Genomic DNA, 72,089 nt, shown 5'->3' with positions numbered 1-72,089 from the left:
CCCAATCATAAATCTGGATTGAAACTCATTAATATAGCTAACCATAGTCACTTTTCCACCTACTTTTCAAAACTGGAGTGAGTAGTGTAAAAAAAAAAATCACAAACATTTTGCCTAAGAAACCCTAAAAGTCTTAAAAGCCTTATTTTGTGGCTTTTTGAAGAGAGAATTCTGCAGTGCAGGGCTTGATAAATTCCCTCTGTATTGTCATCTGCAGAGCTCTAATATAGTCAACCAGTGTCTCCAAATAGTATAAGTCTCCAAGTCCTAGAATAGAGCTAGTGACAGGGTTCTCATGCAAAGTCCCATTTGTATTGGAGCATGTCTAGTGCTGCAGGCCACCTCATGCCAGCATAGAGATTTTCCAGTTGGTGAGCAGCTTGTTAGCCCCTGGGGCTGTGACATCCCATTGTAAAAACAACATTATTGCTCTCCTCTGCAGTGCATGCCTCTAGTCATAGGATCGAGACTTGGCCTTTAATTTTACATAGGTCTTTAATGACCTTAAAGGATTTGTCCAGTTGCTGTAAGAAGAATAGGCTGTAATGAAGAAGAGAGCTATATTTACCTAGCATACATAGCATCACAGCTTCAGTTCTCTGGATTGGGCTCTATGAACACTGTAGGACTGACAACACGTCAACAACATATGACCACTGCAGCCAATCACTGACCTCTTCAGTAGCTTGTGATTGACCACAGCAGACACTTGGCCAGGAGGACCTGAGTGTGGCACTGGACCTGCTAGATAAACACTGTGCAGTTCACCTCTTTATTGCAGCTTATTCCCCAATATTGTTTCTTAATTTAAAAAAGGTGAACTACTACAATATCACAGTATTTGGCTAGCAGACCTGTGGTGAGTTTTCTACATTTTTTCCTGTTTACACTACTGTTGAGTTTGTTTAACCTGGCTTGTCTGACTGCTTGATTTTGGATATTTACTGTACAAACCTTGGCTTCATGTTTTGACCTTGTATATTGAATTTGATTCTGAAGTTACCTGTCCTTTATGTATCTGGAGCAATACTGATTACAGCTCTGTGCTTCTGTCTGTAAAGAGTGACATCTGCAAACCTATCACCTGATCTCATGGACAACATGCCGCTCCATTCAGTCTATATGGGACTGCTGGAGGTAGCCAAGTATAATGATACTATATACTATAGTTTGCAGTTCCATAGAGAATGAATGGAGTGACAGGGCCCATGCTTGACCTGCCACTCCATCAGATGGGGGAATGAGACATCTATACTTAAGTTGGGTGGAGGTCCCAGCATTTGGACCCCCAACAATCAGCTAATTATCCTCTATCTTATAGATAGGGGATAACTTGCAAACTTGGCACAACCCCTTTAAAAATCTACTGTCAATAACTCAGTGAGAGATACCACTGGACACATACAGAGGTCTGTTCGGCAGAAGGGTTGCCAACCTGACTTATTTTTCTTTCCTGATTTTTTTTTTTTTTCACGAACAGTCAACGCATTTTACAAGCACACTGGAAAACCATTATGGATTGTAGGGACTATAATTAACACAAGTCTATAGCTTGGAACAGTGATATGCAGTGGCATCAGCAACATGTATTGTGAAGTGTAAGTAAGTGGTTTTAACGTTATGGTTGATCAGTAAAAAGCATAAAAACTAATGCCCTATATTAAAATCACATAACCTAAACATGATTTTGTATAGCAGCCTGTTTGATTTTATATCTTTTGTATGGCAATGCTACATCATTGCTCTCTGGTTCAGAGGTCCGTGCTTAAAGAGTGTGGAAAACTGTAGATATAGCTAGTCAGCTAATCAGTGCTGGCTAAATGGATAATGTGATAGGATTGATTTTCTAAGGAGGGGGCTTGAAAGGTTTTCCAACAGCTTTTGACATTTTCACCCTAACTTAATAGACAGATAATGTCCTATTAAACTGTTATTTATTAGGTATTGATTTTTTTCCTCCTTTATTCTGGGCGTTTGCAACAAGATTGATATCTGGACTTTTTGTTTTTCTGAGCCATTTTTAGGTCAAGATAAAAATCCAAATCCAATGAATGACCAAATCAGACCGTTCAAATAATCAAAGCTGCCTTGACTAAAGTGCATTTTTTCAAATTAGAAAATGATTGCTGCACATCCTAGGAAGGTCTAATGGTCATAGTCCAAATTCATTTTCTATCATGATTTGTAATGATTCTATTGATTCACCCCAGGTGCCTCCTGTTATTGGCTGCAAATTCTATATATATATATATATATATATATATATATATATATATATATATATACACATATATAATAATTTTTTTTTAGGATGAGATAATATTTGAATGACCACTGTAAGATTTTACCTGGTCTGCTATTATGAAGAATAATACCTCTTTCATAACTCTGATGAACCAGGGGCCAAACATAGACTGTAGAGGGCACATGTGCTACAACAGCATTTAGGGCTCCTGCTCTCCAATGTCCTAAGATCTTTTCTTTTGCCCCCTAGAAATCTCTTATGGATTGTGAGGTTGTGAGCTCTTGGGAAACCTAGCACAGTCCCTTATACAGTATGCTATTTAGTTCGGAAGGGGGGGGAGAGCAGCCGATTGGTGGGTTTGCCAGGTACAAAACCTAAACTGATCTGATATTGATGACCTATCATAAGAATAGGCCATAAATATCTAGAACCTAGACAACCCCTTTAGGCTACATATATTTAACTTAACCTTAAGAACCAGTAAACATTTTCTCCACTTTGTGCTTCAGTGGCCCTAACTTAAAAAAATTTCAAAAGAATTTTGTAGACAAGTAGTTTCTAAATGAAAAAGTTACATTTTTTTCTCTATATGCCTTTACAATAACAGTGTTATTGCATTTACTTCCTGTAGTTTTTATTATTTTTTTGCATCTTTTGCCTAATTAAAAAAAGTTTTAACAAATTAATTTGCTTTTGTGTCACATTTCAAGAGCTATCACATTTTTATGTTTAGGTCAACATAACTTTATGAGGGTTTTGTTTTACAAGACAACATGTAACTTTAATTGCTGCCATTTTGGGATATCTACACATTAAGTATGCCTGTTTTATTTTCTTTAATAAAAAAAAAAATTCTAAAAACTTTGGGGAAGATTTATCATAGCTCAGCAAAGTATGGCAGGCTAAAATAGCCAGGAGCACTTCTGGATGCTGTGCCTGATTTATAAGGACGCATATGCATCCAGTAGTCCATGGGTCTGGCTGGTATGGAATTCAGTGTTTTATTACACCAGAACGCTGGCATAGAAAATAATAAATGTGGTAGGGCCACTGACCCCACCTACCTTTATTACGCCCTCTTTTGTGTAAAAAAAAAAATTGCACAAGTGCTATTGAAAAAGTCGCAAAAGTGCAGTTTGAGACTTTCACCCCACAAAAGGGGCATATTTTAGTTATAAATGTTACCCTTTATATATAAAATAATTTTATCTAAAAAATGTATGTGAATTTATGTGATTTTGTATATATTTTAGTCTCACTTGAAGACTTGATCTTGTGATCTTTTTAATTTTTTTAATTTTTCTATATTTTTTTTGATTTTTATAACTTTTTTTAACTTTTAAAGTCCTCCTAGGGTATTTTAACATACGATAATCTAATCATTCCAGTTTATTCACTGGCGATTCACTGTTCCTTTGATTATGGCACCCTCTCAGCTCCTAAGCAGGTGCCATTTTTAAATATCCAACATCCACTGTAAATTTACGGTGTTTGTTCAAGAATAGGTTAAGACAAACAAGCAGAGCCAAATGCTATAGAAGATCCGAATTTTTATGTGATGGTAGCAACAGTTGATGGCAAAATGCAGTGGTGTAGTGGAATAAGATACACATTGATTGTAAAATTATGTATTCAATGTCAGAACTGTATCAGTAAAGCTGGTACCAAAGATAACAAAAGGATAAAACCTTGATTTACCCTTCAGTGATAAAAGTATACAAAGCACATTTTGCATTTGCTCTTTAATGAGTTTGCTTTCTAATTTCTATGCAATAGAGATAAGTGGTGAACCGTCATTGTTCATTGCCTCTGTTTACTTTGGGCTTTATGAAAACAGTTACAAATTTGGGAACTTGATTAAATAATTTATTGAACTAGAACAAAGACAAAACTAAGACAGAAATTTTGAATTTCCTGCAAAGTTCAATCTAGCCTCAAAATTGCTTTGCTCATCTAATACCAATAAATGAACCTACAAATGAGAACAGGTCTGAACAGGTCTGAGACTACCACACTGGTCTTTATTTACTATGGATCAATGCCCCTTTACAAAGGCCAATGATTAGGTCAATTAACAGGAAGAATTGTTCTTAGGAATGCTTGTTGCCAATAATTGCCCCATGTAAAAGTGCCACTGACCACCGATGAACAAGCAAACACTTATTCATCAGGTGAACACATCACTGATGCAATCATCACTTGAAACATTTTTCCTGGCCAGCACAGTGAGTTCTCTACGCAGCAATCTTATGCCCAGAAGCAATGATTGCCTAAGGGAAGGAATGATCGCGGCAGCAATTGCTTGTCCTAATACGGCAGGCATGATTACTGCATGTAAAAGTTTGCTCCTGATAATTGCCTGCTGTGCTGAAATGTGTAAAGGGACCTATAGACAGGATAGGCATCTAGACAGGGAGTATTGGAGGAAGTCAGAATTATAACAGTGGCTCAGGTTGTGTAATATCTCTGACGGGTCATCTTTCTTTGTTTCAGATTGTTAGGACAGAAATGTCGCCTTATTTTGGCAAAAAAAGTTGCATTGTAAACCCCAATTCTTTTCACCCTAAACCACACTCCCCTCTCAAGAGTGGCTAACAACTGACTAAAACACAAGATATGTCAAAATGACTTATCCTAGTCAGCTATAAACATTTACGTAATGTATTGTTTTTTAGTTTTGTGTAGCTCAGAATTGGCAACTAAATATTATATTCATAATTTGACAGCAAAAAAGTGTGTAAGTTTATTTATTTTACTCACTTATATGGCGCTATTATAATCCACAGCGCTTTAAAGACATTAGCATCTGGCTGTCCCCAATGGGGGTCACAATCTAAGCTCCCTATCAGTATGTCTTTGGAGTGTGGGGGGAAACCTGAGTACCCAGAGGAAACCCAGACAAACACGGGGAGAAGATACAAACTCCATGCAGACGTTGCCCATAGGTCAGATTTGAACCTAGGGCCTCTTGTGCTGCAAGGCACCAGTGTTAACCATTGAGCCACCTTGCTGGCCTTCTTTCTTTCCTCCATGATCTACCACTACCAGGGGTTAGCTATGGTGGTGCAGTTGAGCACACAGATGCTACAAGGCCAAGCCAAAGCCCCAGATGCTTTTTTAAAACACAATAGTATTATAAATGGAACTAGGTTGGTGGAGCATCCTGGTGACAGATGTTGCATTGGAGACTGGAGATTAAGAGCTTCACCTAACATCACTAAAGGGCCATGACTACATCTTGGATTATCATCATGTCCTGTTCTGTTCCATTTCAGATCAGGCAGGGCACATAATCTGAATAACTGCATGGTTGCAGGTGCCCAGAGTGCAGATGTTTGGTAAAGCTATTTTCTAGGCTATCCACACATAAATGTTTAAAATAGACATGTAGAATATGTGACAAAATATCTACTGAATGTCTTGTGTTCAAGAGTGATATGTTAATGACAAAGGAGATTGATAGCAAACAATGATACCCAAGCCATTATTATATATACCACATTCATGGTGTGTTGATGTATATAGGCATGGAGAGTTCATCTGCCCTTTATTTGGATGGGCTCTTAAAGATATCCAGGTCATATCCTTCCTTCTTTGTGTCATATCCTTCCTTCTTTGTGTTTAAGTATTTTTGGTTTTCTGTGTGTAAAACGCTTGAACCCTAAATATGAGCCATAGCAATTTTTTTAGATCATGTTAATGAAAAAGTTATGGTGTAGTGCTGGCAAAAAGGGTCCATGACACCACATAAATATCTATGTTGCCTGTATATTTTTAAAATTGTGTCCATCCACAGGACAATCTAATTTAACAAAATTCAAACCATTACAAAGTGGTTACAAATAGATGTACAGAATATACTTCAGGCTAAATGGCAATAACCAAAAATATTTTACAAAGCATAACTTTGTCGCATATTTTGTCCAAATCTTGAATCTCTGATGCATATGGAGATACAAGGCTTGTTATTCTGCTTGCCTCTATTGTCTAAGCAGTAGTCCAAAGTCCAAACTAACAGCAGATTAGTGCAACATTTATCATCCTATCCCTTATAAAAATTTGATTTTTAACCAAGCTATAGGGTAGTAAAATCTCATTTTCCGTCAGTAATGGATCAATTTTCATGGTCTTAATAGGAGATTGTCACCATTCCTACCTCTGGCAATTAGACATCTAAAGGAATCAATAAAGCAAAGCTAGTGGGTACCATAGTTGCCAAATGTAAGACAGTGTACCCTCTGTCTGAGCAAGTTCTTCAACTTAGAGAGTTCCAATTGAAAACATCACTGTAGGTCCACTCCTGGCCATAATCCTGTTATGTCTGTGTTTCTCTCAGTCATGGTTTAAGTTGCCCATGCATCTTCAAAAGCCGTCAGCCAAATAGCCAAAAGCTATTAATCCCATGCCAGCCAAGCAAACATGCATACCCTATGGGAGTGTCTTATCCACCATGAGCACAAAGGATAGGATGGGCATGTTGGACTTCGTGTTAACAATCCTTCTTTCCTCTTTACGTCATATGTCAGGGAACAGTCATCACAATCCTGCACATAATAAAGTTAACCATTCTCATAGAAGTGGGGTTAGGCTAACTTTAATGTATATGGGCACCTTTTGTCTAAAAATTTCCATGATTCAGCACCTTGATGCAATGTTTAAAATCAGAAGGATACACAATACATGGGGGTGGCAGAACAAAGTTAAGAATCGCACATTCCGTTGCTGTCTCACGTCAATGACATAACTCATTAGTCAACTAAATACTTTGATGCCTTTAAAGAGAAGCCATTGGAGAACCATTGCTACAAAAGTCAGATCCTTAATGTATTGAACTTTGCTTCCAGTGTCGAAGGCAGAGTTTTTATACCAATTGCTTATTGATTGTATTGAAATTGACTTATTGAACACTTATTGCTTTTTTGTTTAAATTTTACTCTTATGAATAAGACAATGAAAGGCAACTTGATGGAAAGATCCCACTCTACCTTAACATACCATTATACTATTTCTAACAAAACCTATTTGCTTACTATAAAATATGCATATTAATATTCAAGTGAATAAATATTATGAAATTACATAATGAGGCTTGCAGCCATTAATAAACATATGGAAGCTACACACATCTTTGTTCATTTGCATTTCCCCCCCAAAATAAAATAAATTTAACATACATTTACATCTACTTTCAAAACAGCTTAATTTGTTTCTTGTGGATTTATGTTGTAGTCTGTTTTCTCCGGGTTCTACAGTTATTATTTACAATGTGTAATATTCACTACGACACAGCATACACTAGTCAAACTGCATTATTTCATTTAAAGACGCAGGCAGGTTCATCAACGCCTGCACAGTTACACAAAGCAGAACATGTCATTTTGTTAGTGTATATATATATATTTATTTATATATAATTTTTTTTTTTCAATAGATATATTAAATTGTAAGTCTAAATCTTAAACAAGCACCAATGTTCTCTATGAACATGAAGGCAAAATGGCTTAAATTATCTCTTACACAAAGACATCAGTTCATCATCCACCGAATGTATAGAAAAAAAAATGAATTAGTGGAAAAACAGGTTATGCTTTTTAAAATTTTTATAAATTTTTATAGAATAGCTTCTAATTTTATCTTATATTTTTTGTACAATTTTTTTTTTTAGCTAACATTGTAAAATCCTTTTTCTTTGGCCAGTCATGGATAATCTACCTATCTTTAATATTTGTAATTAAAAACCTAATAAATTATTCACATCCACATATGTTTGATTAAGCGTAGCAAATGTCAGAGTATGTGTTGTAATGAGAAGACAATGCAACTACAACCAACCACTCCAGTTGGTAGGAAAATAAATATGGTGGCCAAGGTTTTAAAGGTAGAAGGAAGATAGAAAGATTTCAGCAAGTGAGTTCAGTGATGGCATTCAACAGACTACATTTTTTCGAGAAGAGCCAACCACAATGATCGTAGACTTGGCCACAAGATGGTTTGCTCGAAAAGACTTGTTTGTCCTGCTAAATGCTAGTTGACAGACATCTCCATTAATTAGCAAACATTAGCTTTTATTCATCAAGCTCGATAGATTTTCTGTTCACAATGAATGAAGCACCACACTACACACAATCTTATATAAAGTTCACAGTGCTACAGTATGAGTTATTTCCATAATGTGTATGAATGTGTATAAAAAAGAGGACAGGCCCCATGTCCTTGGAGATGAAAAGAACAGCTCTGATGACCTTGGGCATTTTGTGTATAAATGGATACATGTCAAAAACTATAACTGACCTCATTTATTTTAGTACATAAGCAAAGAATGCTGACTAGAAAGGCAGCATATATAACAAATATAGCTCCTAAAAAAAGGCAACTTAAAGTGAGACAATGAAAGCGCAAGCAGCCACATCACATTGCACAAATTAATTGGAGCTGTTCATTTGCCTTAATTCAGATGGTAATCCCTTACAATAAAAGCTTTATTTTTTTTACGAAATGTGATTCTAGTGATTTGATTTCAATGGTGATTGAAAGGGCAATTGTCTTCGCTTTGGTAGAAGATAAATTCATGGTGTATTTAAGATGCATGGCAATACCCACAGCAATGGGGGCTTCAACTGAGCAAGACAAACAGAGCAATCAGCACAGATCTGTAGAACAACTTGCTTAGAGCAGCGACTCAGTCACTTCCAGCCACAACTTGCTGGTGTTAATTCCATTTATATTCATTACCTGTTAAAATGGATAAGGCTTGCATTGTCTTATTTTGCTTTTCACTGAGTTTTTGTTTATTTTGCTTATAGGTTGGATTACAGAGAGGTTTATAATTGCTGAATAGATGTGTCATAACAGCATACATATTTATGGTTTATTAGTATGTATTCTATTTATGGCAAATATTAGTATGCATGTAGTATGTATATAATATATATATATACACACATCTTTCTGTATACAGCATATATATATATATACATTAGAGTGATATATCTTATAATTAGGTATGTTTTATTAGATATTATATAAAAGTATACACTAGAGTGATATATTTTATAATTAGCTATTGTTTAGTATCATCATATATATCATAGAAAAAATATGCTTTAATGTTTATATTTAATATGGATTAAGCATTATTTTGTTTTCATTTCATTTGTAAAATATATATATATATATATACACATACATACACACTTATATATATATACACACTAATTTCAAACAGCATATTAATCTTCCACTTTCCTCATACACGCGTAAATTCATTGCAGGTATACCCAAGCATCACACAGTAATACCCTAAGCCTTTGAAAGAGCATCAGGCAGCAGTAACACCTGTAAACGGGAGCACAGACAGTACAGCGGACCTACACAGCCTGCACAGTTTAAACCTCATGTATTTTACATTCTCTCCGCATTCCTGCATGCAATTTCCAAAAGGAATAAGTCAATCAGATTTTCCTGGAAAAGAGAATACATAGGACTACACTATATGCTTGCTTTAGCTCCTGAATCTGGAGCCTGCTAGTATCACAGTAGAATTCTACTCTCAAATAATATACGGTGACATAGTTCACCATCAGAGCAAATCTTCTCTTTTAAATTCTCTGCAGGAAGACATTTTTTTTGTAATGCAAACTTTCTTTCCGTCTATTCGTGGAAATCCTACCTGATACAGATGTGCCTCTCTGGCCAGGGTTCATTTTTTGATCATTTCAGCTCCAGACAGTAGAAATTCAGTTGTTCTCAGCACCAAATCAGCACAGCACAGCTCTAATTCAGAAGACTCAACCTCCACATCAAGACATAGACACACCTCTCTCTATGTCATCTGCTACTCTCCAGCTCCCTGGAATAAATGAAAACGACCTGAGCTGAATAAAATATGTTTAAATTCTGTTACATTGTCACACACCAATAATATTCGCGTTCCGTTTTTTTTTTTTAAGAAAAATCCTTTACTAATGTTCAAAAATATGTGAGGTGAAAATGTCATGCTTATTTTGCACAGTTCTCATATACAGTAAATTGATTTGATTGTAAGGGTGATGTTATACAGATAGGGAAATGTATATAGTAATACTGGTTAGGTCTTATTGTAGATAATGTCATAATAGTATGTGATAAATGAAGTAAAGAATAGAAATCATGTTTATGACAGATAGATAATAGATAAATAGATATATAGATAGAAAGATAGAGAGATAGATAACAGATAGATAGAGAGATAGGTAGATAATAGATAGATAGCTATGAGATAGATAGATAGATAGATAGATAGATAGATAGATAGATAGATAGATATGAGATAGATAGATAGATAGATAGATAGATAGATAGATAGATAGATATGAGATAGATAGATAGAGATACCGTAGCTATGAGATAGATAATAGATAGATAGATAGATAATAGATAGAGAGATAGATAGATAGATAATAGATAGAGAGATAGATAGCTATAAGATAGATAGATATACCGATATCCTGATGTATATAGTGTAAACATATTCCACAACACTTAAACATTCAAATAATACATGCACAAACAAAATCACACATTACATAAAAACAAACTAACAATTTAAACAATAGCCCTACTCACAAGAGCTTACAATCTATAGGGAAATAAAGATGACACCAGAGGATAAAGAGCTTGTGACGTATAATGGTCCAGGCATATTTTATATTTTAAAAAAGCCAGTCACCAGCAAGGATATGAAGTGAATTGGGGGTGTACAGTGTGTGTGTGTGTGTGTGTGGGGGGGGGGGGGGGGGTATAGTTGAATTAATGAATCAGTTTATAAAGAGTAAGGTAGAAGGGGGTGGGCTATTCCTGCTTAAAATCATGTTTTTAGGGCATGCTTAAAATTGTGGATGTTTGGAGTGAAACGGTTGGAGTAGTACATTGCAGAGAACTGGTGCATATCGAGAAACATCTTGGAAACGAGAGTGGTACAGTCACATTACGGAAGATGTTTCCATTAGATCTTTGGCAGATGGAAAGCATAGGTAGGGTAGACAGAGATGGGGGAGGAAATGTAAGGAGGTGCAGCAGGGCGGAGAGCTTTGTTGGTTGGTACATTGTATTCCATAGTGAATGGGCAACTACTGCGGTGACTGGCACTGGGTGAAGAGATTGGTGCAGGCGATGGACGAGTTGATGAGCCTGGCTGCAAATAAGATCATGGGGTGCATCTAAAGGGGCATAGACACACGTGAATAGAACATAGTCCTGCCACTTCACAAATCACTAGTCAGACCACACATGGAGTACTGTGTACAGTTGTGGGGTCCTGTGAACAAGACAAACATAGCAGAGCTGGAGAGGGTTCAGAGGAGGGCAACTAAAGTAATAACTGGAATGGATGGACTACAAAATCAAGGTTATTTAATTAAAAAAAGACAATTGAGGGGAGATCTAATAACTATGTATAAATATATCAGAGATCAGTATAGAGATCTCTCCCATCATCTAGTTATCCCCAGGATGGTGACTGTGACGAGGTACATCCTCCACATCTAGAACAAAGATGGTTTCCACATCAATGTAGAAGAAGGTTCTTTACTGTAAGAGCAGTGAGACTATGGAATTCTCTGTCTGAGGAGGTGGTGATGGTGAATTCACTAAAGGATGTATTTCTTAAGTGCAACCATCTGATAGGTTAGATTACTTTAGATGGATGGTTGATCCAGAGATTCATTCTGATTATCACATTTGAAGTCAGGAAGTTATTTTTTCCCCAAGATGAGGAAAATTAGCTTCTGCCTCACAAAGTTTTTTGGTTCCTCCCTGCATAAGGTGTTACTTTGTTTTTTGTTATCTACCAGCAACAATACCTAATGCTGCATTTTCATGCAGTGATCGAACAGACAGTTGTTGGGAAAGAAGTGTTTCTTATTGATAGTCGGCTGCTCGTTAGTGAAGGTGAAGAGCTGCATTTACTTGCAGTTATCACCTCCACCGTGAGAGGACTGCTGATGGCTACTACTGTCTCTTGTCCTCATAGAACAGCATTGTTTCTGGGTAGCAGACTGCTGTTTACCTGGCACAATTTTCTGCCTAGAAATGATCATTTAGGTGTCTGCACGTTCCATCAAGGGATCTGCGGCACCTTTAGACAGACAGATTAATGGAAACGAGTGTTTATATTAAAAATCATCCCCGATAATCTGCCCGATACTCGTGCAGTGTAAAGCCTCCTATAGAACTGCTGCAAGGAGATTCCTAAACTCTTTTAATCAGGCATATTTCAATGCAAAAAATTATTGCCCAGGGTTACTATCTACCCAGAACCTAAAGCAAATTACAGAGCAGAAATTTTTGAGAGCTACCTGACTGAAATATTATTTTATGTTATCTATTAGTGATTAGCAAATTTCTTAAAATTGGAAATTATTTGTTTTTCCTAATTCGAAAGTGCTTCAATCTTCATGAAAAAACTATATAAAAAATGTGTAGATGTCTTTCTCTCTCACTGTCTCTCCAAAAAATTTCTGAATTGAATCACTAAAAATTCAGATTTTATAGATTCCAGTTTTTTTTTATAATTTGGGAAATTTTGATTCTATAGAATTATTAAGCTTATCTATCTATCTATCTATCTATCCAGGCTTGGACTGGCCCACAGGGGTACAGGGGAATCCCCCGGTGGGCCCCTGAGCAAGGTAGGCCCCTAGTCTCCCACCCCCTGCACAAGTTGAACATAACACATTAGATTTACTGCACTACATACATATATTCAATGTACAGCACCTCAACCAGCCTATGTTCATATAAAAAACTTGTTAAATTATTTATTATATTTGAATGTGTCTGTATGGTGGGCACCCAAAATAAATTTTACTGGTGGGCCCTAGGTACCTCAGTCCGACACTGTATCTATCTATCTATCTATCTAATATATCCATTCATCCAGCTGGATTAATCTCCAATGTAGTATAGTAATATAAAAACTCATAGCTTGTTTTCTTCTTTCACAATTTCATCAGATTTTGTATTTTATAGAAGTGCATTACCTAAAAGAACATACTGAAGAAATATCACACACATACATTGCACCATTTGTCTAATTTCTCACTCATTAAGTTTTTCCCCCTGTTCTGACCACATCATTTTTCTCACTTTCACACATTGTCAGATTTACAATGAATAACCTCCATTTTAGTTTTTTTCTTCTTTATTTTAGTAATCTGGAGTTGAAATAATCGATTTGCCAGGTTTGAGATTTGCGGTGATTCAAGCCTGTCCAAAGTCTAAAGAATGAAAGGAGGGCTTTTAAATATTCACACTTCTACAGTGATGGCCAGTTCGCATTGTTCGCCCGTGAATATATGCGGGCTGCCATCTTTTTTCACAAGTCTGGCGAGGCACAGGTAAGCCCTTACCTGTGCCGCGAGCCGGTCTGAAAACAAATGCGGTCATCGGGAGCAGGCAGTTCCAAGAACAGTCCGATGAAGGCCCCGGTGGCTGTTCTCGGAACTGCCTGCTCCCTCTGACCGCACCTGTTTTCAAACCGGCTCGCACACAGGCACAGGTAAGGGCTTACCTGTGCCTCGCCGGACTTGTGAAAAAAGATGGCAACCCGCATATGTTCGCAGGCGAACAATGCGAACTGGTAATCACTGCACTGCTACACGTAATACTGCAGGGGACAACATTTGACAATCACAGGACCCTCTCCTCTTGATTCAATACAGTAATCTCATTTATTCATAACACTAATCATGGTAATAAAGAATCTATGCTACTTAATATGCATGATTCCTACTGACTGGAACTGTGCACAGAAGCCCAGAAGTAGAGATGAGCAAATCAAAGCTGACAAAGTGGAATTCGATCTGAATTTCAGGGAAAATTCGATTGGCACAAAAGCTGAATTTCCTCACGCATCATGGCAACGAATCAAATTTTTTCCTAAAATGGCTGCTGCACTTCTGAGGACATGGAGCAAGGAACTCTGGGAAGGCGGGATCACCCATAATGCCATGCATGCAGCCGATCAGCAGCCAGCCAGCCTTGTGATGTCACAGCTCTATAAATAGCGGCAGCCACCTTGGATATTCTGTCATTTACCAGTGTACTTGCAGGAAAAGATGTCAACAGGTGCTAGGGACAGTGATAGGAAAGACTTGATTGTGGTGAAAAAAGGATAGGGAGGAATCATTCCACATCATTTATGTTAAACAGGGATCAGTGGCGGAAGTTACAGACTGGCTAATAGGAACAATCCTTTTACACCTTGCTGCACTGACTGCGGATCCAAACATGCCATTACAAAAGCTCTGTCATTCCAGCAAACCGTTCTTGTTATTGGGGTGCAAGTGCTGTTTCATACAGCCATTAACAGGGTTTATTGCAAGGAAATATTTCTACAGTACATCTTATTTGCCCTTTTGCGGTGCAGCTACAGACGTGGACAAAATTGTTGGTACCCTTTGGTCAATGAAAGAAAAAGTCACAATGGTCACAGAAATAACTTTAATCTGACAAAAGTAATAATAAATTAAAATTCTATAAATGTTAACCAATGAAAGTCAGACATTGTTTTTCAACCATGCTTCAACAGAATTATGTAAAAAAATAAACTCATGAAACAGGCATGGACAAAAATGATGGTACCCCTAACTTAATATTTTGTTGCGCAACCTTTTGAGGCAATCACTGCAATCAAACGCTTCCTGTAACTGTCAATGAGACATCTGCACCTCTCAGCAGGTATTTTGGCCCACTCCTCATGAGCAAACTGCTCCAGTTGTGTCCGGTTTGAAGGGTGCCTTTTCCAGACTGCATGTTTCAGCTCCTTCCAAAGATGCTCAATAGGATTGAGGTCAGGGCTCATAGAAGGCCACTTTAGAATAGTCCAATTTTTTCCTCTTAGCCATTCTTGGGTGTTTTTAGCGGTGTGTTTTGGGTCATTGTCCTGTTGCAAGACCCATGACCTGCGACTGAGACCAAGCTTTCTGACACTGGCTAGTACATTTCTCTCTAGAATTCCTTGATAGTCTTGAGATTTCATTGTACCCTGCACAGATTCAAGACACCCTGTGCCAGACGCAGCAAAGCAGCCCCAGAACATAACAGAGCCTCCTCCATGTTTCACAGTAGGGACAGTGTTCTTTTCTTGATATGCTTCATTTTTTCGTCTGTGAACATACAGCTGATGTGCCTTGGCAAAAACTTCGATTTTTGTCTCATCTGTCCACAGGACATTCTCCCAGAAGCTTTGTGGCTTGTCAACATGTAGTTTGGCATATTCCAGTCTTGCTTTTTTATGATTCGTTTTCAACAATGGTGTCCTCCTTGGTCGTCTCCCATGTAGTCCACTTTGGCTCAAACAACGACGGATGGTGCGATCTGACACTGATGTTCCTTGAGCATGAAGTTCACCTTGAATCTCTTTAGAAGTCTTTCTAGGCTCTTTTGTTACCATTCGGATTATCCGTCTCTTAGATTTGTCATCAATTTTCCTCCTGCGGCCACGTCCAGGGAGGTTGGCTACAGTCCCATGGATCTTAAACTTATGAATAATATGTGCAACTGTACTCACAGGAACATCTAGTTGCTTGGAGATGGTCTTATAGCCTTTACCTTTAACATGCTTGTCTATAATTTTCTTTCTGATCTCTTGAGACAGCTCTTTCCTTTGCTTCCTCTGGTCCATGTCGAGTGTGGTACACACCATATCACCAAACAACACAGTGATTACCTGGAGCCATATATATAGGCCCAATGGCTGATTACAAGGTTGTAGACACCTGTGATGCTAATTAGTGGACACACCTTGAATTAACATGTCCCTTTGGTCACATTATGTTCTGTGTTTTCTAGGGGTACCATCATTTTTGTCCATGCCTGTTTCATGAGTTTATTTTTTTACATAATTCTGTTGAAGCATGGTTGAAAAACAATGTCTGACTTTCATTGGTTAACATTTATAGAATTTTAATTTATTATTACTTTTGTCAGATTAAAGTTATTTCTGTGACCATTGTGACTTTTTCTTTCATTGACCAAAGGGTACCAACAATTTTGTCCACGTCTGTATATGTTGTAAAGCCCTTTTTGCCATGTATTAGTGGAAAAAGAAAAAAATATTTGCAATTGTGCGGTGCAGTTATATATTCTAAAGCCCTGTTTTCTGTGTATTACTGGCAAAATAAAAATATATTCGCCGTTCAGCGTTGTACTTATATGTTGAAAAGCCTATTGTGTAGTTTAAAAGTGGAAACAATTTAGGGCCTAATTGCTGTTCAGTGGTGCAGTTATATATTCTAAAGCCCTTTTTGCCCTGCATTAGTGGCAAAATAAAAATATATTTGCCATTCAGCGTTGAACTTATATGTTGAAAAGCCTTGTGTAGTGTAAAAGTAGAAAAAATGTAGCCCCTAATTGCCATTCAGGGGTGCAGTTATATATTCTAAAGCCCTGTCTGCCATGTATTAGTGGCAAAAGAAAAATATATTCGCCGTTCAGCATTGCACTTATATGTTGAAAAGCCTTGTGTAGTGCAAAAGTAGAAAAACATTAGGGCCTTATTGCCGTTCAGCTGTGCATTTATATATTCTAAAGCCCTTTTTGCCCTAAATTAGTGTCAAAAGAAAAATATATTCGCCGTTCAGAGTTGCATTTATATGTTGAAAAGCCTTTTGTGTAGTGGAAAAGTGGAAAAAAAATAGGGCCTATTTGCCGTTCAGAGGTGCAGTTATATGTGGTAAAGCCCTTTTTGCAGTATGGACCGAATTACATAGTAGTGAAATTTTGTACATGAAACAGGCTTTTTGGGGGAAAATTGATGGGTGATTGTAGACTTTGTTCTGTATGAACCAAATTCCATTATCCTTTCATTAATATTTTTTTTTATTTCAAACATGTTTTTTTCGGGAAAATTGATGGCTGATTTGCTGTATGGACCAAATTACGTTGTCCTGGGTCATGCAGTAAACCTAAAAAAGACGATACTGATGACAACACTATCTATTCACAATTAAATCAAGCAGCTTCAGTAAGTTGAAAATATTCATGTTTTTTTTTTATCTAGTTCATCTGCATTTGATCTCCACAGCACACAAGACATGACAGGAGAGCCTCTGCTTTGGAGTCCAAGTCCAGTTTCTTAAGATAAGGAGTTCCATCAAAACTGTGCAAAAAATTGCTCCCTGTGCAAAGTCATAACAAAAGGACTCCAAAGCGTAGGTGTCGCTACAAGGGGCCCCGCCCAGGTTATTCCTTGCCCCCCCACCGCATGCACCCTGCTGATTAAACTGTCACCATTAGGGATGAGCGAACTCGAACTGTATAGTTCGGGTTCGTACCGAATTTTGGGGTGTCCGTGACACGGACCCGAACCCGGACATTTTCGTAAAAGTCCGGGTTCGGGTTCGGTGTTCGTCGCTTTCTTGGCGCTTTTGTGACGCTTTCTTGGCGCTTTTTGAAAGGCTGCAAAGCAGCCAATCAACAAGCGTCATACTACTTGCCCCAAGAGGCCGTCACAGCCATGCCTACTATTGGCATGGCTGTGATTGGCCAGAGCACCATGTGACCCAGCCTCTATTTAAGCTGGAGTCACATAGCGCCGCCCGTCACTCTGCTCTGATTAGCGTAGGGAGAGGTTGCGGATGCGACAGTAGGGCGAGATTAGGCAGATTAACTCCTCCAAAGGACTTCACTTGATTAATCGATCGATCTGCAGCTGTGCATCATTGAGCTGCTGAAATTCAAATGCTCACTCACTGTTTTTAGGCTGCCCAGACCGTTTGTCAGTCACTTTTTTCTGGGGTGATCGGCGGCCATTTTGTGTCTTGTGCGGTGCTGCGACCAAGTGCATCCAAGCTGCGACCAAGTGCATTTAACCCTCAATGGTGTGGTTGTTTTTTGGCTAAAGCCTACATCAGGGTGAAGCTGTCACACCAAGTGCATTTAACCAGCAATAGTCTGTTCATTTTTTTGGCCATATACTAAATCAGGGGCAAGCTGCGCCTGTCACCAAGTGCATTTAACCCTCAATGGTGTGGTTGTTTTTTGGCTAAAGCCTACATCAGGGTGAAGCTGTCACACCAAGTGCATTTAACCAGCAATAGTCTGTTCATTTTTTGGCCATATACTACATCAGGGGCAAGCTGCGCCCGTCACCAAGTGCATTTAACCCTCAGTAGTGTGGTGCGTCAAGCTGTGACACCAAGTGCATTTAACCAGCAATAGTCTGTTCATTTTTTGGCCATATACTAAATCAGGGGCAAGCTGCGCCCGTCACCAAGTGCATTTAACCAGCAATAGTGTGGTTATTTTTTGGCCATATCCCAGTCTAATTCTGTCACTAAATCCATACCGGTCATCCAGCGCCTAAATACTAGGCCTCAAATTTATATCCCGCTAAATCTCTCGTTACCGCTGTCCTGTTGTGGCTGGGAAAGTTATTTAGTGTCCGTCAAAGCACATTTTTTGTTCTGGGTTGAAGTACAATTCCCAATTTAGCAATTTCATAATTTAGTGGTTCCTGCTATATCAGAGCTATTTGAAATCTATCCCTAAAAGGGTATATAATATTCAAGGTGCACATTGGGTCATTCAGAATAACTTCACACACACCCGCTACTGTGTATTTCCAAGTCTAATTCTGTCACTAAACCCATACCTGTCACCCAGCGCCTAAATACTAGGCCTCAAATTTATATCCTGCTAAATCTCTCGTTACCGCTGTCCTGTTGTGGCTGGGAAAGTTATTTAGTGTCCGTCAAAGCACATTTTTTGTTCTGGGTTGAAATACAATTCCCAATTTAGCAATTTCATAATTTAGTGGTTTCTGCTATATCAGAGCTATTTGAAATCTATCCCTAAAAGGGTATATAATATTCAAGGTGCACATTGGGTCATTCAGAATAACTTCACACACACCCGCTACTGTGTATTTCTAAGTCTAATTCTGTCACTAAACCCATACCTGTCACCCAGCGCCTAAATACTAGGCCTCAAATTTATATCCTGCTAAATCTCTCGTTAACGCTGTCCTGTTGTGGCTGGGAAAGTTATTTAGTGTCCGTCAAAGCACATTTTTTGTTCTGGGTTTAAATACAATTCCCAATTTAACAATTTCATAATTTAGTGGTTTCTGCTATATCAGAGCTATTTGAAATCTATCCCTAAAAGGGTATATAATATTCAAGGTGCACATTGGGTCATTCAGAATAACTTCACACACACCCGCTACTGTGTATTTCTAAGTCTAATTCTGTCACTAAACCCATACCTGTCACCCAGCGCCTAAATACTAGGCCTCAAATTTATATCCTGCTAAATCTCTCGTTAACGCTGTCCTGTTGTGGCTGGGAAAGTTATTTAGTGTCCGTCAAAGCACATTTTTTGTTCTGGGTTTAAATACAATTCCCAATTTAACAATTTCATAATTTAGTGGTTTCTGCTATATCAGAGCTATTTGAAATCTATCCCTAAAAGGGTATATAATATTCAAGGTGCACATTGGGTCATTCAGAATAACTTCACACACACCCGCTACTGTGTATTTCCAAGTCTAATTCTGTCACTAAACCCATACCTGTCACCCAGCGCCTAAATACTAGGCCTCAAATTTATATCCTGCTAAATCTCTCGTTAACGCTGTCCTGTTGTGGCTGGGAAAGTTATTTAGTGTCCGTCAAAGCACATTTTTTGTTCTGGGTTTAAATACAATTCCCAATTTAGCAATTTCATAATTTAGTGGTTTCTGCTATATCAGAGCTATTTGAAATCTATCCCTAAAAGGGTATATAATATTCAAGGTGCACATTGGGTCATTCAGAATAACTTCACACACACACGCTTCTGTGCATTTCCAAGTCTAATTCTGTCACTAAATCCATACCGGTCACCCAGCGCCTAAATACTAGGCCTCAAATTTATATCCCGCTGAATTTGAATACAATACATTGGGCCAAATAATATATTTGTTGTTGTGGTGAACCATAACAATGAGAAAAACATCTAGTAAGGGACGTGGACGTGGACATGGTCGTGGTGGTGTTAGTGGACCGTCTGGTGCTGGGAGAGGACGTGGCCGTTCTGCCACATCCAAACGTCCTAGTGTACCAACTACCTCAGGTCCCAGTAGCCGCCAGAATTTACAGCGATATATGGTGGGGCCCAATGCCGTTCTAAGGATGGTAAGGCCTGAGCAGGTACAGGCATTAGTCAATTGGGTGGCCGACAGTGGATCCAGCACGTTCACATTATCTCCCACCCAGTCTTCTGCAGAAAGCGCACAGATGGCGCCTGAAAACCAACCCCATCAGTCTGTCACATCACCCCCATGCATACCAGGGAAACTGTCTCAGCCTCAAGTTATGCAGCAGTCTCTTATGCTGTTTGAAGACTCCGCTGGCAGGGTTTCCCAAGGGCATCCACCTAGCCCTTCCCCAGCGGTGAAAGACATAGAATGCACTGACGCACAACCACTTATGTTTCCTGATGATGAGGACATGGGAATACCACCTCAGCATGTCTCTGATGATGACGAAACACAGGTGCCAACTGCTGCGTCTTTCTGCAGTGTGCAGACTGAACAGGAGGTCAGGGATCAAGACTGGGTGGAAGACGATGCAGGGGACGATGAGGTCCTAGACCCCACATGGAATGAAGGTCGTGCCACTGACTTTCACAGTTCGGAGGAAGAGGCAGTGGTGAGACCGAGCCAACAGCGTAGCAAAAGAGGGAGCAGTGGGCAAAAGCAGAACACCCGCCGCCAAGAGACTCCGCCTGCTACTGACCGCCGCCATCTGGGACCGAGCACCCCAAAGGCAGCTTCAAGGAGTTCCCTGGCATGGCACTTCTTCAAACAATGTGCTGACGACAAGACCCGAGTGGTTTGCACGCTGTGCCATCAGAGCCTGAAGCGAGGGATTAACGTTCTGAACCTGAGCACAACCTGCATGACCAGGCACCTGCATGCAAAGCATGAACTGCAGTGGAGTAAACACCTTAAAACCAAGGAAGTCACTCAGGCTCCCCCTGCTACCTCTTCTGCTGCTGCCGCCTCGGCCTATTCTGCTGCTGCCGCCTCGGCCTCTTCCTCCGCCTCTGGAGGAACGTTGGCACCTGCCGCCCAGCAAACAGGGGATGTACCACCAACACCACCACCACCACCTCCGTCACCAAGCGTCTCAACCATGTCACACGCCAGCGTTCAGCTCTCCATCTCACAAACATTTGATAGAAAGCGTAAATTCCCACCTAGCCACCCTCGATCCCTGGCCCTGAATGCCAGCATTTCTAAACTACTGGCCTATGAAATGCTGTCATTTAGGCTGGTGGACACAGACAGCTTCAAACAGCTCATGTCGCTTGCTGTCCCACAGTATGTTGTTCCCAGCCGGCACTACTTCTCCAAGAGAGCCGTGCCTTCCCTGCACAACCAAGTATCCGATAAAATCAAGTGTGCACTGCGCAACGCCATCTGTGGCAAGGTCCACCTAACCACAGATACGTGGACCAGTAAGCACGGCCAGGGACGCTATATCTCCCTAACTGCACACTGGGTAAATGTAGTGGCAGCTGGGCCCCAGGCGGAGAGCTGTTTGGCGCACGTCCTTCCGCCGCCAAGGATCGCAGGGCAACATTCTTTGCCTCCTGTTGCCACCTCCTCCTTCTCGGCTTCCTCCTCCTCTTCTTCCACCTGCTCATCCAGTCAGCCACACACCTTCACCACCAACTTCAGCACAGCCCGGGGTAAACGTCAGCAGGCCATTCTGAAACTCATATGTTTGGGGGACAGGCCCCACACCGCACAGGAGTTGTGGCGGGGTATTGAACAACAGACCGACGAGTGGTTGCTGCCGGTGAGCCTCAAGCCCGGCCTGGTGGTGTGTGATAATGGGCGAAATCTCGTTGCAGCTCTGGGACTAGCCAATTTGACGCACATCCCTTGCTTGGCGCATGTGCTGAATTTGGTGGTGCAGAAGTTCATTCACAACTACCCCGACATGTCAGAGCTGCTGCATAAAGTGCGGGCCGTCTGTTCGCGCTTCCGGCGTTCACATCCTGCTGCTGCTCGCCTGTCTGCGCTACAGCGTAACTTCGGCCTTCCCGCTCACCGCCTCATATGCGACGTGCCCACCAGGTGGAACTCCACCTTGCACATGCTGGACAGACTGTGCGAGCAGCAGCAGGCCATAGTGGAGTTTCAGCTGCAGCACGCACGGGTCAGTCGCACTACAGAACAGCACCACTTCACCACCAATGACTGGGCCTCCATGCGAGACCTGTGTGCCCTGTTGCGCTGTTTCGAGTACTCCACCAACATGGCCAGTGGCGATGACACCGTTATCAGCGTTACAATACCACTTCTATGTCTCCTTGAGAAAACACTTAGGGCGATGATGGAAGAGGAGGTGGCCCAGGAGGAGGAGGAGGAGGAGGAGGAAGAGGGGTCATTTTTAGCACTTTCAGGCCAGTCTCTTCGAAGTGACTCAGAGGGAGGTTTTTGGCAACAGCAGAGGCCAGGTACAAATGTGGCCAGCCAGGGCCCACTACTGGAGGACGAGGAGGACGAGGATGAGGAGGAGGTGGAGGAGGATGAGGATGAAGCATGGTCACAGCGGGGTGGCACCCAACGCAGCTCGGGTCCATCACTGGTGCGTGGCTGGGGGGAAAGGCAGGACGATGACGATACGCCTCCCACAGAGGACAGCTTGTCCTTACCCCTGGGCAGCCTGGCACACATGAGCGACTACATGCTGCAGTGCCTGCGCAACGACAGCAGAGTTGCCCACATTTTAACCTGTGCGGACTACTGGGTTGCCACCCTGCTGGATCCACGCTACAAAGACAATGTGCCCACCTTACTTCCTGCACTGGAGCGTGATAGGAAGATGCGCGAGTACAAGCGCACGTTGGTAGACGCGCTACTGAGAGCATTCCCAAATGTCACAGGGGAACAAGTGGAAGCCCAAGGCCAAGGCAGAGGAGGAGCAAGAGGTCGCCAAGGCAGCTGTGTCACGGCCAGCTCCTCTGAGGGCAGGGTTAGCATGGCAGAGATGTGGAAAACTTTTGTCAACACGCCACAGCTAACTGCACCACCACCTGATACGCAACGTGTTAGCAGGAGGCAACATTTCACTAACATGGTGGAACAGTACGTGTGCACACCCCTCCACGTACTGACTGATGGTTCGGCCCCATTCAACTTCTGGGTCTCTAAATTGTCCACGTGGCCAGAGCTAGCCTTTTATGCCTTGGAGGTGCTGGCCTGCCCGGCAGCCAGCGTTTTGTCTGAACGTGTATTCAGCACGGCAGGGGGCGTCATTACAGACAAACGCAGCCGCCTGTCTACAGCCAATGTGGACAAGCTGACGTTCATAAAAATGAACCAGGCATGGATCCCACAGGACCTGTCCGTCCCTTGTCCAGATTAGACATTAACTACCTCCCCATAACCATATATTATTGGACTCCAGGGCACTTCCTCATTCAATCCTATTTTTATTTTCATTTTACCATTATATTGCGAGGCTACCCAAAGTTGAATGAACCTCTCCTCTGCCTGTGTGCTAGGCCTAAATATATGCCAATGGACTGTTGCAGTGGTGGCTGACATGAAGCCTGATTCTCTGCTATGACATGCAGACTAATTCTCTGCTGACATGAAGCCAGATTGTCTGTTACGGGACCTCTCTCCTCTGCCTGGGTGCTGGGCCTAAATTTATGACAATGGACTGTTGCAGTGGTGGCTGACGTGAAGCCTGATTCTCTGCTATGACATGCAGACTGATTCTCTGCTGACATGAAGCCAGATTGTCTGTTACGGGACCTCTCTGCTCTGCCTGTGTGCTAGGCCTAAATATATGCCAATGGACTGTTGCAGTGGTGGGTGACGTGAAGCCTCATTCTCTGCTATGACATGCAGACTGATTCTCTGCTGACATGAAGCCAGATCGTCTGTTACGGGACCTCTCTGCTCTGCCTGTGTGCTAGGCCTAAATATATGCCAATGGACTGTTGCAGTGGTGGGTGACGTGAAGCCTCATTCTCTGCTATGACATGCAGACTGATTCTCTGCTGACATGAAGCCAGATTGTCTGTTACGGGACCTCTCTGCTCTGCCTGTGTGCTAGGCCTAAATATATGCCAATGGACTGTTGCAGTGGTGGGTGACGTGAAGCCTCATTCTCTGCTATGACATGCAGACTGATTCTCTGCTGTCATGAAGCCAGATTGTCTGTTACGGGACCTCTCTGCTCTGCCTGTGTGCTAGGCCTAAATATATGCCAATGGACTGTTGCAGTGGTGGGTGACGTGAAGCCTCATTCTCTGCTATGACATGCAGACTGATTCTCTGCTGACCTGAAGCCAGATTGTCTGTTACGGGACCTCTCTCCTCTGCCTGTGTGCTAGGCCTAAATATATGCCAATGGACTGTTGCAGTGGTGGCTGACGTGAAGCCTTATTCTCTGCTATGACATGCAGACTAATTCTCTGCTGACATGAAGCCAGATTGTCTGTTACGGGACCTCTCTCCTCTGCCTGGGTGCTGGGCCTAAATTTATGACAATGGACTGTTGCAGTGGTGGCTGACGTGAAGCCTGATTCTCTGCTATGACATGCAGACTGATTCTCTGCTGACATGAAGCCAGATCCTCTGTTACGGGACCTCTCTCCTCTGCCTGGGTGCTGGGCCTAAATTTATGACAATGGACTGTTGCAGTGGTGGCTGACGTGAAGCCTGATTCTCTGCTATGACATGCAGACTGATTCTCTGCTGACATGAAGCCAGATCCTCTGTTACGGGACCTCTCTCCTCTGCCTGGGTGCTGGGCCTAAATTTATGAAAATGGACTCTTACAGTGGTGGGTGACGTGAAGCCTGATTCTCTGCTATGACATGAAGACTGATTCTCTGCTGACATGAAGCCAGATTGTCTGTTACGGGACCTCTCTCCTCTGCCTGGGTGCCGGGGCCTAAATATCTGAGAATGGACTGTTCCAGTGGTGGGTGACGGGAAGCCAGATTCTCTGCTATGGAACCTCTCTCCAATTGATTTTGGTTAATTTTTATTTATTTAATTTTTATTTTAATTAATTTCCCTATCCACATTTGTTTGCAGGGGATTTACCTACATGTTGCTGCCTTTTGCAGCCCTCTAGCCCTTTCCTGGGCTGTTTTACAGCCGTTTTAGTGCCGAAAAGTTCGGGTCCCCATTGACTTCAATGGGGTTCGGGTTCGGGACGAAGTTCGGATCGGGTTCGGATCCCGAACCCGAACATTTCCGGGATGTTCGGCCGAACTTCTCGAACCCGAACATCCAGGTGTTCGCTCAACTCTAGTCACCATGTCTGTGCTGAGACTCCGGCTGTTACACACAGCCAGGGATCTCAGCTAACTGGCCCAGGACCAATGAGGGCGGTCCCGGGCCAGCGATTACTCAGAATTACGAGGATACTAGAGCCAAGTTGTCGTAATGTTAAGATATTAACGCCATATCAGCATGGCTTCGTGAGGGATCGGTCATGTCAAACAAATTTAATCAGTTTCTATGAGGAGGTAAGTTCTAGACTTGACAGCGGCGAATCAATGGATGTCGTGTATCTGGACTTCTCCAAAGCATTTGACACAGTACCACATAAAAGGTTAGTATATAAAATGAGAATGCTCGGACTGGGAGAAAATGTCTGTAAGTGGGTAAGTAACTGGCTCAATGATAGAAAACAGAGGGTGGTTATTAATGGTAAATACTCAGATTGGGTCACTGTCACTAGTGGAGTACCTCAGGGGTCAGTATTGGGCCCTATTCTCTTCAATATATTTATTAATGATCTTGTAGAAGGCTTGCATAGCAAAATATCAATTTTCGCAGATGACACTAAACTGTGTATAAGTAATTAACACTGATGAGGACAGTATACTACTACAGAGGGATCTGGATAGATTGGAGGCTTGGGCAGATAAGTGGCAGATGAGGTTTAACACTGACAAATGTAAAGTTATGCACATGGGAAGGAATAATGCAAGTCACTCGTACTTATTAAATGGTAAAACACTCGGTAACACTGACATGGAAAAAGATCTAGGAATTTTAATAAACAGCAAACTAAGCTGCAAAAACCAGTGTCAGGCAGCTGCTGCCAAGGCCAATAAGATAATGGGTTGCATCAAAAGGGGCATAGATGCCCGTGATGAGAACATAGTCCTACCACTTTACAAATCATTAGTCAGACCACACATGGAGGACTGTGTACAGTTCTGGGCTCCTGTAAACAAGGCAGACATAGCAGAGCTGGAGAGGGTCCAGAGGAGGGCAACTAAAGTAATAACTGGAATGGGGCAACTACAGTACCCTGAAAGATTATCAAAATTAGGGTTATTCACTTTAGAAAAAAGACGACTGAGAGGAGATCTAATTAATATGTATAAATATATCAGGGGTCAGTACAGAGATCTATCCCATCATCTATTCATTCCCAGGACGGTGACTGTGACGAGGGGACATCCTCTGCGTCTGGAGGAAAGAAGGTTTGTACACAAACATAGAAGAGGATTCTTTACGGTAAGAGCAGTGAGACTATGGACTCTCTGCCTGAGGAGGTGGTGATGGTGAGTACAATAAAGGAATTCAAGAGGGGCCTGGATGTATTTCTGGAGCGTAATAATATTACAGGCTATAGCTACTAGAGAGAGATCGTTGATCCAGGGATTTATTCTGATTGCCTGATTGGAGTCGGGAAGGAATTTTTATTCCCCTAAAGTGAGGAAAATTGGCTTCTACCTCACAGGGTTTTTTTGCCTTCCTCTGGATCAACTTGCAGGATGACAGGCCGAACTGGATGGACAAATGTCTTTTTTCGGCCTTATGTACTATGTTACTATGTTACTATATTCCTAGGGCCAATAGTGCATAACAGTATCTGCAACTGCTAGTAGCTAGAGAGCTGCATGCAAAGGTCCTTAAAGCCACATGTAGCATCTAAGTCAGTGGTTAGACCACCAGGAAAGCTAGAATTAACACCTCCACTAACAAAAGACATGTTTGCATTAACTCTTTTGCTAAATTTGTCCAGTAGAGTTATTACCATTGATTCACCCTATAGACCACCCAGAATAAAATGCATTAGGCTACTTTCACACTAGCGTTTTTACTTGATCCGGCGGGGTTCAGCAAAAACGCTTCTGTTACTGATAATACAACCATCTTCATCCATTATGAACGGATCTGGTTGTATTATCTGTAACATAGCCAAGAGAGATCTGTCGTAAACTCTATTGAAAGTCAATGGGGGATGGATTCGTTTTCTATTGTGTCAGATTGTGTCAGATAAAACGGATCCGTCCCCATTGACTTGCATTGTGGGTCATGACAGATCCGTCTTGCTCCGTATCCCATGACAGAAAGAAAACTGCAGGATGCTGCGGTTTGCTCTCTAGGATGAGAATGCAACCAAACAGAACGGAATGCATTTTGGAGCATTCCATTCTGTTCAGTTATGTTTTGTCCCCATTGACAATAAATGGGGACAAAATGGAAGCGTTTTTTTCCGATATTGAAACCCTATGACAGATCTCAATACCGGAAAATATTAGCGCTACTGTGAAAGTAGCCTTAGCCAGTTAACCAACTCATACAATTAACAATATTTACAGCATTTATAAACAACATAAGTTAAGATTTAGAAGATGTCCTTGGAGGTGATGTGTGCTCCTCTTTTAATGGCACCTGGGTCCCCTAGGTTATAGTACTGTGCAAACATTTTAGTCAGGTATGGAAAAATGCTGTAAACTAAAGAATACTTTCAAAAATAGAAGTGTTAATATATTGTTTTTATCAATTAAAAAAATGCGAAATCAATTAATAAAAGACAAATCTAAATTAAATCAATTAATCTTATCAGGTAAGCACTAAAACCACCATGGAGCAGGCACACTATTTAATGTTGATAATACAGGGTATGTTACAAAAAAACAATAAAATGCAACACTAAAATGTATAAAACACTAAAACACAATAAAAAACCTTTGCTAGGAATAGGGTACAAAAAAGGATTCCTGTCGCAATAAATAAACCAGTTGATGTCCTTATTAATACATCTGGTGTTGACGCTAAATTGCTGGCAACCTGTACGCTTTAATATAGCGTTGCATCCAAAAAGTCACAAGTGGCAGTTTTTTGTAATAGCAATATATTGATATTATGCAGATAAATAGTTGCTCACTGATCCGATCACTCACCCCACCTGATGGTATGTGGTCTTCATACCGGCTGGTGTGTGCTCAGGTGTGTGTTTTTCCGGGGCGGATTAGTACATGTGTTCCGGTAAGACTTTCTTGCAGTTTCCTGAACTGCCTCTATGTCCCGCTCTGTACACAGTTCTCGCGAGAGTTGGAGTGCAAGTTCACAGATTCAGGTCGCTTCTTGCCTTTACTTTTCAAATTGCTGAAGGATAGTCTCCCTAAATTCAATCGTAGAGTTAAAGTCGCATGGCAATGCTTCAGTTACTTGTGGAATCTTTTCAGAGCATTGGTATCACGCACCATACGTGTTTCGAGGTCTTCCTCAGTGGTTAACCAACTGCAAGAAGTGGACAGGTGACATAGTGTGGAGGTGGCGGCAGCATGAAGAGACCACAGAGTGGCATATTGACAGAGGCTGAAGGTGGCGGCAGCATCAGGAGGCAACAGAGTGGCACAATGACAGAGTGTGGAGGTGGCAGCAGCATCAGAAAGCCACATAGTGGCCCAATGACAAATTCTGAAGGTGGCGGCAGCATCAGGAGGCCACAGAGTGGCACAATGACAGAGTCTGAAGGTGGCGGCAGCATCAGGAAGCAACAGAGTGGCACAATGACAGAGTGTGGAGGTGGCAGTAGCATCAAAAAGCCACATAGTGGCCCAATGACAAATTCTGAAGGTGGCGGCAGCATAAGGAGACCACAGAGTGGCTCAATGACAGAGTCTGTAGGTGGCGGTAGCATGCGGAGACCACAGAGTGGCGCAATTACAACGTCGGAAAAAGACGGCAGAATGAGGAGACCACAGAGTGGCACAATAACAGAGTCTGAAAGAGGCAGAAGAATCAGGAAGCCACAGGGTGGCACAAGGACAGAGTCTGGAGGCGGAGGCAGCATGAGGAGACCACAGAGTGGCCCAATGACAGAGTCTGAAGGTGGCGGCAACATCAGGAGGCAACAGAGTGGCACAATGATAGAGTGTGGAGGTGGCAGCAGCATGAGGAGGCCACAGAGTTGTCAAATGACAGAGTCTGAAGGTGGTGGCAGCATGAGGAGACCACAGAGTGGCACAATTACAGAGAGTGGAAGTGGCAGCAGCATGAAGATGCCACAGAGTGGCTAAATGACAGAGTCTGAAGATGGTGGCAGCATCAGGAGGTCACAGAGTGGTACAATGACTAGGTGTGGATGTTGCGGAAGCAGCAGCATCAGGAGGAGTACACAAAGTGCCAGCAAGACAGAGTCTGAAGGTGGCGGCAGTATCTTGAGGCCACAGAGTGGCATAATGACAGAGTCTGAAGGTGGCTGGAGCATCAGAAAGCCACAGAGTAGCAAGGTGACATATTGTAGAGGTAGCAGCAGCATCAGGAGGCCACAGAATGGCACAATAACAGAGTCTGGAGGTGGCGGCAGCATGATAAGACAACAGAATGGCCCAATGACAGAGTGTGGAGTTGGCAGCAGTAGCAGCATCAGGAGGAGGCTACAGAGTGGCACAATGACAGAGTCTGGAGGTGGCGGCAGCATTATGAGGCCACAGAATGGCACAATGACAAAAAGTGAAGGAGGCAGCAGCATCAGGAAGCCACAGAGTGGCACAATGACAGAGTCTGAAAGTGGCAGCAGCATCAAGAAGCCACAGAGTTGCACAATAACAGAGTCTGGAGTTGGCATCAGAATCAGGAAGCCACAGAGTGGCACAATCAGGAGGCTAAAGAGTTTTCACAATGACAGAGTGTGGTAATGGCGTTAGCAACAGGAGTCCACAGAGTGGCTAGGTCACATAGTCTAGAGGTGTATGCAGCATGGGGAGATCACACAGTGGCACAATGACAGATTCTGGAGGTGGCAGCAGCATCAGGAGGCAACAGAGTGGCACATTGAAAAAGTATGAAGGTGGCGGCAGCATCAGGAAGTCATACAGTGGCACAATGACAGAGTCTGAAGGTGGCGGTAGCATGACGAGACCACGGTGTGGCCCAATTACAAAATCTGAAGGTATCAGCAGCATGAGGAGGCCACAGAGTGGCATAATGACAGAGTATGAAGGTGGCGGCAGCATCAGAAAGCCACAAAGTGACACAATGACAAAAAAATTGAGGTGGCGGCAGCATCAGGAGGCCACAGAGAGGCACAATGACAAAGTGGGAAGGTGGCAGCAGTAGCAGCATCAGGAGGAGGCTACAGATTAGCACAATGAAGAGTCTGAAGGTGGCGGCAGCATCAGACAGCCACATAGTGGCACAATGACAAATCTAGAGGTGTCGGCAGCATTAAGAATCCACAGAGTCGCACAATGAGAGAGTTTGAAGTTGGAGGCAGCAGCAGGAGGGTAAGAGTGGCACAATGACATAGTGTGGTGGTAGCAGCGTCAAAAGGAGGCCACACAGTGGCTAAGTGACACAGTGTGGAGCTGGTGGCAGCATGAGGAGACTACAGAGTGGCACAATGACAGAGTCTGAATTTGGCGGCAACAACAGAAGGCAACAGAGTGGCACAATGACAGAGTCTGGAGGTTGCAGCAGCATGAGGAGGCCACAGAGTGGCACAATGACAGATTCGGAAGGTGGCGGCATTATCAGGAGGCCACAAATTGACCCAATGACAGAGTCTGAAGGTGGCAGCAGCATAAGAAGACCATAGAGTGGCAAAATCATAGAGGGTGGAGGTGGCAGCAGCATGAGGAGGCCACAGAGTGTCACAATGGCAGAGTCTAAAGATGGCGGCAGTATCAGGAAGCCACAAAGTGGCCCAACGACAGAGTCTGAAGGTGGCGGAATGAGGAGACCACAGAATGACACAATGCTGCTGTCTGAAGGTGTGGCAGCATCAGGATGTCACAGATTCGCACATTTACTGGGTTTGGTGGTTGCGGCAGCATCAGCATCAGGAGAATGCCACAGAAAGGTGGCGGCAGCATCAGGAGGCCAAAGAGTGGTACAATGACAGAGTCTGAAGGTGGCAGCAGCATCAGGAAGTCATAGAGTGGCACAATGACAGAGTCTGAAGGTGGCGGCAACATCAGGAAGTCACAGAGTGGCACAATGACAAAGTGTGAAGGTGGCGGTAGCATCAGAATGCCACAGAGTGGCCCAATGACAGAGTCGAAAGGTGGCAAAAGCACGAGGAGACCACAGAGTGGCCCACTGACAGAGTCTGAAGGTGGCGGCAACAGAGTGGCACAATGAGATATTCTGAAGGTGGCAGCAGCATCAGGAGGCCAAAGAGTGGCACTATGACAGAGAATAAAGGTGGCGGCAGCATCAGAAAGCCACAAAGTGACACAATGACAGAATCTGGAGGTGTCGGCAGCATTAGAAGATCATAGAGTGGCCCAATGACAGAATCTAAAGGTGGCGGCAACATCAGGAGGCAACAGAGTGTGGTGGTATCGGCAGCATTAGAAACATAAAAACAACATAGAAACATAGAATGTGTCGGCAGATAAGAACCATTTGGCCCATCTAGTCTGCCCAATATACTAAGTACTATGGATAGCCCCTGGCCCTATCTTATATGAAGGATGGCCTTATGCCTACCTCATGCATGCTTAAACTCCTTCACTGTATTTGCAGCTACTACTTCTGCAGGAAGGCTATTCCATGCATCCACTACTCTCTCAGTAAAGTAATACTTCCTGATATTACTTTTAAACCTTTGCCCCGCTAATTTAAAACTATGTCCTCTTGTAGCAGTTTTTCTTCTTTTAAATATTCTCTCCTCTTTTACCTTGTTGATTCCCTTTATGTATTTAAAAGTTTCTATCATATCCCCTCTGTCTCATCTTTCTTCCAAGCTATACATGTTAAGGTCCTTTAATCTTTCCTGGTAAGTTTTATCCTGCAATCCATGTACCAGTTTAGTAGCTCTTCTCTGAACTCTCTCCAAAGTATCAATATCCTTCTGGAGATATGGTCTCCAGTACTGAGCACAATACTCCAAATGAGGTCTCACTAGTGCTCTGTAGAGCGGCATGAGCACCTCCCTCTTTCTACTAGTAATGCCTCTCCCTATACACCCAAGCATTCTGCTAGCATTTCCTGCTGCTCTATGACATTGTCTGCCTACCTTTAAGTCTTCTGAAATAATGACCCCTAAATTCCTTTCCTCAGATACTGAGGTTAGGACTGTATCACTGATTTTATATTCTGCTCTTGGGTTTTTACGCCCCAGGTGCATTATTTTGCACTTATCCACATTAAATTTTAGCTGCCAGATTTTTGACCATTCCTCTAGTTTTCCTAAATCCTTTTCCATTTGGTGTATCCCTCCAGGAACATCAACCCTGTTACAAATCTTTGTGTCATCAGCAAAAAGACACACCTTACCATCGAGGCCTTCTGCAATTTCGCTGATAAAGATATGATTGTTTCGCTGAAACAATATGGGTCCCAGAACAGATCCCCGAGGTACCCCACTGGAAACAAGACCTTGGTCTGAATATACTCCATTGACTATTGAGGTGGGGGCAGCATGAGGAGACCACAGAGTGGCCCAATGACAGAGTCTGAATGTGGAGGCAACATCAGAAAGCAACAGAGTGGCACATTGACAGAGTGTGGTTGTGGATGCAGCATGACGAGGCCACAGAGTAGCACAATGACAGAATCTGAAGATGGCAGAAGCATCAGGAGGCCACAGAGTGGCACAATGACAAAGGTCTGAAGGTGGCGGAAGCATGAGGAGACCACAGAGTGGCACAATGAGAGAGTCTGAAGATGGCATCAGCATCAGGAGGCCACAGAGTGGCGCAATGACAGAGTCTGAAGGTGGCGGCAGCATAAGGAAACAACAGAGTGGCACAATGACAGAGTCTGAAGGTGGTGGCAGCATCAGAAAGCCACAGAGAGGCAAAATCACAGATTCTGGAGGTGGGGGCAGCATGAGGAGACCACAGAGTGGCACAAGGACAGAGTCTGAATGTGAAGGCAACATATCAGGAGGCAAAAGAGTGGCACAATAACAGAGTGTGGAGGTGGATGCAGCATGAGGAGGCTAAAGAGTAGCACAATGACAGAGTCTGAAGGTGGCGGCAGCATAAGAAAACAACAGAGTGGCACAATGACAGAGTCTGATTGTGGAGGCAACATATTAGGAGGCAACAGAGTGGCACAATAACAGAGTGTGGAGGTGGATGCAGCATGAGGAGGCCAAAGAGTAGCACATTGACAGAATCTGAAGATGGCAGCAGCATCATGAGGCCACAGAGTGGCACAATGAGATATTCTGAAGGTGGCGGCAGCATCAGGAGGCCACAGAATGGCACAATGACAGAGTGTGGAGGTGGAAGCAGCATGAGGAGGCCACAGAGTAGCACAATGAGATATTCTGAAGGTGGCGGCCGCATCAGGAGGTCATAAAGTGGCACAATGACAGAGTCTGAAGATGGCATCAGCATCAGGAGGCCACAGAGTGGTACAATGACAGAGTCTGAAGGTGGCGGCAGCATGAGGAGACCACAGAGTTGCACAATGACAGATTTTGGAGGTGGCAGCAGCATTAGGAACCTACAGAGTGGCACAATGACTGGGTGTGGAGTTTGCGGTAGTAGTAGCATCAGGAGGAGACCACAGAGTGGCACAATGACAGAGTCTGATTGTGGAGGCAACATATCAGGAGGCCACAGAGTGGCACAATGACAGAGTGTGGAGGATGCGGCAGCAGCAGCATCAGGAGAAGGCCACAGAGTGGCACAATTAAAGAGTCAGAAGGTGGCGGCAGCATCAGGAGGCCAAAAAGTGGTACAATGACAGAGTCTGAAGGTGGCGGCAGCATCAGAAAGTCACAGACTGGCACAATGACAGAGTGTGAAGGAGGCGGTAGCAGCAGAAAGCCACAGAGTGGCCCACTGACAGAGTCTGAAGGTGGCGGCAACATCAGGAGGCAACAGAGCGGCACAAGGACAGAGTGTGGTGGTATCGGCAGCATTAGGAACATGACGAGACCACAGAGTGGCCCAATGACAGAATCTGAAGGTATTTGCAGCATGAGGAGGCCACAGAGCGGCCCAAAGACAGAATCTGAAGGTATTTTCAGCATGAGGAGGCCACAGAGTGGCACTATGACAGAGGCAGAAGGTGGCGGCAGCATCAGAAAGCCACAAAGTGACACAATGACAGAATCTGGAGGTGGCGGCAGAATCAGGAGGCCACACAGAGTCACAATAACAGAATGTGGAGGTGGCGGCAGTAGCAGCATCAGGAGGAGGCTACAGAGTGGCACAATGACAAAGTCTGAAGGTGGCGACAGCATCAGGCAGCCACAGATTGGCACAATGACAGAGTGTGAGGAGGCGGTAGCATCAGAAAGCCACAGAGTCGCCCACTGACAGAGTCTGAAGGTGGCGGCAACATCAGGAGGCAACAGAGCGGCAAAATGACAGAGTGTGGTGATATCGGCAGCATTATGAATATGACGAGACCACAGAGTGGCCAAATGACAGAATCTGAAGGTATTTGCAGCATCAGGAGGCCACAGAGTGGTACTATGTCAGAGGCGGAAGGTGGCGGCAGCATCAGAACGCCACAAAGTGACACAATGACAGAATCTGGAGGTGGCGGCAGCATCAGGAGGCGACACAGAGGCACAATAACAGAATGTGGAGGTGGCGGCGGTAGCAGCATCAGGAGGAGGCTACAGAGTGGCACAATGACAAAGTCTGAAGGTGGCGACAGCATCAGGCAGCCACAGAGTGGCACAATGACAGAGTGTGAAGGAGGCGGTAGCATCAGAAAGCCACAGAGTGGCCCACTGACAGAGTCTGAAGGTGGCGGCAACATTAGGAGGCAACAGAGGGGCACAATGACAGAGTGTGGTGGTATCGGCAGCATTAGGAGGCCACAGAGTGGCACAATGACTGTGTAGTAGTTGCGGCAGCAGCAGGAGGCCACAGAGTGGCACAATGACAGGGTCTGAAGGTGGTGGCAGCATCAGAAAGCCACAGAAAGGCCAGGTAACAGATTCTGGAGGTGGGGGCAGCATGAAGAGACCACAGAGTGGCACAATGACTGTGTGTGGTAGTTGCGGCAGCAGGAGGCCACAGAGTGGCACAATGACAGGGTCTGAAGGTGGTGGCAGCATCAGAAAGCCACAGAGAGGCAAGGTCACAGATTCTGGAGGTGGGGTCAGCATGAGGAGACCACAGAGTGGCCCAATGACAGAGTATGAATGTGGAGGTAACATCAGGAGGCAACAGAGTGGCACAATGACAGAGTGTGGAGGTGGATGCAGCATGAGGAGGCCACAGAGTAGCACAATGACAGAGTCTGAAGAAGGCAGCAGCATCAGGAGGCCACGGAGTGGCAAAATTACAGAGTCTGAAGGTGGCGGCAGCATGAGGAGACCACAGAGTGGCCCAATGACAGAGTCTGAATATAGAGGCAACATCAGGAGGCAAAAGAGTGGCACAATGACAGAGTGTGGAGGTGGAAGCAGCATGAGGAGGCCACAGAGTGGAGCAATGACAGAGTCTGAAGATGGCAGCAGCGTCAGGAGGCCACAGAGTGGCACAATGACAGAGTGTGGAGGTTGCGTCAGCAGCAGCATCAGGAAAAGGCCACAGAGTGGCACATTGACAGAGTCTGAAGGTGCCGGCAGCATCAGGAGCCCACAGAGTTGCACAATGAAAGAGTCTGAAGGTGGCGGCAGCATCAGGAAGTCATAGAGTGGCACAATGACTGAGTCTGAAGGGGCGGCAGAATAAGGAAGCCACAGAGTGGCACAATGACAAAGAGTTAAAGTGGTGGTAGCATCAGAAAGCCACAGAGTGGCCCAATGACAGAGTTGGAAGGTGGCAGCAGCACGAGGAGACCACAGAGTGGCCCACTGACAGAGTCTGAAAGTGGCGGCAACATTAGGAGGCAACAGAAAGGCACAATGACAGAGTCTAAAGGTATTTGCAGCATGAGGAGGCCACAGAGTGGCACAATGACAGAATCTGGAGGTGGCAGCAGCATGAGGAGCCCACAGAGTGGCACAATGAGAGAGTCTAAAGCTGGCGGCAGCATCAGGAGGCCACAGAGTGGCACAATGATAGAGTCTAAAGATTGCAGCAGCAACAGGAGGCCATCGAGTGGCACAATGATAGAGTTTGAAGGTGGCGGCAGCATCAAGAGACAACAGCGTGGCACAATGACAGAGTCTGAAGGTGGTGGCAGCATCAGAAGGCCACCGAGTGGCACAATGACTGGGTGTGGAGTTTGTGGCAGCAGGAGCATCAGGGAGAGGCTACAGAGTGGCACAATGATAGAGTCTGAAGGTGGCGGCAGCATCAGAATGCCACAGAGAGGCAAATTGACATATTGTGGAGGTGGCGGCAGAGTGAGAAGACCACAGAATGGTCAAATGACAGAGTGTGGAGTTGGCGGCAGTAGCAGCAGGCTACAGAATTGCACAATGACAAATTCTGAAGGTGGCGGCAGAATTAGAAGCAGGCCATAGAGTGGCACAATGACAGAGTCTGAAGGCGGCGAAAGCATCAGAAAGCCACATAGTGGCACAATGACAGAGTCTGTAGGTGGTGGCAACATCAGGAGGCAACAGAGTGGCACAATGACAGAGTGTGGTGGTATCGGCAGCATTAGAAGCATGCCGAGAACACAGAGTGGCCCAATGACAGAATCTGAAGGTATTTGCAGCATGAGGAGGCCACAGAGTGGCACTATGACAGAGGCTGAAGGTGGCGGCAGTATGAGAAAGCCACAAAGTGACACAATGACAGAATCTGGAGTTGGCGGCAGAATCAGGAGGCCACACAGAGGCACAATAACAGAATGTGGAGGTGGCGGCAGTAGCAGCATCAGAAGGAGGCTACAGAGTGTCCCAATGACAGAGTCTGAAGGTGGCGGCAACATCATGAGGCCACAGAGTGGCACAATGACAGAGTGTGGTGGTATCGGCAGCATTTGGAGGCCACAGAGTGGCTAAGTGACACAGTGTGGAGTTGACGGCAGCATGAGGAGACCACAGAGTGGCACAATGACTGTGTGTGGGAGTTGCGGCAGCAGCAGCATCAGGAGGCCAAAGAGTGGCACAATGACAGAGTCTGAAGGTGGTGACAGCATCAGAAAGCCACAGAGAGGCAAGGTCACAGATTCTGGAGGTGGGGGCATCATGAGGCGACCACAGAGTGGCCCAATAACAGAATCTGAATGTGGAGGCAACATCAGGAGGCAAAAGAGTGGCACAATGACAAAGTCTGAAGGTATCAGAGGCATCAGGAAGTCATAGAGTGGCACAATGACAGAGTCTGAAGGTAGCGGCAGCATCAGGAAGCCACAGAGTGGCACAATGACAGAGTGTGAAGAAGGCGGTAGCATCAGAAAGCCACAGAGTGGCAGACTGACAGAGTCTGAAGGTGGCGGCAACATCAGGAGGCAACAGCATGAGGAGGCCACAGAGTGGCACTATGACAGAGTCTGAAGGTGGCGGCAACATCAGCAGGCAACAGAGTGGCACAATGACCGATTGTGGTGGTATCGGCAGCATTAGGAGGCCAGAGTGGCTAAGTGACACAGTGTGGAGTTGATGGCAGAATGAGGAGACCACAGACTGGCACAATGACTGTGTGTGGAAGTTGCGGCAGCAGCAGCATCAGGAGGCCACAGAGTGGCACAATGACAGAGTCTGAAGGTGGTGGCAGCATCAGAATGCCACAAAGTGACACAGTGACAGAATCTGAAGGTGGTGGCAGCATCAGAAAGCCACAGAGAGGCAAGGTCACAGATTCTGGAGGTGGGAGCATCATGAGGCGACCACAGAGTGGCCCAATGACAGAGTCTGAATGTGGAGGCAACATCAGGAGGCAAAAGAGTGGCACAATGACAGAGTGTGGAGGTGGAAGCAGCATGAGGAGGCCACAGAGTAGCACAATGACAGAGTCTGAACATGGAAGCAGCATCAGGATGCCACAGAGTGGCACAATGACAGAGCGTGGAGGTTGCGGCAGCAGCATCATGAAAAAGCCGCAGAGTGGCACAATGACAAAGTCTGAAGGTGTCAGCAGCATCAGGAGACCACAGTTTTGCACAATGAAAAAGTCTGAGGGTGGCAGAGGCATCAGGAAGTCATAGAGTGGCACAATGACAGAGTCTGAAGGTAGCGGCAGCATCAAGAAGCCACAGAGTAGCACAATGACAGAGTATGAAGAAGGCGGTAGCATCAGAAAGCCGCAGAGTGGCACAATGACCGAGTGTGGTGGTATTGGCAGCATTAGGAGCCCAGAGTGGCTAAGTGACACAGTGTGGAGTTGATGGCAGAATGAGGAGACCACAGACTGGCACAATGACTGTGTGTGGAAGTTGCGGCAGCAGCAGCATCAGGAGGCCACAGAGTGGCACAATGACAGAGTCTGAAGGTGGTGTCAGCATCAGAATGCCACAAAGTGCCACAAAGTGACACAATGACAGAATCTGAAGGTGGCAGCAGCATCAGAAGGCCACACAGAGGGACAATAACAGAATGTGGGGGTGCCGGCAGTAGCAGCATCAGCATCAGGAGGAGGCTACAGAGTGGCACAATGACAGAACCTGGAGGTGTCGGCAGCATTAGGAGACCACAGAGTGGCCAAATGACAGAGTCTGAAGGTGGCGGCAACATCAGGAGGCAACAAAGTGGCACAATGACAGAGTGTGGTGGTATCGGCAGCATTAGGAGGCCACAGAGTGGCTAAGTGACACAGTGTGGAGTTGACGGCCGCATGAGGAGACCACAGAGTGGCACAATGACTGTGTGTGGAAGTTGCGGTAGCAGCAGCATCAGGAGGCCACAGAGTGGCACAATGACAGAGTCTGAAGGTGGTGGCAGCATCAGAAATCCACAGAGAGGCAAGATCACAGATTCTGTAGGTGGGGGCAGCATGAGGAGACCACAGAGTGGCCCAATGACAGAGTCTGAATGTGGAGGCAACATCAGGAGGCAACATAGTGCAACAATGTCAGAGTGTGGAGGTGGAAGCAGCATCAGGAGGCCACAGAGTGGCACAATGACAGAGTCTGAAGGTGGCGGCAGCATAAGTAGACATCAGAGTGGCACAATGGCAGAGTCTGGAGGAGGTAGCAGCATGAGGAGCCCACAGAGTGGCACGAGGACAGAGTCTGAAACTGGCGGCAGCATCAGGAGGCCACAGAGTGGCACAATGACAGAGAGTGAAGATGGCAGCAGCATCAGGAGGCCACAGAGTGGTGCAATGACAGAGTGTGGAGTTGGCGGCAGTAGCAGCATCAGAAGGAGGCTACAGAATTGCACAAAGTCTGAAGGTGGCGGCAGCATCAGGAGGAGGCCATAGAGTGGCACAATGACAGAGTGTAGAGGTTGCGGCAGCAGCAGCATCAGGAGGAGGCCACAGAATTGCACAAAGTCTAAGGGGGAGGCAGCATCAGGAGGAGGCCATAGAGTGGCACAATGACAAAGTCTGAAGGTGGCGAAAGCATCAGGAAGCCACATAGTGGCACAATGACAGAGTCTAAAGATGGCAGCAGGATCTGTAAGCCACAGAGTGGCACAATAACAGAGTCTGAAGGAGGCAGCAGCATCAGGAAGCCACTGAGTGGCACAATGAAAGAATCTGGATGTGGTGGCAGAATCAGGAAGCGACATGGTGGCACAATGACAGAGTCTGGAGGTGGTGGCAGCATTAGGAGGCCACAGAGTGGCACAATGACAGTCTGAAGGTGGCGGCAGGATCTGTAAGCCACAGAGTGGCACAATAACAGAGTCTGAAGGAGGCAGCAGCATCAGGAAGCCACTGAGTGGCACAATGAAAGAATCTGGATGTGGTGGCAGAATCAGGAAGCGACATGGTGGCACAATGACAGAGTCTGGAGGTGGTGGCAGCATTAGGAGACCACAGAGTGGCACAATGACAGAATCTGGATGTGGCTGCAGAATCAGGAAGCCACAGAGTGGCAAAATCACAGATTCTGAAGGTGGCAGCAGCATCAGGAAGCCACAAAATGGCACATTGACAGAGTCTGAAGGTGGCGGCAGCATCAGGAAGCCACAGGGTGACACAATGACAGAGTCTGAAGGTGGCAGCAGCATCAGGAAGCCACATAGTGGCCCAATGACAAAGTCTTAAGGTGGCGGCAGTAGGAGAATACCACAGAGTGGCTTACTGACAGTGTCGGAAGATGACGGCAGCATGAGGAGACCACAGAGTGTCACAATAACAGAGTGTGGAGGTGGCAGCGGCATGAGAACGCCACAGAGTGGCCCAATGACAGATTCTGAAGGTGGCGGCATCATGAGGAGACCATAGAGTGGCCTAATGACAGAGTCTGAAGGTGGAGGCAGCATGATTAGACCACAGAGTTACCCATTCTCAGAGTCTGAAGGTGGCGGCAGCATGAGAAGACCACAGAGTGGCACTATAACAGAGTGTGGAGGTGGCAGCAACATGAGGAGGCTACAGAGTGGCACAATGACAAAGTCTGAAGGTGGCGGCAGCAGCATCATGAGGAGGCCAGAGATTGGACCGATGACAGAGTCTGAAGGTAGCGGCAGCATCAGGAAGCCACAGAGTAGCACATTGACAGAGTCTAAAGGTGGTTGCAGTATCAGGAAGTCATAGAGTGGCACAATGACAGTCTGGAGGTGGCGTCAGCATCATTACTTAGAGTGGCACGGTGACATAGTGTGTAGGTGGGTGGCAATAACATTACCCGATGAAGATGGTTGTCGAAGAAAGAACACTTGGCATCAGATGTGTGGCATCAGGCAGGTGGCAGCATCAGAATAGTAGCTGAGGCAGGTAGTTAGAAGAAACTGGTCTCTTTTATTAAAGTGTTGGTGTGGCACCATGAATGATGTACTCTGATGCATCAGGCATTGGTAGTTGGAAATCCTGGCTGATCCACACCTGTTTTATAATGTCAAAGGTCAGTCTCTCCACATTTTGGGTGGACAGGTGAGTTCTTCTTAGGTTTGCTATTGCTCCTGCCGCACTAAACTCCCGCTCTGATGCTACACTACTGGCCGGGCAGGACAGCTTTTCCAGGGCAAACTCGGCCATTTGTGGCCACAAATCCAGTTTGGCTGCCCAGTAGTCCAGCGGATCTTTAATATGGGTTGGCAGGGTGCTGTCCAAGTATGCCACCACCTGCTGGTTTAGGTCCTGCTCTATGCCTAGCTGCTGGTGAGTAGTTTCTTCATTATGAGGGTGAAGGAAGCTGCTCATCAGCGACTCAGGCTGCTGCTGATGGAGCTGGTACTGCTCCTGCCACCCCACCCCTCCCCAGCAGCCATGGCAGTGGATCGTGAGCTCAGAGGGCCCCCTGTTCATACCTACGAGAGGATGGACGATGGCGCAGATAGGCCGTGGCCAACTGACTACAAAGGATGTCTCTATAGTAGTTCAGTTTGTCCTCCCACTCAGCGGGTGTAAAAAGGCCCCCATTTTGGACCGGGAATGAGGGTCCAACAAGGTGGAGAGCCAGAAGTCATCCCTCTGCCGAATGGTGACAATTCGGCTGTCACTACCCAGGCAACTGAGCATGCAGCAGGCCATTTGCGCTACTGACTCAGGGGGACTCCCTGTCTCCATCTCCACTGCATACTGCCACGGTGTGCCTGGGTCATCTGCGTCATCTTCCTCATCTCCCTCCTGCTCCTCCTCTCCTGTCACCTGTGTCGAAAAACCACCCATTTCACTACACATTGCTTGTGCTCCTACTTCTCCTCCTCCAGTTCAGCCCCCACAGAGCTCATGTGGCTGGGAGATCTAGGCGCCATCTCCAGTCCCCTGACCAGCCATATTTAACAGCATCTGTTCCAGGAAATGAAGCAGTGGAATGACGTCAATCATCCCGTAGTCCTGGCGACTATGCACTGACTGACTGAATGCTACTGCCGCTGCCTCCTTAAACCCCTGCACCGCTCCTTCCCGGGCAGGTAGGCTCCCGCGAAGCGGGTAGTCTACCACTGGCACTTTTGGCTCTCGACTTCCCACTGCTGCCACCCTGCTGACTCCCACCCACGCTAGCAACTTGCTGGCTCCGCCGCTGACTCATGGGCAAGATCCAAGTACCACAAAATACTGGCAGCAGCACAAAATACAACCCCAAAAACCTCCACTGGCTGGCTTTGAGGAGGGCCCAGGCAGCCCCCTGGCCATTGGCCCACCGGGAAATTTCCCTGTGATGTCTATGGCCCATCCGCCCCTAGAGACTTCGACAGTCTCATCGCAGTTAGGCTGTTCCTTACCCAGTTTTAAAGCTCCCATACAACTTTTTTTAATTCAGTTTGTGTTTCAACCTACATATGGAAATGAAGATCATTATCATCAGAGTTTGAAAACCTGGATTTGGTTATTTTCTGCCATTCTTTTCTGCAGATTGTCTCCTGTCAGGTTTGATGCAGACTGTCCATGGACAGCCATATTCAGGTGTCTTCAGAAATGTTCGACTAGCTTCAAGTTAGGGCTCTCTCGGGTCCGTTGAATAACATTCAGAGTTGTCCCTAAGCCATTTCTTTGTAGTCTTTGCTATGCGCTCAGTGTTATTGTTTTGTTGGAAGGTTGACCTTTGTCCCAGTCTGAGGTCCAGAGCACAATGGATCAGGTTTTCATTAAGAATATCTATGTACTTTGCTCTATTCAGCTTTCCCTCAACCCTGGCCAGTTTCCCTACCCTAGCAGCTGAAAAACACAGCATGATGCTACCATGCTTCACTGTAGGTATTATATTGGGCAGGCGATGCTTGGAATTGAGGCCAAAAAGTTCAATACTGGTTTCTCAAAGAGAAACCACAGAGAATGTTGTTTATAACAGAATCTGAATGTGGAGGCAACATCAGGAGGCAAAAGAGTGGCACAATGACAAAGTCTGAAGGTATCAGAGGCATCAGGAAGTCATAGAGTGGCACAATGACAGAGTCTGAAGGTAGCGGCAGCATCAGGAAGCCACAGAGTGGCACAATGACAGAGTGTGAAGAAGGCGGTAGCATCAGAAAGCCACAGAGTGGCAGACTGACAGAGTCTGAAGGTGGCGGCAACATCAGGAGGCAACAGCATGAGGAGGCCACAGAGTGGCACTATGACAGAGTCTGAAGGTGGCGGCAACATCAGCAGGCAACAGAGTGGCACAATGACCGATTGTGGTGGTATCGGCAGCATTAGGAGGCCAGAGTGGCTAAGTGACACAGTGTGGAGTTGATGGCAGAATGAGGAGACCACAGACTGGCACAATGACTGTGTGTGGAAGTTGCGGCAGCAGCAGCATCAGGAGGCCACAGAGTGGCACAATGACAGAGTCTGAAGGTGGTGGCAGCATCAGAATGCCACAAAGTGACACAGTGACAGAATCTGAAGGTGGTGGCAGCATCAGAAAGCCACAGAGAGGCAAGGTCACAGATTCTGGAGGTGGGAGCATCATGAGGCGACCACAGAGTGGCCCAATGACAGAGTCTGAATGTGGAGGCAACATCAGGAGGCAAAAGAGTGGCACAATGACAGAGTGTGGAGGTGGAAGCAGCATGAGGAGGCCACAGAGTAGCACAATGACAGAGTCTGAACATGGAAGCAGCATCAGGATGCCACAGAGTGGCACAATGACAGAGCGTGGAGGTTGCGGCAGCAGCATCATGAAAAAGCCGCAGAGTGGCACAATGACAAAGTCTGAAGGTGTCAGCAGCATCAGGAGACCACAGTTTTGCACAATGAAAAAGTCTGAGGGTGGCAGAGGCATCAGGAAGTCATAGAGTGGCACAATGACAGAGTCTGAAGGTAGCGGCAGCATCAAGAAGCCACAGAGTAGCACAATGACAGAGTATGAAGAAGGCGGTAGCATCAGAAAGCCGCAGAGTGGCACAATGACCGAGTGTGGTGGTATTGGCAGCATTAGGAGCCCAGAGTGGCTAAGTGACACAGTGTGGAGTTGATGGCAGAATGAGGAGACCACAGACTGGCACAATGACTGTGTGTGGAAGTTGCGGCAGCAGCAGCATCAGGAGGCCACAGAGTGGCACAATGACAGAGTCTGAAGGTGGTGTCAGCATCAGAATGCCACAAAGTGCCACAAAGTGACACAATGACAGAATCTGAAGGTGGCAGCAGCATCAGAAGGCCACACAGAGGGACAATAACAGAATGTGGGGGTGCCGGCAGTAGCAGCATCAGCATCAGGAGGAGGCTACAGAGTGGCACAATGACAGAACCTGGAGGTGTCGGCAGCATTAGGAGACCACAGAGTGGCCAAATGACAGAGTCTGAAGGTGGCGGCAACATCAGGAGGCAACAAAGTGGCACAATGACAGAGTGTGGTGGTATCGGCAGCATTAGGAGGCCACAGAGTGGCTAAGTGACACAGTGTGGAGTTGACGGCCGCATGAGGAGACCACAGAGTGGCACAATGACTGTGTGTGGAAGTTGCGGTAGCAGCAGCATCAGGAGGCCACAGAGTGGCACAATGACAGAGTCTGAAGGTGGTGGCAGCATCAGAAATCCACAGAGAGGCAAGATCACAGATTCTGTAGGTGGGGGCAGCATGAGGAGACCACAGAGTGGCCCAATGACAGAGTCTGAATGTGGAGGCAACATCAGGAGGCAACATAGTGCAACAATGTCAGAGTGTGGAATCAGGTGTGGAATCAGGAAGCATTAGGAGGCCACAGAGTGGCACAATGACAGTCTGAAGGTGGCGGCAGGATCTGTAAGCCACAGAGTGGCACAATAACAGAGTCTGAAGGAGGCAGCAGCATCAGGAAGCCACTGAGTGGCACAATGAAAGAATCTGGATGTGGTGGCAGAATCAGGAAGCGACATGGTGGCACAATGACAGAGTCTGGAGGTGGTGGCAGCATTAGGAGACCACAGAGTGGCACAATGACAGAATCTGGATGTGGCTGCAGAATCAGGAAGCCACAGAGTGGCAAAATCACAGATTCTGAAGGTGGCAGCAGCATCAGGAAGCCACAAAATGGCACATTGACAGAGTCTGAAGGTGGCGGCAGCATCAGGAAGCCACAGGGTGACACAATGACAGAGTCTGAAGGTGGCAGCAGCATCAGGAAGCCACATAGTGGCCCAATGACAAAGTCTTAAGGTGGCGGCAGTAGGAGAATACCACAGAGTGGCTTACTGACAGTGTCGGAAGATGACGGCAGCATGAGGAGACCACAGAGTGTCACAATAACAGAGTGTGGAGGTGGCAGCGGCATGAGAACGCCACAGAGTGGCCCAATGACAGATTCTGAAGGTGGCGGCATCATGAGGAGACCATAGAGTGGCCTAATGACAGAGTCTGAAGGTGGAGGCAGCATGATTAGACCACAGAGTTACCCATTCTCAGAGTCTGAAGGTGGCGGCAGCATGAGAAGACCACAGAGTGGCACTATAACAGAGTGTGGAGGTGGCAGCAACATGAGGAGGCTACAGAGTGGCACAATGACAAAGTCTGAAGGTGGCGGCAGCAGCATCATGAGGAGGCCAGAGATTGGACCGATGACAGAGTCTGAAGGTAGCGGCAGCATCAGGAAGCCACAGAGTAGCACATTGACAGAGTCTAAAGGTGGTTGCAGTATCAGGAAGTCATAGAGTGGCACAATGACAGTCTGGAGGTGGCGTCAGCATCATTACTTAGAGTGGCACGGTGACATAGTGTGTAGGTGGGTGGCAATAACATTACCCGATGAAGATGGTTGTCGAAGAAAGAACACTTGGCATCAGATGTGTGGCATCAGGCAGGTGGCAGCATCAGAATAGTAGCTGAGGCAGGTAGTTAGAAGAAACTGGTCTCTTTTATTAAAGTGTTGGTGTGGCACCATGAATGATGTACTCTGATGCATCAGGCATTGGTAGTTGGAAATCCTGGCTGATCCACACCTGTTTTATAATGTCAAAGGTCAGTCTCTCCACATTTTGGGTGGACAGGTGAGTTCTTCTTAGGTTTGCTATTGCTCCTGCCGCACTAAACTCCCGCTCTGATGCTACACTACTGGCCGGGCAGGACAGCTTTTCCAGGGCAAACTCGGCCATTTGTGGCCACAAATCCAGTTTGGCTGCCCAGTAGTCCAGCGGATCTTTAATATGGGTTGGCAGGGTGCTGTCCAAGTATGCCACCACCTGCTGGTTTAGGTCCTGCTCTATGCCTAGCTGCTGGTGAGTAGTTTCTTCATTATGAGGGTGAAGGAAGCTGCTCATCAGCGACTCAGGCTGCTGCTGATGGAGCTGGTACTGCTCCTGCCACCCCACCCCTCCCCAGCAGCCATGGCAGTGGATCGTGAGCTCAGAGGGCCCCCTGTTCATACCTACGAGAGGATGGACGATGGCGCAGATAGGCCGTGGCCAACTGACTACAAAGGATGTCTCTATAGTAGTTCAGTTTGTCCTCCCACTCAGCGGGTGTAAAAAGGCCCCCATTTTGGACCGGGAATGAGGGTCCAACAAGGTGGAGAGCCAGAAGTCATCCCTCTGCCGAATGGTGACAATTCGGCTGTCACTACCCAGGCAACTGAGCATGCAGCAGGCCATTTGCGCTACTGACTCAGGGGGACTCCCTGTCTCCATCTCCACTGCATACTGCCACGGTGTGCCTGGGTCATCTGCGTCATCTTCCTCATCTCCCTCCTGCTCCTCCTCTCCTGTCACCTGTGTCGAAAAACCACCCATTTCACTACACATTGCTTGTGCTCCTACTTCTCCTCCTCCAGTTCAGCCCCCACAGAGCTCATGTGGCTGTGAGATCTAGGCGCCATCTCCAGTCCCCTGACCAGCCATATTTAACAGCATCTGTTCCAGGAAATGAAGCAGTGGAATGACGTCAATCATCCCGTAGTCCTGGCGACTATGCACTGACTGACTGAATGCTACTGCCGCTGCCTCCTTAAACCCCTGCACCGCTCCTTCCCGGGCAGGTAGGCTCCCGCGAAGCGGGTAGTCTACCACTGGCACTTTTGGCTCTCGACTTCCCACTGCTGCCACCCTGCTGACTCCCACCCACGCTAGCAACTTGCTGGCTCCGCCGCTGACTCATGGGCAAGCTGCCACCCTCTTCTTCCGATGATGATGAAGCCCCTTTGTGACCCGACTCCCAAGTGCGATCAGCTACATCATCATCATCATCGAGTAGTGTCTGCACGTCACTGATCTCCTCCTCAACGGTCTCTGGGTCAGGAGCCTGACCTCTCACAACACCAGCTCCCACGCCAATCTCCTCCAGATCTTGGCTGGGCAGTAGCAGCTGACTCTCCTCTAGTGCCTCGTCCTCGCTATATAGTGGTGCTGATCCCACAGCATACAATACTTCTGTGGCTCGGGGAACAGAAAAGGACAGAGGCAGGTAGAGGACAGGTGAGGGTGCAGGACCTTCTACAGGGCCATACCAACTAAGAAATGTGTCTGACGAACCCACTGACTCTTGGCTGGGGGTGTCTGATGTCATTTGTGACAAAGTCGTAGATGGAGTCAACCACTCAAGAACCGCTGGGTTGCTGGTCACAACACAACCGCTAGCTGAGACTGGGATCTCAGGCCTCTCAAAGTGACCCCTGCTGCTACGATCACTTACTCTGCTGTGACCTCTGCCTGCACCAGAAACATTTAGGCCTCTGCCACTTCTCTGCCTGACATACTGTTAGATCAAATAAATAAAAAGGAAATTAAAACATCCCCAAAAAGTTTTTACTACAGATAACTGCACCGCTGAGCTGCAAATATATTTTTTCTTTTTGTGCTAATACACGCCACAAAACGCTTAACAATAAATAACTGCACCGTAGAGCAGGAAAAGGTATTTTTTCTTTTTGTGCTAATACACGTCACAAAAGGTTGAACAAGAAATAACTGCACCGCAGAGCAGGAAAAGGTACTTTTTCTTTTTATGCTAATACACATCACAAAAGGCTTAACAAGAAATAGCTACACCGCTGAGCGGCAAATATATATTTTCTTTTTCCGCTAAAACACACCACAACAGCCTTTACTACAGATAAGTGCACCACACAAGGGCAAATAAGACATAGAAATATTTACTTGTAATAACCCCTGTTAATGGATGTATCAAACAGCACTTGCACCCTAATAATAATGGTTTGCTGGAATTACAGAGCTGTATAATGGTGATTTGGTCTAATAGGTCTAATAGGAATGTTCCTATTACCCAGGCTGTCACCTCCCCAAAGGAACCCTGTTCAACAGAAATGCAGTGGAATTATCCCCCCTATCCTTTCCTTACACCTCGAATAATCTTTCCCTGTACTTGTAAATCATTATTTTTTTGTAGAATGACGATTTTTCTATCACTGTCCCTAGCGCCTGCAGACACGTCTCTCCCTGCACTAAGTACGCTGGTGAATGGCAGAATCTAAGATGCCTGCCATATTTATAGGGCCGTGACATCACAGGGCTGGCTGACTGCTGATTGGCTGCATGCATGTCAGTATGGGTGATCCCGCCTTCCCAGACTTCCCTTCTCCATGTCCTCACAAGTGCAGCAGCCATTTTAGGAAAATTTTGATTTGTTACTACAAAGCGCGAGGAAATTCGCATTCGGTGCAAATCTAATTTTTCCTGAAATTCGAAACAAATTCCACTTCATCAGCTTCGATTCGCTCATCTCTAGTTGAGAGTATTACTTTCTGGCTGCAATTCTTCCATGAAGACCACTTATGTCAAGATTTAGGTCCCACTGGTTTCTACCAGTTCTGAACTGATGACACTGCTGGACATCTCCAAATGTCAAAGAGAAGTAAGCATGATATGTTCTTTATCTGCTGCACAAAATTTTCTCAGCTGACCACTGCATCTACGGTACTTAACATTGCCCATTTCTTTGTGCTTGTTCAAAAGAGCTAGAATAGCACACCTTCAAATTCCAGTCTGCTACTAAAAGTGGCCCTGTTTTGTAGTTAGGTCCAAATTGATGAAATGCAAAGCCACCAATACCATATAGTGGCACATTATACCATCCCAACAGATCCAAGTACCACAAAATACTGGCAGCAGCACAAAATACAACCCCAAAAACCTCCACTGGCTGGCTTTGAGGAGGGCCCAGGCAGCCCCCTGGCCATTGGCCCACCGGGAAATTTCCCTGTGATGTCTATGGCCCATCCGCCCCTAGAGACTTCGACAGTCTCATCGCAGTTAGGCTGTTCCTTACCCAGTTTTAAAGCTCCCATACAACTTTTTTTAATTCAGTTTGTGTTTCAACCTACATATGGAAATGAAGATCATTATCATCAGAGTTTGAAAACCTGGATTTGGTTATTTTCTGCCATTCTTTTCTGCAGATTGTCTCCTGTCAGGTTTGATGCAGACTGTCCATGGACAGCCATATTCAGGTGTCTTCAGAAATGTTCGACTAGCTTCAAGTTAGGGCTCTCTCGGGGCCGTTGAATAACATTCAGAGTTGTCCCTAAGCCATTGCTTTGTAGTCTTTGCTATGCGCTCAGTGTTATTGTTTTGTTGGAAGGTTGACCTTTGTCCCAGTCTGAGGTCCAGAGCACAATGGATCAGGTTTTCATTAAGAATATCTATGTACTTTGCTCTATTCAGCTTTCCCTCAACCCTGGCCAGTTTCCCTACCCTAGCAGCTGAAAAACACAGCATGATGCTACCATGCTTCACTGTAGGTATTATATTGGGCAGGCGATGCTTGGAATTGAGGCCAAAAAGTTCAATACTGGTTTCTCAAAGAAAAACCACAGAGAATGTTGTTTCTCACAGTCTGAGAGTCCATTAGGTGCTTTTTTTTTTTTGGGGGGGGGGGGACTACAGAAAGGCTTTCATATGTTTTTGTTTTGTTTTTTTACTGAGGAAAGGCTTCTTTCTGGCCACTCTGCCGTAAAGCCCAGATTGGTGGAGTGTTCAAGTGATGGTTGACCTTCTGGAAGTTTCTCCCTTCTGCATACAGGATCTTTGGGGCTCAGCCAGAGTGACCGTTGGATTCTTGGTCACCTGATTGTTTCAAACTTCTTCCAATTAAGAACCCTGGAGGCCACTGTGCTCTTGGGAACTTTCATTGTAGCATAATTCTTTTACACCCATCTCCAGATATGCGCCTCCACACAATCCTCTCTGATCTCAGGCAGTTCTTTCCTTCTCTTGACTTGGTATTTGGTCTGATATGCATTGTCAGCTGTGAGACAGAGGTGTGCATTTCCAAATGATATAGACAGAGGTGTGTGTTTCCAAATGATGTCCAGCAACAAAATGTATTACAGGTGGACCAGTCAGTTCTGTTCCAAGTTTTAAAGTGGTTTTACACTTTAATAATCAACTACTGAAGTTATTTAATTAAATCTTGCACAACTTCACGAATAACTGACTTCGGCTTATCAGAGCCCATACATTTTAATACTGTATACAGACAGATCTCCATACAATATTAATCCAACGTTTTGAACTATTTGTATGTAGCATCCAAACCTCGTTTCGCTCATCACTAGCTACAACATAATAAATTGTGCGAAACGTGTGTCTAAAGACTTTCCAAATGCATTGTACTTACATCATTTGTTGATAGGCAATAATATTGCAATGTTTGAATGCATTATAATTTTTTTACTATTCAAAAATGATTATACAGGCAGTTTTAAGCCTATAAATCTACAGCTTCAAAAATCCTGATGCTCTGGTTGCTTGCTGATGATAAGTAGATATTATTAGGTACATGTTTTGACTTTTGGGCTCACTCACAATGGACTACTAGGAGATTTCAGACAAGTCACAGATAACAATTGATTGAAATTTGATTGTTTCCTCAGCGTTCCAAGAAGAATACATAATACAATGATTGATAATAGAATGTTGGATTTTAGCCTTGTTTGTCGGAGCATGGAGTAAATCTAGCGGAAAGTTAAAGATAGTGAAGAGATGTGTGAGAAAAGAGCTTTATAATTGCAGGAGGAAGGGGAGGTCATACAGTCTTTGTGCCATAATAAGAACTGTTCTAAAGATATTTCCACGGTCAATACAAACTGTCAAACATAGGCAGTCTTATTTGGAACACATTAACCATCAGTGCTGGTCCATAGTGCTCTGAAATCATTAAGTCTCTGATGCTATATGCCATCATAAAACATTATAAAAATGTATACAGTGAAACCTCTTTAAGTCAACCAGCCGAAATTGCATTAAAGAGTAGCCTTCTAGATTGGTGGTCTTCTAAAGAAGATGTCCAGCATGTATAATATATTCTGAAACTGAAAATCTGTAACAAAATAAAATCTGGTCTGGGGATGGTTTGAAGTGTTCTTTTAGAGAGATGTTACTGTATATACTGCCCATAGTTCTTGATCGACCTCTACAATATTAATAAATATTTAGATTTATTGTAACATTTTGTCTTTTTGTTTGAACAATCTGTTTTTAAGATATGTGTAGTCAAGTGCTGGTGCAGAGGTGGATCCTGTAAGCCATAATCTGACTGGTATAGGCTAAAGTCAAATCTAAGGATTATGTGTTCTCCACCTTATGCTTCCTTCTTGCAGGGAGCATAAAGTACAAAATGCATAATCCTTTAGCTATGAATCTAAGGAATCCCTAGCTTTCACTTATCCAGAGTCTTCTCAAATTGACATCATCTGTCAGAGAAGAGTCAGGAACTCTCCATACACATTAGACTGTCAGCTAAACCTGATGTTCTGGGTGGGATCAGTTGATAATAGACAATTGTGCATGGCGGCAGGGCCGGTTTTAGACAAAGTGTGACCCTGGGCAAAATTTAAAGTGGGGCCCTAAATCCTGAAATATCGGACTAGCAGTTTGACAGAACTTTTTAAGCACGGACAGCGGTTGCAACCACCGCAGCTGAGTGTAGAATGCCACATTATCTCTCTTTAGCCTTTCCAATGTAAACTGCTGATCGTGCAGCCTCTTTGGGTATGTCCACACAGAGGTTTGTTTGTGCTTCAAAAAACCTAATGCAGAATCCGCATCAGTTATTTTTTTTGGATGTGTTTTTTCCTGACTAATTTTATATGGATTGTGTGGTAATTGAACGCAGCACGGCCACGTCACAAGCACCACATGAGCATGCCCTTTGGTTGTGCCCTGGAGTCACACGGAGCCGACAGGACACAAGAAGCTCACACAGAGGCACAGGGAGCTCACACAGTGGGTTCACACAGGGGGGGGCACAGGAAGCACACACAGTGGGCATAGGGAGCTCACACAGTGGGTTCACACAGGAGTGGCACAGGAAGCACACACAGTGGGCATAGGGAGCTCACACAGTGGGTTCACACAGGAGTGGCACAGGAAGCACACACAGTGGGCATAGGGAGCTCACACAGTGGGTTCACACAGGAGGGGCACAGGGAGCACAAAAAGGGCATAGGGAGTTTACACAGCGTGCACAGGGAGCTCACATAGCAGGTACAGGGAACACACATAGTGGGCACAGGGAGCACACACAATGGGTACAGGGAGAGTACAGGAGGGGGCACAGGGAGCGCACAGGAGGGTGCACAGGGAGCGCACAGGAGGGGGCACAGGGGAAACACAGAGCTGACAGTGGGAACTCACAGGTCAGTGACCATCAGTAGTTGAGGGCAGTGCAGGGATGCTACAATGAGAGTGTGACCTCAGCAGACCTGCACCTCCTCCACAGACACGGCTGCATGCTTCTTACTAGATGGACTTACCAGGTGCTTTAATAGGAGGGTCCTGGGAGCTCCTGCAGTCCTGCAGCTGAGGTCAGAGCCTGTGGGTTTAACACAGCACCCACACATAACGTCCTGATTCCGGTCTGTGGTATCAGGATTGTGGATAATGCTGGCCTGCCACCGAGCTCTGGTGGGGGGGGGGGGGGGGGATACTTAAGTATCTAACAGCAGGGGGCCCTGGGCAATTTCCCTGTTTGTATACCCCCCCTTAACGCCGCCCCTGCATGGTGGGCCTTAAGCAAGCCAGAGTCAGAGTCTTGTCCAGTGATACTGTAGATTTTCTCATTTAAAATTGTGCCTGAACGGTAGCAAAGCATATTACCAGCAGGAGAGAGCAAACATTTATAAAAAAAACACATTAATTAAAAAGTAAACTGAAGGAAAAAAAAAGCTAAATACACAAGTGGATAACATTTAGGGAGACTAAGAAGCACATTAGTACATAAAAATGTTCTTAAACATTAGACTAAAGACCCCCATACACATTAGTATATTGTCAGCCGAACCTTCCAAAAATGGCGGGGGTTGGTAAACAGTCTAATGCATCCCGATTGTTACCTGACAGATGATGTCATGGGAGAGAAGTATAAGTTAAAGTGAATATTTTCGCCATATCATTGTATTCTCCCCAGAGATCAGCCATTGGCAGAAGTGTCTAGCAGTGGCTTTCTCATACATACGCATTCAGCAGGTTAGCGCAACACTCTTTCAATAGCAATCGTTCATTCAATAGTTGTTCCTACTTCTATCAACTGCATATGGCCACCTTAACACTTGCTATAAATATACCTTTGGATCTATAGTAGCCATTTATACACATTGGCATGCAATGAAAAGTGCTTTGTGTGAGACACAAATATAAGGCCACACTTAAAGGTAATCTGTCACATGTCATTCTGGACTATTAGCTATAGTAATATATGTGTAGTACTGCACATAAGGAGTCCAAATACCCATTTTTTTAAAAAAATGTCCTACTGTCCCCAATTCCGTTTATAGCTTTCAAAACTGTGCTGAAATACACAGTTTGGACTGAGGTTCTGCCATAGAGATATCTCTTCAATACAGCAGTCCAGACAATATACCTTTAAATGCTGACACCTTATTTGCACTGCTACTAATGTATTGCAGCAGATAATAGTCCAATGTCATGGTGATAGATTCCCTTTTAGATACAGGTGCTACATTAGAATTTAACCCCTTAATGACTGTGCACAGCGGGCGGTACAGAGCTTCAGTCTGTAGCAACATCTTCTGGTGTCGTTGAAGTAGAGGGAGATAACTGCTCCTGTGCTAAGAACTGGCTTTTACTATTAGCTGTGGTTTTTAGTGCAGGCTTCTGCCTTACAGACAGGGTCAGAGAAAGCTATTAACCCTTTGATTGCCACTGTCTATACTGCTGCACGGTCCACCTGCGATTAGGTCAATGGGTTTCCAAGTGACTGAATCGGAGACTGGGGGAACCCTCTGAAATCAGCCCAGAGGATCTACAAAGGACCTCAGGGCTGTCTGCTTAGTATACCTGCCATTAGGGCATACTAGTGTGAAAGCAGGTTCATTCCTGTTTGGTTAGCCTTTCTTTAACATTTCTGGCTTCTGCAGTGAGTTAATGGTAATAGTGTACGCTTGGTGTGTTTAAATCCAGTATATTTTTCAAGTACGGTATCTTATTTCTAGTTTAGTTTGCCTCTTGTCAGTGTAGATTTTTTTCCCAGTGATTAATCTAGTCCAGTCCCTGTTTCTGAGCACTGTATTTTGGGTTCATTTTCTCCCTGTTTGGGTCTGTCTTGCCTTGATTCAAGTTCAGATCAACTTTAGTTTTGGTTTCTTATCTCTTGGTCTTAAAGTCCTTCTGTCATACTGTTAGGGTGAGTATTACAGATAAGGGTTTTCAGTAGGGATATTTTTAGTGAGGGTCAGTGGTGTTGATATTAGGGCCTCTGCTCAGGGATAAATTTAGGGAAAGATTCAGGGAGAGGTATTGCTATATTATAAACTCACAAATGCTCAGGAAGTGAGAACACTGAAGGATAATAGCAAATCAATCTACAAATCAACATAGAGACATAGAATGTGTCGGCAGATAAGAACCATTTGGCCCATCTAGTTTGCCCAATATACTGAATACTATGAATAGCCCCGGCCCTATGTTATATGAAGGACGGCCTTATGCCTATCCCATGCATGCTTAAACTCCTTCACTGTATTTGCAGCTACCACTTCTGCAGGAAGGCTATTCCATGCATCCACTACTCTCTCAGTAAAGTAATACTTCCTGATATTACTTTTAAACCTTTGCCCCTCTAATTTAAAACTATGTCCTCTTGTAGCAGTTTTTCTTCTTTTAAATATTCTCTCCTCTTTTACCTTGTTGATTCCCTTTATGTATTTAGCAGTTTCTATCATATCCCCTCTGTCTCGTCTTTCTTCCAAGCTATACATGTTAAGGTCCTTTAATCTTTCCTGGTAAATCCATGTACCAGTTTAGTAGCTCTTCTCTGTACTCTCTCCAAAGTATCACTATCCTTCTGGAGATATGGTCTCCAGTACTGAGCACAATACTCCAGATGAGGTCTCACTAGTGCTCTGTAGAGCGGCATGAGCACCCCCCTCTTTCTACTGGTAATGCCTCTCCCTAAACACCCAAGCATTCTGCTAGCATTTCCTGCTGCTCTATGACATTGTCTGCCTACCTTTAAGTCTTCTGATAATGACCCCTAAATCCCTTTCCTCAGATACTGTATCACTGATTGTATATTCTGCTCTTGGGTTTTTACGCCCCAGGTGCATTATATTGCATTATCTCATTATCTCAACATTACATTTTAGTTGCCAGATTTTTGACCATTCCTCTAGTTTTCCTAAATCATTTTTAATTTGGTGTATCCCTCCAGGAACATCAACCCTGTTACAAATCTTTGTGTTATCAGAAAAAAGACACACCTTACCATCGAGGCCTTCTGAAATTTCGCTGATAAAGATATTAAACAATATGAGTCCCAGAACAGATCCCTGAGGTACCCCACTGGTAACAAGACCATGGTCTGAATATACTCCATTGACTACAACCCTCTGTTGCCTGTCCCTCAGCCACTGCCTAATCCATTCAACGTTGAGCTGTCCTGGTTACACAGGCCAATGCAAACTGGATGCAAACTATATTCAGTTTTACTGATTATCGGCAGCACATTCCTGATTACAAAAAGAGATATGTTGCCAATAATCAGGCATCTTTCATTCTGATGAAAGATGCCCATCAGTAAACAGACAAGCATTTGCTTATTTATCGGCTGATTGGCTGCTCTATTATATGGGCCAATTATCAGGAAAGAAAATTCCTATGAATGCTTGTTCCCAATAATTCCCCCAAAAATTGTGCAGTCTAATTGGGTCTTAAAGAAGTACCACACAATATTTTTTCCCTCTGGCCTGTTAGAAAGTTACCTACTGTAAAATGTAGAGTAGTTAATCCTCTGACTGGTGGCTGTAGTTTTGAGTTATCCTCTCCATTCTGTTTCTCTGCTGTGTTGTGTGATCTACACTTTGACTCTCCAACTGACTCAGCATCTCATGTGTGGACAGAAAGTCAGACTCTCATTCTTATGAAACAGACGTCAAGGCTCCTATATGAATAAATAGTCAAACTTATGACATCCTGTCCATAAGAAAGACACTGTGTCAGCTGGAGAGTCAGTCATATGACACAGCTGAGGACCAGAAGGAAGTGGATAACTCGCAACTTCAGCCACCAGTAAGAGGATTACCAGAGAATTTAAAAAATGTTTGGAGTTCTCATTTAATTTAGGGCCAGATGACTGTTTGTACTCTACATCTCTGATTATCAATATTAGAGTTGAGTAAAGTGTAGAAAAAACTCAATTCGGATGCTTTGCTGAATTTTACAAAAAAATTTGCTTTGTCAGGAATTACTTCATCACGAAGCGTATTTTTTGGTAAGTAGCGGGTGCAATGACAGGGAGCTGCGATAGCGTTGCTCTCCATCATCGTACACCTCAGATGTGGTGTTCATACATGATCGCAGCATCTGAGAGTAATAATACAGTGTAAAATTAGAAGAAGAAAAATTAAATCATATTTACCATGTCCATTTGCTCGTGCCGGCTGCCATCTTGCTTGAAGATCTTGCGAGAAATCTCTCAAGGGATTTTGGGCGGGATCTTCAATCATGACGGTAGCGCCCGGCCCATCGCAAGCAAATGGAGGGGGTAAGTATGATTTTTGTTTTTGTTTTTTACACTGTTTCAGGTTAAATCGATTCACTATCACAAAACACGAGGAAATTTGGCTTTGCGACAAATCAAATTTATCCTGAAATTCAGATCATATTCCACGTCACATCATCATCCATCAGCTCCATGACTGTCATCACCATCATCCTTTCGTATGACTGTTCAGCTGTTACATAATTCAGCCTTACTATATGTCCTGGGACATACATTCTGGGACATACTTTTAGGACTACTACAATTATTTTACATCATTTCATGCAAGTTAATTTCTTTCAATTTTCTAAAAGATAATGTTTTATGATCCAAAACATTCTGTTGATGCTAGATTAAAAGTGTAACTCCATTATTTGATATGTAAGGCATAATTTGACATTACACATGTAGCAAGAGTGATTTGAAAAACAGCAGGATATGCTCCCCTAACAGGGGAGAGAGAGATAAGACACTATGAGCCTGCCAGCAATGCATAATATCTATGGGAATAAAAGACCTGATGCATAAATCCCCTGGCAGAAGGGATTCAGTATGTCCCCATAAACATTTTATTGTTGGTGGATCCCACCAGAACTAGTAAGATCACTCGATATTTAATGTATTTAACAAACGTTAGGATGGCCACGAGCTAACTGTTAGCTGGCAGCTATCCCCCATACACATGGACACTAATCTACAGTCGTGGCCAAAAGTTTTGAGAATGACACAAATATTAGTTTTTACAAAGTTTGCTGCTAAACTGCTTTTAGATCTTTGCTTCAGTTGTTTCTGTGATGTAGTGAAATATAATTACACGCACTTCATACGCTTCAAAGGCTTTGATCGACAATTACATGACATTTATGCAAAGAGTCAGTATTTGCAGTGTTGGCCCTTCTTTTTCAGGACCTCTGCAATTCGACTGGGCATGCTCTCAATCAACTTCTGGGCCAATTCCTGACTGATAGCAACCCATTCTTTCATAATCACTTCTTGGAGTTTGTCAGAATTAGTGGGTTTTTGTTTGTCCACCCGCCTCTTGAGGATTGACCACAAGTTCTCAATGGGATTAAGATCTGGGGAGTTTCCAGGCTATGGACCCAAAATTTCAATGTTTTGGTCCCCGAGCCACTTAGTTATCACTTTTGCCTTATGGCACGGTGCTCCATCGTGCTGGAAAATGCATTGTTCTTCACCAAACTGTTGTTGGATTGTTGGAAGAAGTTGCTGTTGGAGGGTGTTTTGGTACTATTATTTATTCATGGCTGTGTTTTTGGGAAAAATTGTGAGTGAGCCCACTCCTTTGGATGAGAAGCAACCCCACACATGAATGGTCTCAGGATGCTTTACTGTTGGCATGACACAGGACTGATGGTAGCGCTCACCTTTTCTTCTCCGGACAAGCCTTTTTCCTGATGCCCCAAACAATCGGAAAGAGGCTTCATCGGATAATATGACTTTTCCCCAGTCCTCAGCAGTCCATTCACAATATTTTCTGCAGAAGATCAATCTGTCCCTGATGTTTTTTTTGGAGAGAAGTGGCTTCTTTGCTGCCCTTCTTGACACCAGGCCATCTTCCAAAAGTCTTCGCCTCACTGTGCGTGCAGATGCGCTCACACCTGCCTGCTGCCATTCCTGAGCAAGCTCTGCACTGGTGGCACTCTGATCCCGCAGCTGAATCCTCTTTAGGAGACAATCCTGGCACTTGCTGGACTTTCTTGGATGCCCTGAAGCCTTCTTAACAAGAATTGAACCGCTTTCCTTGAAGTTCTTGATGATCCTATAAATTGTTGATTGAGGTGCAATCTTAGTAGCCACAATATCCTTGCCTGTGAAGCCATTTTTATACAACGCAATGATGGCTGCACGTGTTTCTTTGCAGGTCACCATGGTTAACAATTGAAGAACAATGATTTCAAGCATCACCCTCCCTTTAACAGGTCAAGTCTGCCATTTTAACCCAATCAGCCTAACATAATGATCTCCAGCCTTGTGCTCGTCAACATTCTCACCTGAGTTAACAAGACGATTACTGAAATGATCTCAGCAGGTCCTTTGATGACAGCAATGAAATGCAGTGGAAAGTTTTTTTGGGGATTAAGTTAATTTTCATGGCAAAGAAGGACTATGCAATTCATTTGATCACTCTTCATAACATTCTTGAGTATATGCAAATTGCTATTATAAAAACTTAAGCAGCAACTTTTCCAATTTTCAATATTTATGTAATGCTCAAAACTTTTGGCCACGACTGTACACAAAAGCAAATGGATGGGGCATTTTGAAAACCAATGGCCCAATCCTTATCTCCCAGCTGGAATCCTCATATACACTAGATGGTCGACAAATCCCACTGAAATTGGCTGGTTTGGCTGATATATATCTTATTTTTTGTGGCCTATTATCTCCTGGATGATCTATAAAATACATATGCATCACAAGAGATAACACCACGCAACAAAAAAATAAACTTTTTGTCTGCTACTGGGCAAAAAACATTTGTCCTATACTAAACTGAGTGTGCGGATTACAAATTCGAAGTCAGAATTGTTGTAACACGTCACAAAATTTTTCTATGCGTAAGTATGCCTAAATTAATTTAGCACTTGGAAAGCATTGAATAAACTGATAGCACTATAACAGATCACTTTATCAAAATCTATCCAGCTTGCCTTTTATACTTACTACTGACTTCAGCCTGAGTGTGTCCGAACAGGTCTGGACATGTCCATTGGAATATCTCCAATATAATGCATTAATATTATAACTGAATAGGCTTTGCATGTATAACTTAAAATCTAGACATGTCAGACAAATTCAGAGTTCATATTTTGAATCAGCGCGCTCATTTTAGTAAAAAATCACATGTTTTTCTCTTAGTAGCAAAATCATTTTTGCGCGGTGTAATCAAAGTGTAATGGATGGAAAGTGATAAAAGAACACAATATGCACTAGGATATCCTATCCAAAAAGAGCAAGGGGACAATTTTCATTTTTGCTTTGCCCAGTTGCACTAATAATGTATATAACAGGGATTGGCAACCTCTGGCAATCCAGCTGTTCTGAAACTACAACTCCCAGAATCCTCTTTTTAATTCTATCTTCAATTCATTTAAAAAAAATACACAAATGGGCACATAGAGCAACATCTGGCATAAATAAAATACAGGGAGAGGGTATAAAAACCACTCACATTGGAGTGATGTGATAGACGCACAACAACCGGACGTGCCAAATCAGAAGTATTTGGAACTGCTGCCTTGCTATCCAGCTGGACCAATCTGTATTCAAAGTATCAACAGAAGCAAATGAAAATAGGGACTTGCTTGCGGTGTTGCTTGTTTGTAGTGATGAGCGGTAGGGGTCATATTCGAATTCGCAATATTTTGCGAATATTTCGTCAAATATTCGTCGAATATTCGCAAAGTCAAATGTTCATTAGGAGTAGTGTTGATTGCGAATTTTCGGAATGCGAATTTTCGGAATGCGAAACAATGAGATCGTGAAAACTCAGATCCGATGGTATATTCTAACCCCCCAGCGTTCCCATGGTGACAGGGAGGCTTGTCGGGGAGGAGTATGCCAAAGTGGAACAACTGTACAGATTTTTTTTTTTAAAGACGAATATTCTAGAAAACTAACATATTATTTTTAAAAAAATATTTGTAATATTCAAAAACAAGAATACATAGCAATATAGCGAATATTCGAAAAAAAAATGAATATAGAGCAATTTAGCTAATATAGTTCTATAATCTTCTTTGTCTAATAGTTACTTAAGCAGGGAGGAATCATGACTTCAGATGAAAAACAGACGAATATTCAAAAAAACTAATATATTAGATATAGTGCTATATATTCGTTTTTTCAAATATTCGTAATATCCTAAAACAATAATATATAGTAATATAGCGAATATTCGAAAAAAGACTATGTAGAACTATTTAGCTAATATAGTGCTATAATCTTTTTTATTAATAGTTGTAATTTTTTTCCAATCTGAACTTCAGATGAGAAAAAAATTACAACTATTAGACAAAGAAGATTATAGCACTATATTAGCTAAATTGCTTTATATTCGTTTTTTTTTTCAAATATTTGCTATATTGCTATATATTCTTGTTTTTGAATATTACGAATATTCTAAGAAATAAATATATTCATTTTTTAGAATATTCATCTTGGTTTTTTTTTATTTAAAAAACAGTTGTTCCACTTTGGCATACTCCTCCCCGACAAGAGTCCCTGTCACCATGGGGGTAGAATATACCATCGGATCTGAGTTTTCACAATCTCATTGATTTTCATTACAAAAATTTGCAATCAACACTCTCCTAAAGGCAAAGATATTGCAGCCTTCTCATTGGCCCATAAGCTAGAAGCAGGGAGGGATAATGTGTACTGATTAAAAGAAAAATCTCGAATATTCGAAATTACGAATATATGTCACTATATCCTAAATATTTGCAAATTCTCAAAGTGCCGATATTCGCGATAAAAATTTGCTATTTTAATATTCGTGATCAACACTACTTGTTTGAAGAAACTTCTGGATGCAGAATCTTGGTAAATCCGTTTATTTGTGTAAAACTGTCATGCGTTTAGGGGTTGGACTAGCTATTTCTTCAGGTATATGCAGTCTGGAGAAGGGGCTGTCTAGCCCTGAAAAGTGTTGCAATTTTTCACGAATAAATGGATTTACCAAGATCTTGCATTCGGAAGTTCCTTCAAACAAGCAGCACCATCAATTCTATGGGAGTTACAAGAACAGCTGAGTAAGTGTGCATGCTGGGAGTTGTAGTTTCACAGCAGCTGTAGTGACTTAGGCTTCTTTCACACCTGGGTTAGGGGAACAGCCTGCCGGATCCGTACCAAACATTTGCACAAGTGTGCTGCGATTTTTATCTGACCGCCTCTCGGCATGTTTGTAATGCTTCCGCCGCATCTCCAGCCCATCCCCATTATAGTGAATGGGGTCAGGGCGGACTTCCAGCAGCACACGTGTGCCAACTTTACTATGGATCCGGCAGGCTGTTTCCCTGCTGGACAAGACTAACGCGAGTGTGAAAGAAGCCTAAGGTTGTTGACCCCTGGTTTATTACATGATACAGTATATTAAATGTGATAATGTTGTGTTATAATGGTGGTTAATGATTTATTATTTTATGAAACCACATTACTCTTTCGTCTCACACAGCTCCAGATCTTTCCCTCTGGTTACATATTTGTCATTTTTCCTCTTTCCAGCTGCTTGATCTTGAAAGAAGCTATTAACACAGACATTCTCTAGTCTCTTCATCAGACAAACAATGTTCCCATGATGCTGAGTAGAGTATGACAAGATATCTGAAGCCATGCTTTCGTCTTGAATGAAACAAAATGACAAGTGATTTCATCGCAGATGATCAGCCTTTGACAAGCTCACTGCAGACTGAAATATTACATATAGCTGGAGAAAAAAAAATATTCAACGGAGGTTATGAATCAATAGACATGCATAAATATTGTAAAACCTGCTGGTTGTAAAACCTGTTGGTTTACAATGCCGTGCCCTTAAATCTAATGGCGTCTGCAATATGTGTTTCATCATCAGGCGGGAATTAGTGATGGAAACTGAGAAGTCAGCAATCCATATAACAGGCAGGTATGATTAAAAGATTCAAACTTGATTGAAAAAACATTATTCGCCAGATGGACACAGAGGAAACGAGAGCTACATGGAGCTCTAATTCATTCCTACCATATAATTACATTTTTTCGCATTTTTGGCAAACAGTATTTATCCCATTATAAATCAATGAAAAATATATAGAATTGCTTGAAAATTATAGTAAATAGAATAAAAAAAAAAAACTATTTCCTTAAAGTAAAATAAAGAGTTAAAAACAATCAATAGGTGATATCACAGCTTATCTGCTCCCTCCTGACATCTGCACAAAGGTCACATTGCAGGCCTAGAAAACTCTCCCATACAAGTCAATGAGGTCCCCTACAGACCATTGTGTCTATGGCCCAGGGTGGCTTCTGTTAACCACTTTCCGTCCGCCCATAGGATATAAACGTCCTATGGGTGGACCTCTATTTCTGAAAGCACGTTTTAAAACGTCCTTTCAGAAACAGCAGCTGCACGCAGGGCAGCAGGGCAACCCAGAGATAAGGCAGGGACAGTTCCCAGGTGTCCCTGCCTTCCGTATCGCTGCAGACACAGCGCTGTGCGCTTCCTGTTCCGGCCCGGCGGTCATGTGACCGCCGGGACCGGAGAGTGCAGGAGCTGTGTGAGGTCTTTCAGAGACCTCGATCAGCCCTGCTCTGAGGCTGTACAGCGCAGAATCATGCTGTACAGCCTCTCTGGGGGGGTGCATTTCTTCTGTAACTGGGGCTACTATGTCAGCCCCAGTTACAGGAGAAATCAACAGTGAAAAAAAGAAAAAGTGAAGCAAATGTCCCCCAGAGGTCTTGTATGACCTTATGGGGGACGAAAAGTGTAAAATAAAATTAAAAAAAATAAAGGGTTGAAAAAAAAAAAAAAAAAAAAGTTTCACATGTAAAAAAAAAAGTCCCCAAGTAAGGAATAAAATAAAAAAAAAAAAAAAAAAAAAAAAATACAATAAAATAGACATATTTGGTATTGCCGTGTTCGTAAAAACCAGCTCTATAAAAATATCACATGACCTAACCCCTCGGGTGAACACCGTAAAAAAAAAAAAAAAAAAACTGTCAAAACAAGCAATTTTTTTCACCTTGCATCACAAAAGGTGCAACACCAAGTAATCAAAAACGCGTATGTCCCACAAAATGGTACCAATAAAACCGTTACCTCATTCCGCAAAAATGAGCCCCTACATAATAAAATCTCTCAAAAAATAAATAAACTATAGCTCTTAGAACATGGACACATTAAAACATAATTTTTTTGTTTCAAAAATGCTATTATTGTGTAAAACTTTAATAAATGAGAAAAAGTATACATATTAGGTATCGCCACGTCCGTAACAATCTGCTCTATAAAAATTTCACTTGACTGAACCCCTCAGGTGAACGCTGTAAAAATAAATAAATAGAAACTGTGCTAAAACAACCAATTTTTTGGTCACCTTGCCCCATAAAGTGTTATAATGAATGATCAAAAAATCATATGTACCCAAAAATAGTACTAATAAAACTGGCACCTTATCCCCTAGTTTCCAAAATGGGGTCACTTCTTGGGAGTTTCTACTGTAAGGGTGCATCAGGGGGCTTCAAATGGGACATGGCATCTAAAAACCATGTGCAGTTCCTTTTCTTCTGCGCCCTGCCGTGTGCCCATACAGCAGTTTATGACCACATGTGGGGTGTTTCTGTAAACCGCAGAATCTGGGTAATAAATATTGAGTTTTGTTTGGCTGTTAACCATCGATGTGTTAAAGAAAAAATTGGATTAAAATGGAAAATCTGCCAACAAAGTGAAATTTTAAAATTTGATCTCCATTTTCCTTTAATTCTTGTGGAACGCATAAAGGGTTAACAAAGTTTGTAAAATCGGTTTTGAATACCTTGAGGGGTGTAGTTTCTACAATGGGGTCATTTATGGGGGTATCCACTATGTAGGCCCCACAAAGTGACTTCAGACCTGAACTGGTCCTTATAAAGTGGGTTTTGGCAATTTACTTAAAAATTTGAAGAATTGCTTCTAAACTTCTAAGCCTTCTAACGTCCTAAAAAAATAAAATGACATTTCCAAAATGATGCCAACATAAAGTAGACATATGGGGAATGTTAAGTAATAAATATTTTATGAGGTATCACTTTCTGTTTTAAAAGCAGAGAAATTGAAATTTAGAAAATTGTGAATTTTTCAAATTTTGGGGTAAATTTGGGATTTTTTCATAAATAAAGGTGAAATATTTTGACTCAAATTTATGACTATCATGAAGTACAATGTGTCACGAGAAAACAATCTCTGAATGACTTGGATAAATAAAGGCGTTCCAAAGTTATTACCACATAAAATGAGATATGTCAGTTTTGCAAAATTAGGCCTGGTCAGGAAGGGGGCAAATGGCCCAGATGGGAAGTGGTTAAGCTAAAAACAGCTCAGGAAAAATGGCTGGCCCCATAATCATGTTCAGAAAATAAAATAAAAAAAAATCTACAATCCATAAATAAAAACAGATTAGAAACAAAGGATTATGTGTTGCTATTTAGTTATAACTGCATGCAAAAAAATATATATATATATTGGAGACACATTCCTTTTAACCCCTTTCTGACCTCTATCAGGTCTTTAAAGATAGAGCCTGCTCAGAAGCTGAGTGGGCGCCATAGTGGCCAGGTGCCTGCTGTTTACACAGCAGACATCTGAAGTCAATATCTACATTCAGTGAAAACACTAATCATGGACATTTAACCCTTCAGATACCATAGTCAATTGTGACCACAGCATCTGAGGAGTCTTTTTCTGGGAGTGCTCCCCTGCGCTAAGATTTAGGCCTGCCACAGCTATGCTCCTATGAAGCACTGGTCACCTGAGACAATAACATAAACAATTCATGGTTTTAGAAATTAAATATTTGTGTTATATGTCCACTGAAGGCAGCATAAAAGGTAATATTGAATGTTATTGGTGTTTTGAGGGGGCTTAGTGGATAATAGGGAGCACTCACACATAGGGTGGTTTGGGTGTCAACTCTTTTGTCACTAGGTGGTTAAGAAACTAATACATTTCTAACTCTGGCGGTCTATGTGAGTAAAGGGGTTAATGGTAACATCCCTGGTGGTATATGCTAGCACCAGGGATTAAAGTCAGTATCCTCTGTGGCCTAGTGTATTGAATAGGTTCAAATCAATATTCCTGGTAGTGTAGGGTGCTAAAAGTGATAATGAAAGCATACCTGGTGGTCTAGGTTAGTTATTCGGTTAAAACCAATATGCTTGGTGGTCTAAGGTAGCAAAAGTGTCAATGACAGTATGCCTATAAGGTTGGGAACAGGTTAATGTCAGAGTCATTGATGGTCTAGGGTATTGAAAGGGATGTTAGCATCATTGGTTGTCTAGAAATACAAAAGGCTTAATGTCAATATTTTTGGTGGTCAAGGGTAGTAAATCAGTCAATTCATACCTAGGATTCAGTATTACTCCCCTGTCTGTGCTCCAGTTTTGCAACATTTTTTATAAGTATTAAAACATAAGAAAAACTAGAAAGAAATGTGTTTGTACTATAATGAAGTTCACATGTCATTTTTACCACATAGGTAATGCCCTGAAAACAATAAACATATAATTATGGTGAAGTAACTTTTTTTCCCCTAATTCCACCCTATTTAGAATTGTTTCTAGCTGCTTACTACATTGTATGCAATATAAAATTGTGCCATTAGAAAGTACAAACCCTCATTTGGCTATTTGAACAAAGAAAAAAAAAAAAGATATGGCTCTAGGAAGTCAAGGAACAAAAAATGTAAGTGAAAACAAAACGAAAATTGCTGCAGCAGGAAGTGACAGGTTGGTGACAATGTAGTAATTATTTCTGCAGGTCAACCTGAGTGCTACTCTTCATAGCAGATCTAATATTCTCCTCTCTGGCTAAAGGCGCTTAGGCAGGGTGCTGAATTTCCTTAAACAGACAAGGTCTGTATGGAGACTTCCTGAAGGTACTTCATAGTATGGAGACTTTTTGCAATGTTCCATGGGAAACAAATATGCAAAGAGGTATCTCCAAAGAAAGAGAACCATCTCGCCAGTGCCATCTATTGGAAGTGGCTCCCTATGAGTTAAGATATGACTTTCCAACAAGCGTTACGATTTGACAAGGGAATATAGCCAAGCCACATATCCATACATAGACATCTGATTCAAGGTGGTTCTCTTTCTTGGGAGATACTAGTCTCTTTAAAGAGATTCAGTACCCTACCTAAGCCGCTTCCAAACCATTGTACTGAGCCTATCAGAAAACTATTCTGAACTAATCAGGGGCAAGAACCCTGAAACAGCTGTCTATGGATGGAAATCTATAACATATAGGATCGCGCCACTCAAATTAAGTAAATAATTGTTTTTATTTATCCATCCAGAAAAATAGGCTAAAGCCAACGTTTCGGTCTCATCCGAGACCTTGTTCACGGCCTGAATGTTAGAAACGTCTGGGGCGGAGGATGACTAGTGGCACTAGCCATCCTCCGCACCAGACATTTCTAACATTCAGGCCGTGAACAAGGTCTCGGGATGAGACTGAAACGTTGGCCTTAGCCTATTTTTCTGGATGGATAAATAAAAACATATTGGCAGATGCTTCATTATATAGCCAAGCTAGATTTCCATCCATATGATGGTTGTTTGGACGGCACTCCGTAACTAAGTTCCGGTGCTTAGCGGTAACACTAGCCATCCTCCTCACCAGACGTTTCTAACATTCAGGCCGTGAACAAGGTCTCGGGAGGAGACCGAAACGTTGGCCTTAGCCTATTTTTCTGGATGGATAAATAAAAACAATTATTTACTTAATTCGAGTGCCGCGGTCCTATATATTATATATTGATTGATGTTACCGCTGAGCACCGGAACTTAGTTACGGAGTGCCGTCCAAACAACCTTCATATGGATGGAAATCTAGCTTGGCTATATTCCCTTGTCAAAATCCAAAGCTTGTTGGGTCTTGACTCATTGGGGAACCACTTACAATAGGTGATGCTGGTGAGATGGTTCTATTTCTTGGATAAGGGAGGAGAGAGTTCTAATGTCACGGACGGTGTACAGGAAACAAGGCAAAGCAACATGCATAAATGACTTGCTGGATCCAAAAACTAAGGAACCAAGGGGGGACCCCTGCAGAAGACCTGGCACTTTCCCTGGTTGCTCAGCCTATGCAAAGATCCGAATGGTGGAGGTTTGCATATCCACGTACCTTGACTATATAACCCCTGAGCACCCTACGATAGTGAGGGGACACGACCACCGGCTCCCTACACAAGATACGGAGGGAGTCAGGGTCACCTGGGATCCAGCAAACAGAAAGTAACAGATAAATGTTCAACACTTAGCTTTTGTAGCAGACAGAAGAACAAGACCAGCGTGCACACACACTCCAGGAAGAAATATAAGCCGCCCAGAAAAGCATTCTGGGGAGGAATTTAAAGGGAAGCAATTAGTCCAACCCATGACAGCTGAGAGAGGCTAACGAGATGAGAAACTGAATACCACAACAAAGTCAAGGAGGAGGTTCTGAAAAACCTCTGTCAGAGCTTCTCAGCTGTCTGGTTGTGACATCTAAGCAGTGGTACTCCCTCTATGATGTCTATATGCCCTAACAGAAGAGGAAGAATCAACCACTTAATAATGATTGTATTTTTATGGGACGGCAGGAAAATGTAGTATATTGTCATTTCTGCCTCTTTAGATGAAAGTGAAAAATGTATTAGACTTTTTTCAACTTTCTTCATTAGAAACCAGAATTATGCCTTATGCAATATTTTAAACATGGTTTAAATTTAACCTGTTCAGTTTTTAGAGTTATAGTTGCTTCCTGCTTCTTTTCGCTTTTTGTTTTTGCTACATACAGAAACAAATATTTGCCAATTTGCTTCATGGGCATAAATCTAGCATCTTAAAAATGTGATTTTGAGCCCAGGCTGAATGCTTCCTCTTTAGTCAATAATAGAGAATGATGCATAATGAAGCATCTGCCAATATGGGTACACTTCCTGCTTCCTAGAGATAAGCAGCACATACAATTATAGTATCTGAGAGGAAGGAGATAGGAGAAAACCTATTCTAGTCATGCATTGAAAAACTATAATATATACAGAGATAAAATCATTTGGATTTCTGGAATTTGAGAAAAAAAATATTGTGAGCTCACCTTTACTTTTTCACAGAGAAGCTCACAAAATAATTTAATATTTTATTTTTGCTATTCTCACTACTATGATAGATTGATATAAACTACAATCAATTTGGAAATTGTTTAATGGTAATCTTAAAAGTCAAATAGATTCTTTAGTCTTTTCAGTCTCTTCATATATGGCTCCAGAGGCCTTCAGTGTATTCCCTGAAGGGTGGACAGTCCTTAACTTTTGTGATACTCTGCAAAGCACTTACGGTACATTGCAGCTCTTCTATATAAAGTCCTCAAAGCTCATTTCAGGGCTTGGAAATTGATAGACAAACTATTTAAATGAAAGGTCCACTTTGTAACCATTTTTTGTTGTTCTTCCAGTGCATTTAAAATGAAAAATAATATATATCTATATATATATTTGTGGCCGCGGCCACGGTCAGTGGGGTGACAGGGGGGGTCCTAACGGTGGCTGGTGTGTGCCTGGAGCCACGGGACGTGGGCCTGCCTAAAAGAGGGCCAACCCTAGGGAGAGTAGAAGAAAGGGGTGGGAACAAGGGGGGGAAACACACGGAGGAGCGAACGCGGCAACGGGGGTAGAGAGCAGGGGGGTTTAAGAAGGGGACCTGGCCCCTCCCACAATTACAGGCTGCATGCAGCCTTAACTATTTGTGGCCGCGGCCACGGTCAGTGGGGTGACGGGGGGGGTCCTAACGGTGGCTGGTGTGTGCCTGGAGCCACGGGACGTGGGCCTGCCTAAAAGAGGGCCAAAAGACACAGGGTAGGGAAGGTGCTGTTTAATGCGTGAAAAACAGACTACAAAACCAAGGAACGGAATACCTGGCGGGTTTCAGTCAGCGGATCCGGAATGTACAGGCAGATCTCCACCTACCCATGTGGCGAATGACGTGCGGAGGTGTCCCGTGCTTGGAGGCTGCGGAGGCCGCCCCAATGCGGAAGGAATGACCCGATATGGTTTTGGGGTCCACCCCTAACCCAGCGACCAGGGACCGGATGTATGAGACAAACTGTGGCGTGGATAGGGGTTTCCCTTGGCACGGGAGCAACGGAGCCTCTGGATTCAGAGAAGGCGTGGAATCAAGGAGAACTTGGAGTACCACCACGGGGCACCAGGCGTTTTCGGATTTGAAGAAGCGGATCCGTATAGGAGGACCGGTTTGCGAAGTCTTGGTGGATGGAAGACTTAACACCAGATGGTCCTGATTCCAGGACAGCTGTTTTCTCTTCAGGAAGGTCGACTTCTGGGAAGAGACTGAGAATTCACCTGGGCGCAGGAATCCGTAGAAGCTCAGGTACATCGCGGCCTTGATGACCAGGCTAACGGAAGGGCCAAAGGGGTTGCCATCTAGGGATGCGGAAAGTTGCCTGAAAAGTTCGCCTGAGACCGGCCGACGGGAAGGACCTGACTCCTTGCTGCTTTTTTCAATACCCCTGAGAGTGGCCTTGACGGCTTAGGAAGTGAAAGCTGTGCGAACTTCGGGATTCTGTAGAACCAAGAAATGTTGAGCCCCGGCCAGATACAAACGGATGGTGCTGGGTGCCAGCTTGAGATTGACATGGCAATGGGCCATAAAAGCCATGATATATGACACGAAGGCTGTATCTTGCTGAGGATGATCTTTTGAAAATTTTTGGAACAGGTTCCAACCCGTGTTATAATTCCGGGCCGTGTTGACCGAGAGGGACCGGTGCATGATGTCCTTGGCGGTAGCCAGCAGGGACCTCAATCCAACATCAGGTCGTAGAAACCGGGAATCCGGGCCCCGGCCTGGTCTGCTTCGGGACACACCTGAAAGAAGGTTTGAAAGTTGAACCTGGACAAGGCATCGGCCGCCGTGTTGCTGACACCTGGGATATGGGCACAAGTAAAATGGAAATTATTGACCATGGCCAGCCAGACTAGTTTACGCAGCAAGGACATGACCCTGGCGGATTTGGCTCGGCCTTTGGAAATGATGTCCACCAGGTCCTGACTGTCGGTGATGAACATTACGCTGGTATTAGCCCAGAGATGACCCCAAACAGATGCGGCTGCCACGATGGGGTAACATTCCAGCCAGGAACGGGGATGACCTGAGGGACTGCGGGTCAACACTGACCTGAGGAGGCCATGGCCCAGCCAACCACCGGGATCCGCAGATGGCCGCGAAACCCTGAGACGCCGCGGCATCAGAGAACACCCTGGTGGACGACTGGGACCATGGGGACACGAACAGGCTGACCCCGTTCCAGGTGGAGAGAAAGCTGTCCCACATGCGCAAATCTGCCATGGCAGCTCTGTCCAGGTGGATGATGCTGCTGGGTTCGGAGGCCGTCGGAAGAAGTGAGAGCAGGCGGGAGATGAAGGCCCTGCCCTGGGGCATCACCCTTAAGGCAAAGTTCAGCCGGCCCAGAATAGACTGGAGCTCGACCTTGGTTACCTGGGACGAGGTGATGGCCCCTGCCACGACTTCCTGGATCTGGGACAGCTTTGCCTCTGGCAGCCTGGCCTCCATCCGGTCGGAGTCCAGGACGATGCCCAGGAAGGTGATGGACGTGACAGGCCCCGCGGTTTTCCCCTGCGAGATGGGAATGCAAAGGCCGGAAAACAGGTCCAGGAGGGAGCGCAGCCCGGCTGGCTGACATAGCAGAGGTTCTATAAGGAGGAAGTCGTCCAGGTAGTGGATGACCGCCGGGGTGCTGCCGTGGTGAAGCAGGATCCAATGTAAGGCCTGCGCCAACCGGTCGAACAACCACGGGCTGCTTTTGGAGCCAAAGGTCAACCGGTTGGCGAAGTAGAACCTGCCCTCCCACTGGATACCATAAAACTGCCATAGGTGTGGGGCGATGGGCAGCAGTTTAAAAGCGTCCGCTATGTCAGCTTTGGACAGCCAGGCGCCCTTCCCAGCGCTGAGGATGAGGGCGATGGCCTCGTCAATGGAGGCATAAGACATGGAAAACTCCTCAGAAGGAATCAGCGAGTTGATGCTGGGGATGACAGAACCATG

Source organism: Bufo gargarizans, chromosome 7, assembly GCF_014858855.1.
Source record: "Bufo gargarizans isolate SCDJY-AF-19 chromosome 7, ASM1485885v1, whole genome shotgun sequence".
Taxonomy (NCBI): domain Eukaryota; kingdom Metazoa; phylum Chordata; class Amphibia; order Anura; family Bufonidae; genus Bufo; species Bufo gargarizans.
Note: the sequence above shows the minus strand (reverse complement) of the source record.